The following is a 72089-nucleotide window of genomic DNA, read 5'->3' on the forward strand; positions in this document are numbered from 1 at the left end:
TATAACATAAATAATCTGAGTGTGTCAACTATCAAATATTTCAAGATTGTATGTAACTGACACTTCATTTGTGCTTCTTTGTTTCTGTTCTATAGAGTGAGATCTGCACCTCCAGTGGGATATGTCTGTGGACATATTTTATTATTAAAACCCCCCCACTTTTTATCTGTGATGTTCATTTACCTCATAAGTCAAAATATTGTTTCTTCTACAGAATAAGATTTTCTTTCTGCCATAGCAAGTGTATTATTACCCGACATACAAACATTAGAAACATATCTGTAATAGTGGCATTATTGCATGCAAAACGTAATTGTAATTTAAAAATAGGAAAATACTGTTCAACACAGGCATTACAGGCATTGCCCTTAAGAATATAGCATCATGGGCAGTGTAGTCCATGCTGCAAGGAGAATGGACTACCATACCCTTTATGTATCAGAGAGCGCGAGGAGGGAGAAAAAGGAGAGTCGAAAAGTAAGAGTTGTCACCGAGCAGAAACGGGAGCTGGAAGCATGTAAATATAATAATAACCATTGCAGCCAAAAAGAGTGCCTGACGAGCCCAGTTGTAAGTAAGCTATTAAGACTCGACTTTACGCTGTGTTCGTGTTTTCCTCTGAAACAATAAGTTCTTTTGGAGCAGCCTTTCAATGCCTCTCTCTGTCTCTCGCTAGCAAAGCTGACCCAGGCAACAAAGTAAAGCAAGTTTTCGGCTACGAGCCCAACACGGAACCCGACGTATTAGCCAGAGGTCCCTTTACGGTTTTACGCCTTTACGGTTCGAACCTCTTTTAAATACGCACGGAATAGTTTTCTATACGAGATCCCTGCAAAAAGTGCAGCCTTTCCTAACGTCCACCCCACTGTTACTCATTTTATATTAAGATTTAAAAATCTAGTTGGTATTGGTATTGCGAGTATCCTTCAGTAATAGTAATAAATCACACAGCAATAGTACATTCATGTAGTTGTAAAAAGCTTGATAATATATTAAGTAATCCAAAGTATTCAGAATACGTTACACTCGTTACATTACACTCATTGAATAACGTAACGGAATACATTACAAAATACATTTTGGGGCATGTATTCTGTAATCTCTAGTGGAATACATTTTAAAAGTAACCTTTCCAACACTGCAGATGAAATTGTATTATTTTACAATTTCCATATTGTTTTCGAGCTACAGCGCACTTGTTGCAAAATGCGGTGTTCAGATCTTTTTATTTGAATAGAAAAAAATCCGAAAAATTCAGCCTGGTTTAATGGGTCATTTTGATAGCAAATGAAATGTTTTGGAATCAAAATATATTTTTTATTTATTAGATTGTTTGTTTGGCTCAAGAGTTGGGAGGTCGCCTTGTAATCGGAAGGTTGGCGGTTCGAGCCCCGGCTTGGACAGTCTCGGTCGTTGTGTCCTTGGGCAAGACACTTCACCCGTTGCCTACTGGTGCTGGTCAGAGGGCCCGGTGGCGCCAGTGTCCGGCAGCCTCGCCTCTGTCAGTGTGCCCCAGGGTGGTTGTGGCTTCAGTGTAGCTTGCCATCACCAGTGTGTGAAAGGGTGGATGACTGGATGTGTAAAGCACTTTGGGGTCCTTAGGGACTAGTAAAGCGCTATACAAATACCATTTACCGTTTTTCTCAGTACTGTGTATTAATACATTTGATGTAATTTGATTGAATTATGAGTGTTTTATTGAATTCCATAACATCTGTTGTCCCCTGGGGTCAAAATGACAGAAATGGAAGAAGTGTATGAAGTGAAGAAAAATGATGACGATGATGATGAGGAAGAATCTGAAGCTAAAATGGAAGAAGTGTCAGAAGTGGAGAACTGCACTTATGATGAAGAGGAAGAAACAACTGAAGAGGGAAGAGGACTGTGGAAGAGGACCCCGCTGAGACAGGAGAATACTTCCAGTCGAGGATGAAAAATTGACCTGGTCTTCGGTCCTTCCCAGTGACAGAAGACTCATTGTTACGTCCCCACGATGAAGGTCTAGGGGTGTGTGTGGGGACTGGTAACAAATGGGACCAGAACAGAATGAAAGGAGAACAGACAGAGGTGTTTAGTAAATAAAATCGTTTTTATTATAGATAATTATATCATAAAGAACCGGCAACGCCTTTTTACCAATAACACTACAAAAAAGAAAAAAGGTCACAACAACAAAGAACCCAACAACCTAACAAACTCCACACCACAAGGAGGAACTTCCAGGGGCCCACAGGCCCACCCTGTCACTAGCAGCAGCTAGCTTTACTGCTGCTGACGCCCACAAGCTCACACTACTCACATGAAGCAGCTATACTCCCCACTGCTTCCACAATTCCACACCATAGGATCTCTTCCGACACCTAGGACACAATCTAGAGACACCAGAGAAAACCACCTTCTCTCATCCAGTTCATCCCCAGCTTATATGACCTCAGAGAGGTGATTGCTGACTGGGCCCAGGTGGTAAATGAGGCCAATGAGCAGCAGCTGTGTCCTGGGAAGAGTGAGAGAGAGACAGAGGGGTGGAGCAAGAGAAGAGGAGGCGGAGAGAGACCACACTCCCACAAGGGCAATTTCAAGAAGAGGCCCTGCTAGGGCCGTAACACGCATGTTGACAGCAGAGAGAGAGATAAGCCACCATGGTTCAAACCTAATACGGTCTCGTATTGATGACATAAAGTCAAGTTACGACCTGTTTTTGCTCAAGCCTATTGAAGAGGTGGTGCTGAACATGACAAACAAGGAGGAGTGACATGTGTATGGCAACGAGTAGAGAAAGATGGATTGAATCGACCCGCAGGCATATGTGGGTATGCTGATTCTCGCTAGTGTGTACCGCTCCAGCAAAGAAGCTCCAGCTATTTTATGGCATGCTGAGTCTGGTAGGACAATTTTTCGTGCTACCATGACACTCAAAATGTTTCATAAAATCACAAAAGTGCTTTGATTCGATGATAAAGATGCAAGAGAAGACTGCCATGTGTGAGACAAACTTGCTCCCATTTGAGATGTATGAGATAAGGCGGTGCCTCTTCTGCCGATGATGTAGAGTCCAGGCACTGATGTGACTGTAGATGAGTGCCTGGTGCCCTTTAGAGGTTGCTGTACATTTAAACAGTACATCCCAAGCAAACTAGGGAAATATGGGATACAAATATGGGCAGACTGTTCATGGAGGAGTTTGGGCAACAACTGGTGATACCTCACATCAAGCAAAGGAGGTTAGTATTAAGCTGCATTTTTGTTGTTCTTCCGTCTCTAGTGATCTCAGAATTTGAACTATTTGTAATTGCACTGTGATTTGTTATAATAAAGTTTGACTTGACAGATATTCCCTGCACACCAGTAGCTGCCAGGTTGGTTATGGAGAACCAGCAGTTCTGCTCCAGCTTGACCTCTGCAGGAGTTCTTCCTCGCCCAGCTGCTCCTCCTGGCTCATTACCTAAAAGGAGAAGGTGCAAACTATGCCCTCGCCAGAGTGATCTCAAAACATCAAAGGAAAATTAGTCATACACAAAAACACATGGACACTGGATCACTGGACACAGGACCATGACAGGTTTTAAATCAGCATCCTATTTCAACTTTTACATATACCAGTCTGTACTGATCTATCAACACAAGTGACTCTTATTGTTAACTATAATAAGAATAATTGATGATTTTATTTATTCATCAGGCTGACTTCCTTCACCTGGACCTCAGCCTCCCTGGCACTGCCCCTCGAGCCCGCTGCACCATCCCTCCTCTGCTGCGGAGCCAAAGACCATGCCTCCTGTCACACACATCCCCGGCAGTGGACAGTGGAGTGCAGAGACAGGTGGAAAGCTGTCTGGAGAGGAAGTGCAAGGTGCCGAACTGAAAGCATTGTGGCTTAAACAGAACCTTTAAAGAAAAGGATTGAACCGTGACTGAACAGATGACAGGAGAATGGTGGCTAAGCTGTCATCCCTGTTGGACAACACCTCCCACCCCATGCAGGAGACTCTGACAGCACTGAGCAGCTCCTTCATTGGCAGGCTGCGGAACCCACGATTTGGGATGGAGAGATTCCGCAGGTCTTTCCTTCTTACTGCTGTCAGACTCCACAACAAAGACTTTGCAGCTGAGCAAACACACACATCCACACATGTGCAAGAACACTAAGTGTAACTTTTTTACTGACAACGTAGCATTTTATTTTGTTGTATATAGTATTTTATTCTATTGTATATAGTAACTTATTATCTTATTATTCTTATCTTATCCTATTCCATTTATTTCTTAATTTTTGCTACTCTAACTTGCACTGTCCACATTATGCTGTGACACAACAAATTACCCACATGTGGGACTAATAAAGGTTTATCTTATCTTATCTAATACTGTGTGGGTCTGTGGTGCTACAGTGGTGCCGAAAAACAGAATAGGCACTGTGGTTGCTGCCGCTGCTGTCGGGAACGCTTAGACGGTGGCTCTGAGCCTGCCACCTGCTTCGCATGGCAGTTTTGACGACATCTTCCATGCAGTGCTGGATCTCTTGGGCCTCTCCCCACAGGATCACTGCAGATAGATCTGGGCTAGTCAAATGGCAGGGGAGGACTGGACGTTCATGTGGGCCATGGCTAGGTGGCTGCAGCCCGGGACATCGGAGGGGGAGGCATGCATGCTGGCAAAAGTAGTCTTGGAGCAGTTTGTGGGGGGCCTGCCCAGGGAAACGGCGCGCTGGGTCCGGTGCCATAGGCTGGAGAGCCTGGAGGCTGCAGTCATCCTCACAGAGGATCACTTGGCCGCCTGGCCAACATGTCTGACTGCAAGACCCTACAGTGGATAGTGAGAACCGCTGAGAAGATTATTGGAGCCTCTCTTCCCTCCATCACAGATAGTTATCGGACCTGTTACCTCTGCAAAGCCACAGGCATTGTGGAGAACCCCACCACCCCTCACACACACTCTTCACTAGGGATGGGTATCGAAACATCGGTTCTTGTTGAGAACCGGTTCCCACTGTTTCAATTCCTTGGAATTGTTTGCCATTTTTGCAAACGATTCCCTTATCGATTCCAGTCGCCCCGAATGACGTCACCACGTTGCGGAGCGTCATTTACCTGGTAGGAAACATGGCGCCTAAGTGGAGAACGGATGACAACAGGGCAACTTGCAATACTTGCACAGTAGATATTTCATTTAGAAATAGGAGGAAACACTACAAATATGCAAAAGCATTTGCTCACAAAACACGCGATAACCTTAAATGAATGTTGTGTTTTTAATTCTGCTCCGGACTCGTGAATCTCAACCCAGCAGCAGCGGTAACGTTTGCACGTCCTCTCCCGTTAATACGGCAGGGAAATAATCAACCAACAGTGCATATTATGTTAGCGCGATCTGCCTTATTACAAAACCAGCCATTGCTGTGCATTTAGGTGACCGTGATGAGAGAGACAGACAGTCTGGCTGGCTGAGATGCTGGCAGTTCTCGCTGCAGTCTACCGGTAGCGTCTCCTTTCAGGCCAGGATAGACGAGCAGTGACTAAGATTGTGGTAAAAGGCTTGCACCCATTTGCCAAAGCAGATACCCCCGATTTTCGGTATGTGAATGTGTTTAATTGTAGGCAGGGACATTACTGGATATTCTTGTGTAATTGCTATAGAATAATTTATGTTATACTTTGTTATTGATACAGAAGAATATTTATTTTATTATTTTACGTTTACAATTTTTTTTCCTTGGGACCCCGTGACACCCCATTGAAAAGCTGTAGGCTGTGGATCTCTTAAGATCTCACTGTTGGGTTTGTAAGGCCATGTTACTCCTAAATTTCGATCTTGTTCAAAGAGAAGATATAAAACAAAGTTCTAAGCTAATCGACCTTAGTGTTCTTCTTTTTTAAAAAGAATCGATAAGAGAATCGATAAAGAATCGAATTGTTAAACAGAATCGAAAATGGAATCGGAATCATGAAAATCTTATCAATACCCATCCCTACTCTTCACCCTGCTGCCTTCTGGCAAGAGGTACTGGAGTATTCAGGCCCTCACTGCCAGACTGCAAAACAGTTTCTTCCCCCAAGCCGTCAGACTCCTGAACACTCAGTGACTGGACTGACACACACACATGCCTTCATACATCAAGTCACTTTTTGCACAGCGCTCAGTCTTTTTGCTCAACCCACTGTCATTGTTGCACTTTTCTATTTCACTATTGTGTCTGCACTATCTTGTGTCTGTATTGTTCTGTTCTGTCTGGTGTTGCACTGCTTTTTTGGAATTTTTGCACACTTGCACATGGTTGAAATTAAAATAAAGTGGAATAAATAGACTGCAGAGTCCTGGCCTGACAAGTTAGGCCAGGACTAACACACGGGATCACTAAGAGTTTTCGCTTAGGCAGCAGTTGTCATTTTCTCCTGGATCGCCTGGAGCTTTCGTTAGGTGCCTTCCCCGCTTTGACAAATGTCCATCTGGGATAACCACATTTACGCAGGGCCTTCTTGATATGATGTTCTTCTGCTTTCCTGGCCACTCTTTCTGTGAGAATGGTGTTCGCTCTGTGTTGTAGCATCCTGATGACACCCAGTTTATGCTCCAGTGGATGTTGAGAGTCAAACCTTAAATACTGATCTGTGTGTGTTGGTTTATGGCACACATCCTCTTTAAATGTCCACCATTAATGATGAAAATTCACAGTCTAAGAAGGCTAACCTGCCACTTTTCATATCCTCCCTGGGGAATTTGATTTGTTGGTCCACCAAGTTAAAATGATCAGTGAATTTTGGTACGTCCTGAGATTTAATTTTCACCCTGGTGTTATCCACATACCTGAATCAATGACCTGGTGGTATTTCAGGGTAAGATAACAAAGCCCTCTTTTCCACTTCTTCTACGTATAGGTTGGCCAACTGGAGGTATTACAGGTACTGTGTTGTAGTGCTTAGTATCATATCTATCTAATAGACTCCAGTTTGTTCACATAAATGGAGAGTCCTCTTCACATACTAAGGTAAATTATGGTGTCCCAAAGGGTTAGGTCCAATTCTGTTTACATTATACATGCTTCCCTTAGGCCAGGGGTGGGCAATTGCAGGCCTTGAGGGCCGGTGTCCTGCAGGTTTTAGATCTCACCTTGGGTCAACACACCTGAATCACATGATTAGTTCATTACTAGGCCTCTGGAGAACTTCAGGATATGTTGAGGAGCTAATTTAGCCATTTAAATCAGCTGTGTTGGTTCAAGGACACATCTAAAACCTGCAGGGACACCGGCCCTTGAGGCCTGGAATTGCCCACCCCTGCCTTAGGCAGTATCATCAGAAGGAACTAGCACCCACCCTGGCTAGTTGTAAAAAATGTTTGGAATCATGTATGATTTTCGTTCCACTTCTCATGTGTGCACCACTTTGTATTGGTCTTTCACGTGGAATTCCAATAAAATTGATTCATGTTTGTGGCTGTAATGTGACAAAATGTGGAAAGGTTCAAGGGGGCCGAATACTTTTGCAAGCCACTGTGTGTATCAGATGTCTACTTTGACTATTTTCCCACTTTTCTATCTTTCTTGCTTTGGATCTTCTTTGCACTACCTCAGTTTTGTGGATCCTGAACAATTTTTGACAAGTGCAGATATTTACTATTTCTACTAACACCTGTGCATCTGATGTTTCAGCCTGTACAACATGTGATTAACTTTGGATGTCACAAACCAAAAAGGGGAACAAATTTTCAAAGTTTTATTTCTATTCAAATGTAACCTTTATGAAGTGTTTCACACTTTCAGAAAATGCTGAGCTGATCAATGACCAAAACACATCCACCTAAGGAAAAAATAGTTTGAATTTGAATATTTAATGTTTAATGTAAAACGCTTTGCTGTTGTGTGACAGTTGGACCATGAAACAGCTGCATAATATCATCAATCTGGAAATTTAAACCAGATTACTGAGTTACCAGTAAGAAAAATGTTGAGACACTGGTAAAAATGCTTGTTTACTGCTTTTTTAATGTCTTGTGTAAAAAAAAAAGTGTCATGTTATGGTAAATGTGATGCTACAGCAGCACACATTTGCATCTTTGTCAATCAGATGTAAAACACATCCTTATCAATGTCTAAAGGTTTCAAGGACCATGTATCAGCATCTTCAAATATCACTAACTAACTATTATATATATATCTCTCTCTCTATATATATATATCTATATATATATATATATATATATATCTACATCTATATATATATATAGATATAGATATATATATATTTTTTTTTTTTTTACAAAATGAATGCTAAGAAAGTGCAATGCTTTACAAATGATGGCTTAAGTATTACTTAAGTCTATCTTACTAATGCTTAATAATGTGTTATTATGAATAAACCTGGAAGTCTCTGTGTACCTGTTAGACAACACTGTTAGCAGACTTTATCTAAATATATCATAGTTAAATTGATTTCCACAAGTGTGTCACACCAGGTTTGACATTTGTCTTATTGTGGCCACATAATGTTTATTTCTGGCTTTCTGGGAATCAAGTTCTCAAACATGACCAGCTGCTAGCTCTCTGTTGCCCAGATCCAGATTGGTTAACCTGCACTAACTCAATTGTAGATGTTGTGTGTGCTTGAGTAGGAGCAAAAGTCAAGGAGAAGTAAATATAAACCTTCTGTTCCATCGGTTGCAGGGATTGTGAGCTGCTGATAAGATGCATGAGCTGTGGGTCCTGGTGAGACATCAGAAGGAGTACTGGCACTGCAGCGTGTTATGGATCATGAAGACATGATTGCACCTGGACCAGAGTGACACAGTACCCAGTTTTATGACTGTTCAGGCTGGTGAAGATTCAAAGCTAAATGGTAAGAAGAAAGGCGGAAGGATTGCAGTGATTGCAAATGAAAGGTGGTGCTATCCCCGACATGCTACCATGAAGGGCTGTCTCTGCTCTCCAGAGACTGAGCCTTTAGCTGTAGGTATGCTTCCATATTATTTATCATAAGAATTCTCCTCTGCCATACCATTATCAGCTCATGGGGTCGTGGCATGTGACATCACACATTTGACTGTAGTTGACCTATAGCATACAAGACTTTCATCATCTTCAATGCGTTTTTAACCATGTTAATGTGGACTCCACTCTGACAACTTCTAAGTTGTATGTAAACTGTAAAACATGGGACAGTAAAATCCTGGATTTTCTGTATGCAAACACTGAGGATTTATAAAATACTGAGGAGTCTACCTTTTAAGCTTATAAATTGTATTTTTAATTATTATGTATGTCCTAAATATATATTTTCAACTCAACAGCAGCTTCTGCATTGACATTAGTGTTACAATGCAGTCATGTTCAGTATAACTTGCTTTGTGCAAACATTAATTTATTTCTTCTGCAGAATCAGATTATTTTCTTCCTGTTTCCATTTTGCTGCTTATCAATATCTGTAGCAGTGAACTCATTAAATGCAAATTATAAATAATTAATTAAAAAGGAAAGTAGTGTTTAACAAAGGTAAAAACAAGGGCAAAACATTTTCTCCCTAGAATTTAATTAAAAACTTCCTCCACAAAATGTTTTAATATTGTCACGGTCGATAGCAGGGACTCAAGCGCAGAGCAGGTTGACGTTTCGAAACACAGTTTATTTACAACACCAGTGCTGAATATATACAGTGAGGGGGGAAATCCAGGGTTCCAAAGGTCCAAGGGGAAGCTCTCTCACACTCGTTCTCGTCTTCACGCCCAAACTCACACACGTTCGCACAGCAGGAAGGTCACAGGTCCGGGGAGGAAAACTATTACACCGGAGAGGGAAATTACTCACAAGTCACACAACACTTAACCATAGATTCACGGGAGCTGAGAGGATCACTAACGTGTCTTGCACAATCATCCAGCGATGAGAGGATCTGCGTCCCAGCCTCAAATAGTGGACAGGTAATGACAGCTAATCGCGAACAGGTGTGTGGGCCAAGGGCGGGAGCCTGCAGTGAGCTCTGCCCAGGCAGAGAGGAGAGAGAGGGAGAGGGAGAGAAAGAATACAGAACACATGTAGCTTTGCGGGGCCGGCTGGGCAGACATGGGGGACCATGACAAATATTTTGTGTATATTTTGGGGGGTTCCTGCTTTGTTTTCTCCTTTTTTTGTTTTAAAAAAGGTACAAACTGGATAAAATATACATGTGAGCCAGCTTTCAATTTTGTTCATTTAGCTTTAAAGGAGACCTTTTATACCCATTTTCAGGTCAGTTTTTTTCATTATTGGAGGTTATTTATAACAGACCTTGGTTAAACCCCTCAGTTCAGCCACAGCCTTTTTTTTTATTTTCCTTTAAGACAAACCTTTTTCTGATTGGTTGAACATCAAAATGATGACATTTTTATTTTTACAGCAGTTAGGAGGAGCTGCTCTGCTCACAGTCAAAGCTTTCTTACTTTATAAGTCATCCTGATTGTCAACGGTTTGTCATGTTGGTCGCCTTATATGTTGAAGGCTTTGCTTTGGATTGCTAAATAAAAACATGGCATAGACATTCAAGGGTCATGATAATGTTAGTTTTGCTGGAGTCTTTATATTAATTCTGTCTGACACATGTATATTCCAAACCGGATGCTAATCTCACAGATCCCTTTTTACTGAATGGTGAACAAAAACAAATAGATAAATAAATATCAGCTATGTCAAAGAATTATAAGTTGCAAAGCTTCAGTTTCTCACAGGATATAAACTCTAGTCTCGGTTAGTGTTCTGTGTTTGACCCACTAATGCACCACATCCTCATCCTGTTGGGGCTCATATGACTCTGTACAGTCATGAAGGGAAACTTCTCTGAGGACATGAAGTGAAAATTTTTTAAATGAGAACTGAGACAAGTATTTCAAAACATGGACATAATAGACTTTAAGGAACGAAGTGAGGCGTGACACACTTTATTATTGTAGTGCCGTTAACATGCAACATTTTCAGTGCAATATGTGATCACTAAATGAATACCCAAACAAAAATGACAACCAGAAGAGACATTGCTATCTGATTACTGTCAGCATATTACTTTCATTGTAAATGAAAACGCACCAGAGCTTTGCTAAAGTTCACAGAGCTGTGAGAGCTGCAGTTCTGACTGAAGATTTCATGCCTGAGTCTAACATGAGTGTCACAATACAAAAATGTGATGATTATATCACACCGATTGTAAAAACGTATTCATAATATGCCTATAAAAGAGTACATCATAATGGTAAAACAGCAAAATGCTTATTTATAGTATTTTTAAAGGTTTATTCTCATGTTTCTATAGTAAATAAACTACAGTCAGCACACGAGGTGGAAGGTTTCAATAACCATGTACCAGCATCTTAAAAGTTCATTAATAATTTGTTGTCCTGTCATTCTAGTGAATAAGCACCTCTAAGGAAAAAAAAAAAAAAAGCAAAGCAGCACAAATGACCAACAAACACTTTAACTATTCTGTACCAACACTGTAGCTGGCTGTATACACTCTAGTTATATTGGTGAAGATTTTGAAAAGTGTATCACAGCTGGTCTGTGTCACGTGTGTCTTACTGTGGCCAGCTTGTGTGACACTGCGAACACTGTGGTTTTCTGAAAGCAACTTCTCCTAATGACATTTAATGTAAATAAGAGTCAGAGCAGTCAGTCAGACTGTTGTAGTCTGTTCTACACATTCACATTGTTCTTTTAATCATGGCTGATCTCCTGCTGCTAGTCGTTCTCATGTGTAAGTTAAACTTCTTATCAGGTTCATTCTATTAGGTGTTCATGTTAGCATGTTTCTCTTGTTTGCGTCAGACGTCTAACACTAGTTCAAATTTTTCATCTTTTTATTGTTGAATTAATTTTTTATTTTCTTCCTTCCTTCTTCAGATTCTTTTCAGGCAATTAAAGCACAAGGTCAGTCTCAGGTTCATGTTGTTATCGCTGTATGGGATGTTTACTTTGTTTTTTGTCTCTGGAGCTTCTCTACAGTTACTCAGCTTTGCTCATCATGAATATTTTTTGTGTAACTACATGCACCATTTATATTATATTTCAATATGTTTCAGTCAACTATGTTTAAGACTTATTGGATCTATTAAAATCTCAGTGCTTACTTTACCATTACATATACATATACAATATGGGTCTAAATCTATTTGATTAATCTAACATACAGTCTAAGGAGCTTGGAAGGAAAGCATCTGGGCTTCTTACATTTCTTTAAGTCTTTTAAGTCCTTCATCTTTAAGTTTTCAAGAAACTCAAAGAAGTCGAAAGACTTAAAGAAACTTAAAGAAGACCAGACACTTTCCTTCCTTAAACTACGATGGGGTGGCTGTAGCTCAGGAGGTAGAGCAGGTCATCTGCTGATTAGAAGGTTGGTTTGATCCCTGGCTCCCCGAGTCTGCATGCCAAATATCTCTGGGCACGACATGAATGCCAAGTTCATTGGAGTATGAATTTTTGTAAATGTTAGTTAGAAAGCCCTTAAAAGCATAGAAGAAAGTGCTTGGGTGAATGTGTTGTATAAAGCGCTTTGAGTGCTCCAGGAGAGTAGAGAGCAGCTATATAAGAATCAGTCTCTTTACAATGACCTGGATAACTGAGAACCTTCACAATCTAACATACACTTTCATTTTTCAGATCTTCGTCCACCTAAACTGACAGTGAGCCCACTGATGATCACAGAGACAGACTCAGTCACACTGAACTGTCAGACTCCTGTTCCTGTCTCTGACTGTTATTTCAGCATTTCAGGATATAATACTGATAAAACAGCTTCTTGTCTGTGGACTCTGACAGGATCTGAATTTCTGTCATTGACACATGAAAGTTCACCTGTTACAATTGAAGTGACCTGTTACTACCTTTTAGCATATAAATCTCCAATGAGTTTAATGTCAGCAATCATCATACAACGTGAGTAAACACTGCTGTCTACAGAGAAAAACAGAAATCTGCTCTCAACTTGGTGGTTGTGTGAGGTGTGAGCAAACTCTTCATGTGAATCAGACTTGATTATTTAAAATAGTAAAACTGTCCCAGAGCAGTTTTTTTTATCAGATTTTATTGTCAAGTAAATTAAAGATTTGTTTATTATACTTGAGAAATGTTTATTGTTTTTAGCTCCTCGGCCTGAACTGACAGTGAATCCACGGATGATCATAGAAACAGACTCAGTCACAGTGAACTGTCAGACTCCATCATCTGTTCCTGTGACTCAGTGTTTTTTGTACTTTATGAGAAGAAGAAATTCTACGTCCATCTCCTGTCAGCAGAGACTTAATGGAACTGAGCTCCTCTCTATGGCAGAGCAGAGCTCGTCTGGTGAGGTTGAAGTGACATGTTTTTACATGACAGAGCGTAAAGGAAGACAATACCAGTCTCCTCACAGCAACACATCTTCAATCAACATACAAAGTAAGTGATTAAACTGTCTATATTATACCTCAGTATATGATGGACATAAGTTCTTCAGTTTTTCCGAAGAAGGAAGCTAAAATGATGTTAATAAAGCTTTATTTAATTTAGAATTAACTAATCTTAGGAGGGATGTATAAATTCATTCATAAATAAACTGTCAATTGGTTGAATTGATTTAAGTCTAAATGCAAATTTCCAGTGAGTAACATGACAGCAATCATCACATAAATACTGTAAATACTGCAGTAATGTATTAATATGTGAATGTTAAACTACAATATTAGTACAAAACAACAAAGGTGTTCTTAACTTGTGGGTGTGTGAGAAAAACTTATCATGTGCAACAGACATAATTTAAAAAAGAAGCCTCAGAACAATTTCTATTGTTAGATTTTATTTTCAAATATATGAAACATTTGTAATTTAACAAATGTTTGTTTTTAGCTACTCGACCTGAACTGACAGTGAATCCACGGATGATCACAGAAACAGACTCAGTCGCACTGAACTGTCAGGCTCCATCATCTTTCTCTGTGACTCAGTGTTTTTTGTACTTTACGAGAAGAAGAAACTCTACACCCATCTCCTGTCTGCAGATATTAAGAGGAACTGAGCTCCTCTCTTTGATACAGCAGAGTTCACCTGCTGAGGTTGAAGTCACATGTTTTTACATGTCACAACATAAAGGAGAACAATACCAGTCTCCTCACAGCAACATATATTTCATCAGTATACAAAGTAAGTAATCATACTGTGCTGGTCTATATTATACCTCATTATAAGATGTGCATAGGTCTTCAGTTTTTTTTTTCAAAACAAAGAAGACACATAAACAGATGTTTAAACAGTCTTTGTATTGTTGTATTTGTTGAATTGATTTAAGTCCATCCAGGGAGCAGAATACTGAGTAATGATGGATGTATTTATACTGCATTCAGTATTATGCACTGACATCAGATGACAGTAAAACAATATTCTTTTGAATTTATAAGTTAAATTTTAAGTGTAAAACATTGACACTTTGCAGTTGTGTGTCAGTATTGCAGTAGTGGAAGGAAAATGCCTTCTGAGGTGAATCCACAAGAAAGTCAAATAATGAAACAATCACAACACCATCTTCTGTTATTGCAGCAGAAAAAAGCACTTTGACCGCTGCACCTTCTACTGCTATGAACTTCACAAGTGACACAGTCACGAGGGACACAACTATTGGTAAGAGTATTACAAGTTAATAAAAATGTGTAGGTCAGTTGCTGTGGAGTGTTTTGACATTTAGTGATTTTTGTTCATTTCAGTAGACTTTACTTCTACAAAGCTCAGCACTAAAAGGACTACTTCTTCTGTGACTACCCATATGGAAAAGAAATAGTAAAAACTTATACATGATTTACTCATGAAAGTGGCCACTTTCTCATTACTTTAATATATTGTTTTAGTAAGTATCCAAAACATACAAGTTTCATTATATAATTTTTCAAGGGATCTTATATCTGTTTTCACTCTTATATGCTTTTCATACAAGTTTCACACAAGACAGATACAAACTTTATAAGATTTATATATATCTTTTCCATATGGGTACACCAAGGATATCTTCAGGTAAATGAAATTTCCTTAAACTTATTATTAGTCATACTAAAAGCATCTTGCTTTTGAAACACTTTTATACTTTTCAGTATAAACATTCAGGATACTTTGCTTCTTTTAAGAAAGTAAAATAGGTTGTAGAGAGTTTTATTGGTTTTTAAAGCAGATATCTTCCGTCTTTTCTCTTAACAAAAATGGGAAGTGAGACTGACTCTTGCCTGTGGGCTGTGTTTTTTCTAGTACCTTTTAAACTTCTACCTGTAATTGCAACTGGTTTTGGTGTAGTCGTGGGGGTCATCTCACTGGGAATGGCTCTAGTGTGTGTGAAAAAAAGAAGTGGTAAGGACAGTAACAATGCCTTATTTCATGTAAAGCCTCAAACCTTTCTATATATGCATGTTTATATGCTTTCCCACAATTTTTAAAAGTGTTTATTCTGCAGAAAATTTTCCCCAACAACTTTATATGGATGAGTATTAGTGCTGCAAATGTTTAACACTGAGCTCATTGTAAATCCTTTCTATGTTTAATCTAAAGTGATTCATTGATTCTTTAAAATTATGTTTGTCGAGTTTGTTTAGTAATTACAAAAAACAGTGTTTAATAGGGTGAGAAAATAGGACTAAATTACAAATTTATGTATTTAAGAAAAAAATCAGAGCTGATTTACAGATTTCAGTGGGTCCAGTTTCAAGTAGAATTCTGCTTCCAGAGTCAACAGGCAGCTGCTGTCACGAAATGCAGTGTTTTTTCTCATACCTGTGTGCGTCCATCCTAACAGGTATTAGATAAAAACACTGCCATTTTGTGGCTTAATGAAAAGCTAATGACAGATGTTTGATGAAAGCAGAGATATCACTTTACTTTCATATTTATTAACTAACAATAACATGACAATTAATGCTTATCTTTTTGCCCTGATGTGACATCACTGTCACATCAACTATGACTTATGTTGTTGTTTCTTTTGTGGTAGTTTTTTATGAGCTTTGCCTTTTGTTGTAGGTGATTTTTCAAGCACAAGAAAAACTGACAGAGGAGGATGGGTACTTTTCTTTTTCTTTTACATTTTGTTTAGTTTTTGTTTGTTTTTTAATAAATTTCCCTGTATCTAATAATAATTCACATTTTTAATTGCTAGTCATTCTTACTTCTTCTTTTCTCAATTTCCTCTCTTTTTATCAAACAAGATGTCTCCAGATGATACTGAAGCCTTCAATATGACCAATTTAGTCCCTGGTGATGACCCACCTAGAGGTAAGCTGCTGTATTTTGTGCTCATGTTTCCTTATTAAAAAATTTTGATCTGAGGTTTGTTTGTGAGATTATTTGAGCAACCAAAATGATATAATTTAAGCAAAGCAAACAGATTGTTAGAACTTGAATATCAGAGTGGTATACTACAAATCAAAATCACCACAACGAGGCTTTCTTTGCGTTAGTGAGCTTAAAAACATCCTATAACCGCAGCAGGAGACAACAGGTATCGTGACAATGGTTTCAATTTTTACTTTTGAAACATGAAGTTTTATTAGCCAAATAGAAAGTAATACAAAACTACACTGGGCAATTATGAGAACTAAACACATTGGGAAAGCTCACGGAGAAACACACAACCATGAGGGACTGGGAATGCAACACTGGACAGAGGGAAACTGAGGGCTTAAATACACCATTTGTTCCCAAACTTTTCCACCTCATAAAATATATGACTCTTAAAGTACCACCCTTATGACTAACATTAAAGTACAGTAGTATAGGCCTATTTAACACCATATATAGTTTAGACAAGACAATTTTATTTCTTATATTAATGTTATTTATTTTAACTGTCATAAACAGGATGTGACAAGTAATAATAATAACAACTGTACTGCATTAAAACAAACTTTGATTGATGACTTATGAACCCTGCTTCCAGGTCCAACTTACTCTGCGTTTATTAAGGCTGTTTTGTTTTTAACATGTTTTAATGCTTTGTATCTTGTTGTATTTACCGTATTTTCTGCACTATAAGGCGCACTTAAAATCCTTTAATTTTGTCAAAAATCGACAGTGTGCCTTATAATCCGGTGCGCCTTATGTATGAATTCTGGTTGTACTTACTGACCTTGAACCGATTGTATGTGATACACGGCGCTCAAAAACATTTTAGCACGACTTTGATAAGCTACAAAGCCGCACTGCTTGATGGATTGTCGGAGCATTACGGCTACCGTAGTCCAGAGTCTCACGGAGTAATCTGGATCCAAAACTCCGTCCGTTTCAGTTCCCAAAGTCAACCAAACACAGAGTTAAAAATTGTCTGAATTCTTTCATCTGTAATAAAATGATCAGAGTTGTTGCTTTACCAGATGTAACAATTAAGTTTAATGTCCAGGCATCCATGAAAACAGAATTTATTAAATTTAACAGAGTTAGAAGTTAGCAGGAAGTTAGCCTAAACGTGATATGCCATGTTCTGACAGAGAGATTTCTGAAAAAATTAAAAGGTACAGCTCTGCTATCACTTCCAACATAAATTAAGACAGAAAACTAAACATCAGTGACTTTTGTAGGGTAACTCAAGTTGGGCTAGCTGGTATATAATGGTGTGCTACATGATCGCTAGCGACACAGCTATGTTAGCATAACATAACCACAGTGAAGCTGCAGGATGCTAACTTTTTTCCACTCGTCTAGGGAGGGTTCCTGATGTTAGGAACAAATGCAATTGCAATGCAGGATGCTGTAAATAGACCAAACTACAGTCAGGAGAACAAATGAAATATCCATCCACAATATGAGGTTAGTCATTAATATACTGCAACAACACAGGAATAGAGCAGCTGCGAGAGAATTCAACATTAATTAAGTTACGGAAGTGGAGGAAGCGAGAAGAATGAGTTGAGTAAAGTTTGACTTATCTGTTTTGTTTCGCTTATAATGCTTTATAATCCGGTGCGCTATATGTATAAAAACAGACCCATTCATCTACAGTGCGCCTTATAGTCTGAAAAATACGGTAATCTAAACAAACCCCTAAAAATAGGCAGTGATCACCGTCTGCCTCTCTTGGTTTTTATTACCACTATTCATCGGCAACACGTTTTAAAGCTCAGTTTTTAAAACCTTACAATGCAAGTACAGCCCAGCCCATGCAGCAGTACGTTAAGCAGTGTTGGGAAGGTTACTTTTAAAATGTATTCCACTACAGATTACAGAATACATGCCCCAAAATGTATTTTGCAACGTATTCCGTTACGTTACCCAATGAGAGTAACGTATTCTGAATACTTTAGGTTTACTTAATATATTATCATGCTTTTTACAACTACATGAATGTACTACTGCTGTGTGATTTATTACTATTACTGAAGGTCCGCAGCTCCGAACCGTAGTAAAGGGACCTCTAGCTAATACATCGGGTTCTGTGTCGGGCTCATAGCCGAAAAATAGCTTTACTTTGTTGTGTGGGTCAACTTTGCTTGCGAGAGAGGCGAGAGACAGAGAGAGGCGTTGAAAGGCTGCTCCAACGGAACGTATTGTTTCGGAGGAAAACACGAACACAGTGTACAGTCGAGTCTTAATAGCGTACTTACAACTGGGCTCGTCAGGCACTCTTCTTGGCTGCAGTGGTTATTATTATATTCACATGCTTCCAGCTCCCATTTCTGCTCGATGAACTCGTACTTTTCCACTCTCCTTTTTCTCCCTCCTCACGCTCACAGACACATAACGGGTACGCCAGTCCATTCTCGCTGCAGCACGGACTACACTGCCCATGAGGCTACATTCTTTAGCGCTATGCCTGTAATACTCTGCCTATTGCCTTCATATTAAATAATTTAAAAAAATATTTCTTCACGTCATTATGAGACGCGAGATTGAGACACAGGCATTTTGGCCTCTTAATGCGTGTTTTGTTTGGGTTTCCATTGTTTGGTCTTGCTTCCCCAAGTTTCCAGGGAGCACAACCGTTTATTTTCCGACAGAAACACACTGCCGCTAACCAAACTGCTCGGCATAGCTTAGCACAACAACAACAACAACAACAAAAAGGTGCTCTCTCACCCAGAAAACACAGTCGCAGAGAGAGCGCGTCGCCCTGTAACCATGGCAACCGTAACACTACCGCCTGGAAGAACAGAACATAGCTGCAGTGTTGCCAACTTAGCGACTTTGTCGCTATATTTAACGAGTTTTCAGACCCCCTAAGCGACTTTTTTTCTAAAAAGCGACTAGCGACAAATCTGGCAACTTTTTCTGGTGTTATTGGAGACTTATTTATGACGACTTTTTGACGTGAAAACACGTATCGCTCTCTCAACAAGCAGCGGTGCTGCCATGGGCACCTCACCTGTGCCAAAGCGCTCACAGGCAGATGATAGTCCTCCCCCAGCTGCTATCAGGGCAGGAGATGTTCACACCTATGCGTCCAAACAGCAAATGAATTGCGCATGAGCGAAGCCGCTGCTCCCGCAATAACTGTAACCCAGTCAGTTCTTCTTTCACTGTTATGCTGTTTTGTGGATCACAAGGTTTAAAACTACTTATAAACACACACTCTCACACACAAAGTAACTTGTAATGTCGGGTTGTGTTTAGTGGTTGAGAGGAGGCGGCAAAAACACTTAGCAGGATAGTCGAAAGAATACACATTCACACTGGCATTGGGAATTCCACAGCGTGTTCTTTAATATACCTTCTCTTCGTCAACCATATAAGCCCGGTTGAACGGCTGCAGCTTAACAAACATAGCGCGCAGTGTTCGTACAACCCATAACGTTGCAAACAAAGGTGTCTGGAGAGGTAAAACATAAAATCCGTCCCTCCTCATGCACTAGCGTGCAAGCACATGTCCACACAATCACAGAGAGAGTCAGTGGCGCATACGGATGACAACATTAACCCTCGACTTGGGTTGTCTTAAAGAGACACCACACCATTGTGACTGTCACAAACTCTACCAGAGTGACCAATTTCGGGTCACTTTTGCCAGTCCAGGCCCGGATAAAAGAGCAGAGTTGGAATTGTGACATCAAAAAACAATAATTGCTAAAAGAAATTTAATTTGTAGTTCTAAATAAATTCTAACTGCATTTAGGACGTTTTTTTACTCACTTTATGTCTCTTCCACGATGTTATTTCTCTCTCCAACAATGTAGGTCACAATTACATTAGCATGACCAATTATGCAAATTAGGCAATGGCGTCATTTAGCGATTTTCCTTACTTGGGAGTTGGCAACACTCCATAGCTGTCAAACAAAACCCAAACGGTCCTGACCCGCCACAATATGAAGCAGGAAAATACCGCCGTGTAAACCCTTTATTTCAGCAAAGTAACTGTATTCTAAATGCCACCTTTTTAAATGGTAAATGTAACGGAATACAGTTACTCATATTTTGTATTTTAAATACATAATGGCGGTACATGTGTTCCGTTACTCCCCAACACTGACGTTAAGGACTAACCTCGTATTATGGATGGATTATTTAAATTGTTTTCCTGACTGAAGTTTGATCCGTTTACAGCATCCTACCATGCAACTGCATGAGATGAGTCAGAACATGGTATATTATGTAATCTTTAAAAAATTGGTTTTTGGAGACTCCGTGCGTACTGTTTAAGAGAGCTGACGTACCACGAGTAGTAGGCGCACCACATTTTCAGAATGACTGAAATACACAATACAGTGACAAGGGAACAGAAAACCCATGGGGAACACAGCTGAGACAAATTAGTCTCAGCTTGCAAAGAAAAGCGTCTGGAATTCTTGACCTGGATGACTGAGAATCTTCACAGACACACTGAGACAAATTAGACATGACGAGACAGAGGAAGCAAGACTAAACACACTGAACATGGAACACAAGACTGTCACCATGAATGCAAGACTGACACAGGAGTGGAGGAAAGGCAGACAAGAGGTGGTGAGGAAATACAGAGGAGATAAGAGAGTCAATACAGGCTAGAAAAATGGATAAACATGATAGATAAACGTGAACATACAATGAAACATAAGGAGAGAAACCAGACACAAGGACAAACATATATAAACACACACACACAAAGAGAGAGACACCGAGGGCAAAGACAAGAGGAAATCTAATACTTACGGAACTAAACAGGGAATATAGAAAACTCAAAACAGCATAACTAATCTCCTAATGAACAAGAACATAAACCATAATACAAAATATTACCAAAACACACGGAATGCTGGGTCAAAAGCATCCAAAACCCATGACAGTTCTATTAGCTGCAATTACAACAGTGCCAAAACAAAAAACTTGACAAAAGGTTCCAAGTATTAACAGATTAGATATTTTCTACTTCACTTTGCTGGGCTTTATTTACTGCTGTTTTCTACATGTTGTATATATGAAATGTATAGGAGAATCTATATCCCACTTATAGGATACTATTAAAAAAAGAATTAGTGAAAACATGTCACTTCCAGCCAATTTTAAATCCAAATTTCAAAGAAAGGCTGGTCTGGACCAGGTAATGTGTTCAGCATAGGTTACCATAGCAATGTAGGTGGTAAAAAGAGATCCACTTTTGTGACACTAAAATCTCTGAGTTTAGATTCAAATTACCTTGCTCAGTCAATAACCATGCTTCATAGAAGACTCATCAGACCTTTTCCTATTTCATACACATTACATTTTCATGTATAGATATACAAAGTGAAACAAAGGTAACTCTGTCTTCTGGTTCTGTTGCAGGGTCTGATCACCTAAACAGAAAAGAGTCTCAAATTGAGAATGTAAGTGAAACAAGTGCATCCTCAGTATTGAACTGACTACAGAGATTACTATTTACAACAGAGAAGATACAGATGCAAAAAACGTTTTGCTCTATTTTATTTCTAGTCTTCTGTATACCACTTGTACTCCACCATCCCTGAGGAACGAGATGAAACACCTACAACGAAAACAGAACTGGCGTACAGCACTCTACAGCCACACTGAAGCATATGAAAATATACTGAACTGGAAAAAAAAAAAGAAAAAGATAAGACTAAATGGCCATTACACACTCAAGCCGTATAGATAAGGCACAAGTTTTTTTGTTTGGTTTTTTTTATGTAGGAATCTCACCCAGATAACTTTTCTACTTCAGCTTTCAAATTGTGTTAAAGACAACAATTTTCAAAAGATTAACATAAATTTTTTTATTTTGGTGTCAGCCTATAGCTTTGTATTAACAGTGCAATGTGTGTTATTCAAGCAGCATTTGTGTTTTTCTAACCTTTTTTTCCCCAAGATTTATTTTTGTTTTTATTTTAATAACAAAAGATGTTACAGAATACTCATGGCACATAGTAAATATCTTCAACTCATTATAATATGATAAGTTATTATGAGGTGCCGTAAGGGACATTATTACTGAAACGCTCTCACACACACTACTGAAACGCTCTCACACACACTACTGAAATTTTAGGTCTCACACACACTGCTGAAACGCTCTCACACACTAGTGATGGGTCGGTCGCGAACGAAATGGCTCGTAGAGCCAGTTCTTTGACGTGAACGACGCGAGCCGACTCCTTGTCGCAAGCCGTGTTTTTTTTTTTTCTTTCTCTGACCCTCTCTCTCGCACTTTTTTTCCGCTTCACTCAGCATGCGAGCCTTGTGCTTTACCCTGGGAAGAGGGGGGAGGGGCGGTAGCTACACTCAGTAGCACAGGAACAGAGCAGGAGGGAGAGAGAAAGAAAGAGAGCCAGGGACAACAACGTCACATTAGAAAGGTATAGTAATCATCCACAACTATTTTCAGTTGCAGATGATAAAGGATTCAGAAAGTTTATTCATGCAGGTCCATATGACAGAGAATATGCATGTTCTTTTTGTTTTCATATTATAATTTATATTTAATTGTGTTGTTGTTTGCAGTGTTTTGTGTTGTTTCACTTTAAATTTGTAAAAGGAAAAAGCTGAAAATTTAAATAGTTAAAAGTTGAAATGTGAATAGTTGATTTTTGTATTATGTGATTTATTTATTACATTTTATGTGGAGTGAATAAATAAAAGTATACTTACGGTGGCCCCTACAGACAAAGCATATACAAACTAAAAATCACGTACGAACCCTGAAGCACGTACAAACTCCAAAACATGTAAAAACTCCAAAACACGTAAAAACTCCAAAACACGTAAAAACACGTACAAACTCCAAAACACGTAAAAACACGTACAAACTCCAAAACACGTAAAAAATCCAAAACACGTACAAACTCCGAAGCACGTACAAACTCCAAAACACGTACAAAAGACAACAGAAGTGCTCCAGGATGATAGGCGCAGTGTTGAGCTTTTTTTACCTAGTGGCTACACAAGCCAGCAAGTACCAACGACCGGATTTGGTGTGTGGTAATAACAGGTAAATGAACTTTTTTTTTTTTATTATTTGACTATATATGAATGCTTGTGTATAAATACACAAACAATACACATATACTTTCATGCTTTCAATTGTGTAATTTAAGTGATCTAGGTAGCTCTGTTTTGGAAGTTCAGTTCATGCTAGAAATGTGTTTTGGAGTTTGTATGTGCTTTTTGGAGTTTGTACGTGTTTTGTCTCTAGGGGCCACCGCATATATTTATATATAAACATATATAAATAAAACCACTTTTTTTTTACATTAGTAATTCCTTTTGTGCATAATTTTATATTATTGTTAATAATAAATTAATTAAAGCAACAAAACAACCTGAAGAGCCGGTTCGGAGCCGAAAGAGCCGGCTCTTTTTAGTGAGCCGAACCGAAAGAGCCGGTTCTCTAAAAAGAGCCGGAAATCCCATCACTATCACACACACTACTGAAACGCTCTCACACACACTAATGAAAAACCAAGGCATTTCAGTTGAACAGGAAGGCATTTCAGTTAAACAGGAAGGCGTTTCAGTTGGACAGGAAGGCGTTTCAGTTGGACAGGAAGTTGTTTCTTGACAAGGAAACTGAAGGAAAAAGTGGTAGATTTCAAACAAACCACTACACAGATGTCTACTCAGCAACCTGCTAGTAGCCTAAGTGAAGCAGCTGCATTACTTAACAATATATAAGCCTCAGCATAAGTCAAAATTTAGAATAGCAGACGGGCATTATCCTGGTTAATTTTTTTGGCATACATGCTTTTTGTCTTTTTTAGCAAAGAAAAAAATATCTTAAAATCATTAATATAACCAGGGAGAGAAGGCTTAGCGTTCCTCCATTTAGCACAATGGATATGATATTTACTCAAAAGTATGATGATGTTAATAATGTCTGAGACACCCAATGCTAGATGATCCATATGAAAAAATTAAATTCAAATTAAATTCAAATAGTGGTACATCATTGATATTTAGGGAAATCCAATTTTTTTAAGTTGCACCAAATGCATTGTGTAATTGGGCATAGAAAAAAAAGATGTTCTAGGGTTTCATTTTCATCAGTACAAAAAGAACACTGATCCACCTCAAAACCAAATCTCTTTTTTAGAAATTCTGCCACAGGATTAATTTTGTTTATTACTTTAAAGCGTGTTTCTTTAACTTTAGGTAGAATAGGCTATTTCATAAATTTTTAGTATGCTTTATCCAGTGTATATGAAATAACTAAATTAGAACCATGGAATGTAACCATTCTGTTGTAACTATGAAATATTTTGTCTTTGAAGAAACTACTAATAAATTTATTATTGCATTTTTATCAAATAGCTGACATTGCCCTAGCAATACATTTGGGAGCACTGATGAGAAATTATTGTATATCATAAAAATTTTAATCAAATTAAGCAGAGGCGGTGGGACCAGTTCACAAAATTTGTTATATTCTCTTTGAGAACAGTTTAGACAATAGTTTTCTGAAAAGTCTGTGTAACTTAGAATGACACCGTTATCATCCAACAAATCTGTTATGAATATAATCTTTTTGTTTAAACCAGTCGCTCTTGAAAATAGATTTTTGATTAAGTGTTATTACCCTAGGATTCCATAAGGTTTAATTATGGGGAGAAGTTGTGGGTATATCTCATTATCTCAGATTTTAACCATTTAATTCTAAGGGTGCCAACCATAAATTCTAATTCTGGAGTTTTGATACCACCTTTATTGTATTCCTTCACAAGCTGAGATGTTTCAATGTAATGGGTTTTATTCCTCCACAAAAATTCAAAAATAACTGTGTTAGCCTTATTAATGTTTTTAGAGGAGATATATAGAGAGTGACAAGGATAAATCAATTTGGAGATGCCTTCAGCTTTAGATAGGATATTTCTGCCAAAAATAGCGAGGTCTCTGGTTAACCAGTGGCTAAGTGATTTCTTCATCTCCATGATACAGTTAGAAATATTAGTGTCTTCTCTGCTAATTGGGTTTTTTAGATATTATCAGCCCTATATATTTAACTTTAGATTCAACTCTAACCAAAGCTATTGAGGAGTCAGAGCTTGTATGAATCGGGAGTAGTTCACATTTTTTGATACTGAGAGATAAACGAGAAGCTTTAGAGAAAATTTAGTTTTCTCTACCATGTATTTATCTTTCAAAAAAATAGATGTATCATCTGCGAATTGACTTATTTTGAAGACTTTATTAAAAATTGATATTCCTTGTATGTCGTTAGACTTTTTGATTAATAGTGTTAACAAGTGAGTTGCCAATATAAAAAGCTTAGGAGGAAACAGGACATACTTGCCGAATTCCCTGTTGCACCTTGAATCCATTCCTTGATTCAAGGAAGCTAAAATATTGTTAAGTAATGCGGCTGCTTCACTTAAGCTACAAGCACAGCCGTCCCCAACCCCCAGGTCCTGGATCAGTACGGGTCTGTGAGTCGTTTGGTACCGGGTCGCAAGAGTTGAGGCTTGAGTTTGAAATTCATAGTTTTCAGGTTATTTATCGTTTTTTTTTATTTTTATATCATTTATATTGTTAACTCGGTTTCCCTGGGTCTTTTCCGTGTGTTATGAATAAATCTTCTTTTTTTGGCAGCGGTACTGGTTAGTGATGCGCGAATCATGAACGAATCGTTCAATACTTGAGAATAACTTTACTGACTCATGAATTATGATTCACAAGCCCAACTGACTCACTGACTCATCCCTGTTGCTGTTAGCAGCAATGTATCTAGCTTATAATTAAAACTGTGGAGAAAAACACAATATCCAGTATCGTAACAAAAAAATTTCTGCTCTGAACTGGAAGAAAAAACCCTGAGTAGACGCTCACATCAAGAAAATAGCTCTTTGGTTCACAGTAGCATCGCTCTGCTAACATGCTAACAGCATATTTGAGCTACTCACCCCCTCCCTTCCTGTGCTGAATCGTAAGCGAATCACTCAGGACTCGCTCACCCCCTCCCTCCTGTGCTGAATCATAGAGCGAACGAATCACTCACTCACTCACCCCCTCCCTCCTGGCTCACAGCTTCTTCTTCTTCTTGGTTGGCAACCAATGTTAAGGCGCATTACCGCCCCCTGGCTCACAGCTCAGTGGACATTTAGATGAGAAAATAAATATTTAACACATTTAAGGAAAATACTAATAAAATAAAAAATAAAAATATATTAAAATAAAATAAAATAAAATAAAAGTAAATAAATGTTTATTAAGCAATTTTGATAGGAAATTGCTTAATTTTAGAAATGTTTTTGCTCTGTTTTGCTCTATAAAATAGTTGTTTTCTTTTAGAATCATTCATCTTAGCAGTAGGATTTACATGAAAAGAGAAACAAATTAAGTTTGAGTGAAAATGTACATTTTTTGCACACTCTGGTCGACTGACTCAGTGAATCAAATGACTCAAAAAACCAGAGTCACTTTGGTGAGTGACTCATTAAAACTCGATTCAGTAAAAAGAATCAAATTTACCATCACTAGTACTGGTTTTATTTTATTGTATTTATCCAAGAAACCTTAAAGGCCAGTCCGTGAAATTATTGTCGGCCATAAATGGTACGTGGTGCAAAAAAGGTTGGGGACCGCTGTACTAGCAGGATGCTGAGTAGACATCCTTGTAGTGTTTTGAAATGTACCACTTTTTCCATCAGTTTCCTTGTCAGGAAACAACCTTCTGTTCAGCGGAAATGCCTCTGGTTTCAGTGGAGTGCTTGAGTGCATTTCAGTAGTGTATGTGAGAGCGTTTCAGTAGTGTGTGTGAGAGTGTTTCACTAGTGTGTGTGAGAGCTAAAATTTCAGTAGTGTGTGTGAGAGCGTTTCAGTAATAATGTCCCTTACGGTACCTCATAAGTTATTGTCATGGTTGCAGAAACAAAAGTGTATATTTTTGTATCCATGCCATTCAAGGATGATTTCAAGCATCAGAAAACCAAACACAAAAAATAATCACAATATTGGTAATTACGACAAAAAAGAACAGGTAGGATTGGAGTAAGACAGTAAGTGAGACAAAAAATATATAAATAAAAAATAAATAAATCAGCAAAACCAAAAACTAGAAAACTCATTATGTGGACTTTCCCACCCACCCTCCAGCCTTCTATTGTTCCTAATTTCCTTTCATTTATATATATCTACAGTTTAGTATCACTTGTTTATAGCAACTTTTGTGTACAGGAATCAATGCACTCCATGGTACAGCTACATCGTTGAGTTAAGCCAGAAAAGCCTAGTAGGGGATTAATATAAGGCAGACCCGGCAGGTTTTGTATCACTACTATAGTCTGTCAGGTCCAGAAAAAGTAGTGTTGCTAAGAATGGGCTCTAGATTTAAAAGAAGGAAAACCTATAAAGGAATTAAGCTGATCTTAACTGATTAACCATTAATTTGGGCATTCTAATAACTAAAATCAGTGAGAAATCTAATCTTTTGACTAAGTTATTAGTTTGAGTCTCATAAAATGCACTATTGATTTGAAACCCGTTAATGATAATTACAATCACAGTTACATCTCAATAGTCAGTGATGTTGAATAATTTTGCATAGCAAAGATTGGCAGCATTCATTCCTATACAACATTAAGAATGAAGAATGTTGCGACTGCCATCGTAATCTTGAATGCAAATATAAGTGTGCAGGTGCCTTTCTGTCATTGGTGGATGCAGACCAGTGGATTCATCCTCGGCGCACCCTAACTAGTGGACCCTTTTGTTACTTGCTCGTTGCTGTTGCTTTATACTGGAGTATGTAGGGGTAGACTGCCTTTTTGTTTCTTTATAGTTTTCTCCAGTTTTTCTTACTTAGGGAGGTAAGTAGCTTGTCTTAGCTTACTATTAGGGATGCGTGTGACTAGTTGACTAGATGATTGATCGTTGTTGTTGTCACTGGTTGGAGATTGCTTCATTATCTTGTTATTCTTTTATTGCAACATGCATCACTCATAATGCACAGCACAACACACCACACTTTTCAGTCTTGATTTATTATTTTTCAGATGTTAGGACATGTTTTGTTCCTCTGGACACAGCTACACAAAAGCACACGTGCACGTTCACACACACACACACACACACACACAGAAACAAACAAAACAAATTTTAAGTTTTTTTCTTAAATATTGCTGGCTTTAAAACAAGAACAATCACAATAAACCATTTTAAAATCCACAATGTTTTTCTGGTAATTTTTGTGATGTCCATCCATCCATCTATTTGCTTCCGCTTATCCTGGAGCCTGTCCCAGCTGTCTTAGGGAAAGAGGGGGGGTACACCCTGGGCAGTTGGCCAGTCTGTCACAGAGCTAGCACATAGACACAGACAACCATTCGTGCTCACATTCACAACTATGAGTAGTAATTTAGAGTTTCCAGTTAACATATCCCGACTAAGCACATGTCTTTGGACTGCACAAATCTATTTTATTCATGTTCTCTAAAAGCACACCATGAATAAAAAGTTATTTAAAAAATGAACACCTCACATAAAACCTAAACATATGCAGACCACACAAGTGGGAGAACAACTCTGCATTCTAATACTGTAGCTAGCCCAGGGGTGGCCAACTCCAGGCCTCGAGAGCCGGTGTCCTGGAGGTTTTAGATATCACCCTGGGTCAACACACCTGAATCAAATGATTAGTTCATTACCAGGCCTCTGGAGAACTTCAAGAAATGTTGAGGAGGTAATTTAGCCATTATATCAGCTGTGATGGATCAAGGACACATCTAAAACCTGCAGGACACCGGCTCTCGAGGCCCGGAGTTGGCCACCCCTGAGCTAGCCTCTATTTCTATACTTTGCATTCATACCTCTTTTTCAAGGTTAAACAAGGTCAAATTTATTATTGTGCCTCTTTGTATTTCTGGTATTTTTATTTCTGCCATTTCTTTTGTTTATATTTTTACTTCATGTTTAATGTTATTTATACATTTGTATTATTTGTATTTTACTTTGCTGGCTTCCTCATTTGCCTCTCTCTCACCTCAGCTTGACTGTTCTCCCGCCGGTCTGTTCAGTCTGTCTGCTCTATGAGTATATTGTGTTGTAAATAGTCTTCCTGTTATCAGATATCAGAATGTCTATTTGCTTTTTGAAGGTCCACCTTGTGCCTCTTCTTTTATGGATTCCAGCTTTGTATTTGTTTTTTCCCGGCCTTTAGATTCTGTGTTTCTGTGGTTTTAGATTAAACAGAGGTCTCTTGCATTTGGGCCCTGTCTCTAGTTATCTGTAACAAATGCACAGAAAACATACAAATAGAATAAAATGTATATAGAACTTAATGCTCTGTTTAATCTCAGTCTTTTTATTGTTGGACATTATTTATAATAGGTCTCAGTAAAACCCCTGAGTTCAGCCACAACCTGTTTTAGCATCCTCTTTTTAGACAAACTTTTTTCTAATTGGTTGAGCATCACAATGACAAATGGCAGTTCAATGCTCTGTGAGTTTCTGAGTAAAACAATCTCTTCTTAGCTATGCTGCCTGTCAGTCTGTTGTAATGTGTTAACACCTTTGCTATGGTTGGCAAGAAAAAAATAGCATAGATCTTAATGCATGAGGCCATGTAGCTGCTGCTGGAATAGCATGAACTCTGCCACACACATGTATATGCCAAACTGTATTTAACCTCCCTTTGGAATAGGGATGGGTATCTATTAAGTTTTATCCGATACCAGTACCAAACCGGTACTTTTGAAACTCTACTATTCGGGTTCTTGGGGGATGTTGCTAACTCCGGGTCCGATAACAGGCACCACACCCGCAGTAGATGTGCTCGGTCTCGCAACAAGCTATCAAATATGGCGCATTTCTCGGCTTTTAACAAAATGCTATGCATCGCCAGGTGTTTCATCAGATTTGAGGAGCTACCTCCTTTGCACAGTATCACCTTAAAGCACTTGTTGCAGGCTGCTGAGTTTGCATCTTTTGCTGTGAAGTACAGCCAGACTTTGACCGCTTTGCCTTGGGCATTTTTAATCTGTAGCTCTGCTCTAAAAGAATGTACTTACCTGGGCCCGCCTACTATCCTCGTAAAGGTAAAATGATTGGCTAGAATCCAAAGTGTATGACATCTCAGGGAAAAAAAAGCACCGAAAGAAAGCACCGAAAGAAAGCACCGAAATGTGCGCTGCTTTTTGGTCTGGTTACTATTGTTTATGTCAGAACCGGTGCCATGATGGCACCGGATACCGGCACCCATCCCTAGTCCCAATTTCTAGGCTGCATCCTTCGGAGGACCCAGCCTTTGCGGTCTATGTGGGCCGGGTCCTTTGAAGACCAAGAAGGCCGGAAGTGCGAGACTGTGAAATGGGACGGTCGAGCCTTCAGATTTAAGGCACCAGCTGTCTTGGTGGAGTTTAATGAACTCTGCCGTCTGCTCCTTGCTTACTAAAATCTTAGAAATATGGTATCTAGCCAGATTCCTACTCTGGATGGTATTACCTTGGCCTCCAGTAACACTGTTAGGAACCCAGGATATGTCCTTCAATGCACATATGGAACAAATAAATAGGACTGCTTTCTTCCATTTGCGCAATATCTCTAAAATTAGAAATATCCTGTCTCAGAGTGACGCTGAAAAACTAGTTCATGCATTTATTACTTCCAGGCTGGACTACTGTAATTCATTATTATCAGGATGTCCTAACAACTCCCTGAAAAGCCTTCAGTTAATCCAAAATGCTGCAGCAAGAGTACTGACAGGGACTAGAAAGAGAGAGCATATTTCTCCTGTATTGGCTTCACTTCATTGGCTCCCTGTTAAATCCAGAATTGAATTCAAAATCCTGCTCCTCACATACAAGGTCTTAAATAATCAGGCCCCATCTTATCTTAATGGCCTTATAGTGCCATATCACCCTATTAGAGCTCTTCGCTCTCGTACTGCAGGCTTTTTTGTTGTTCCTAGAGTATTTAAAAGTAGAATGGGAAGGGAGAGCCTTCAGTTTTCAGGCCCCTCTTCTGTGGAACCAGCTTCCAGTTTGGATTCGGGAGACAGACACTATCCCTACTTTTAAGATTAGGCTTAAGGCTAAAGCATATAGTTAGGGCTGGACCAGGTGACCCTGAATCCTCCCTTAGTTATGCTGCAATAGACGTAGGCTGCCGGGGATTCCCATGATACATTGAGTTTTTCCTTTTTTCAGTCACCTTTCTCACTCACTATGTGTTAATAGACCTCCCTGCATTGAATCATACCTGCTATTAATCTCTGTCTCCCTTCCACAGCATGTCTTTATCATGTGTTCCTTCTCTCACCCCAACCGGTCGCAGCAGATGGCCGCCCCTCCCTGAGCCTGGTTCTGCCGGAGGTTTCTTCCTGTTAAAAGGGAGTTTTTCCTTCCCGCTGTCGCCAAAGTGCTTGCTTATACGGGGTCATATGATTGTTGGATTTTTCTCTGTATATATTATTGTTGGGGCTACTTTACAACATAAAGCAACTTGTGGTTGCAGTTGTAATGATTTGGCACTGTATTCCAACTTTGTTTTATTGATTTCACCGATGACATACAAAGTTAGCAACAGCAAAGTCAATCTTGATTTCAGAACAGTTGTATGTCCATTATACCCTCCAACCCCCCCAACCCGAGTTCTCCCCCTACCAGGTCCACACTAGACAAGGCACCGCAGAGAACCAGTCTCTGCCCACACACACACACACACACACACACAAAAAAAGAAAAAAAAAACAACAACATCTCAAGACCCATACACATAACAAGCATAACCCCCCCAAAACAACAACCCCCCCGCAAAAAACAAACAAACAAACAAACAAACAAACAAACAAACAAAAACAAACAAAACAAAAACAGAGAAAACAAAAACAGAGAAGGGACCAAACAAAACAAAAGGAAAAACAAATAGAAAAGGTATAAATAAGATGGGGGGGGGGAAAAAAAAAACACTTTATAATGTAGCTTCGCTCAGTTCACTTCAGACTCAGGAAGTAAAGTAATGTTGTGTCCACCAGTAAGAGAAATGATTTCCAGATTTTGTTAAATTCCCTAATAGAACCTTTTAGAGAGAATCTAAGTTTTTCCAACTTTAAGTTAAAGAGTACATCTCTCACCCAATGATCATGAGTTGGGGGGTGGGGAAGCTTCCACTTCAACAGAATAAGCCTCCGAGCTAGTAAAGTGGTAAAGGCTAGGGCCTGTTTGAGGGGGCCAGATGAGTTCAAGTCGGGAGGAATGCCAAAAATTGCGGAGAGTGGGTTAGGAGGGACAATCTGGCCATATGCTTGGCTAAGTGTGTCGAATATATTCCTCCAAAATGCCCTCAGTTTTGAACAAGACCAAAACATGTGGACATGGTTGGCAGGCGATAGTCCGCATCTTCTACAGGCATCACTAATGGTTGGATAGATTTTAGGTAATTTTGCATTTGTATAATGTACTTTATAGGCCACCTTGCACTGAATCAAAGCATGACGAGCACAAATTGAGGACGAGTGAATCAATTTCAAAGCAGAATCCCACTGCTGTTCTGGCAGGGTTGTCTGTAGCTCTTCCTCCCATCTCAGCTTAGTATGAGAAATGGATTTGGGGACCAAAGCATCTAGTATTTTATACAAGGCTGCTATAAGTCTGTTTTGATGAGGGTTCGTCTGCAGGATGATATCCAGATTTGTTTCTGGAGGCCGATTGGGAAAGTGAGGGAACTGCGTTTTTACAAAATCTCTAGCCTGAAGATAACGAAAAAAATTGGAATTAGGCAGGTCGTATTTAGACGATAGGTCAGCAAAAGATAGAAAGGTGTCCTGACTGTACAAGTCCTTAACAGTCCTAAGTCCTTTATCTTTCCAACTTCTAAAGGCCACATCAATGTTTGAAGGTGCAAAATTACAATTTTTTGATAAAGGTGTTAGCAAAGACGGTCCAAGTAGCCCGAAGTATTTTCTGAACTGTCGCCAAATAGTTACCGTTTCCTTAGCTATTGGATTATCCCCAACAAGGGTTGGAGAAAAAGGGAGTGGTGAGCTGAGTATTGATGATAGTGAGTAACAGCTAGATGCAGTTTCCATTAGTACCCAGGCTGGTACAGGGGGGTCGTTGTGAACCCAATGTAAAAGTTTTTGTATGTTAGCTGCTGTTACGGATTCAAATATTGGGGATGGATACAAGAGGAAAAACCACAATAACAACACTGGTCCGGCCGGGTTGAGTCAAATGATGATTTTAATGATCACACGCGTGGGAGATGGACACCGTACGCAGACAGCATCAGATCTCAAAATGGTGGAGCATTGATCAAACTCTTATAGCCTCTAGTGGCCCCCACCTAATCATAAAAGCCTAAACATTCACATTCTTTCTCTCACATGGCGCCTAAGCTACGACCTTGGCTCCCTGTTTATCTGCTCCTGCTGAGATGGGGCAGAAAACCTCTCCAGTATGTTCTGTTCTCTTCTAATCAGACAAATAAGGTGATGACTTTCTGCGAACAGTATTTCTTATAACTCAGCAGTATAATGCATCATAAAACAATATCATTCATTCATTCACAATCAATCAGCAGTCTAATGTAATGCAAATCAGTTTAACAAATGCAATAGTTATCACCTTCTTCTAATTCAGGAGAATAATGCAAACTAAAACTACATAATAATTCACAATCTTTAATTAGGGGTATAACATGGCATAAAATAATATTATAATCCCACACTCCCCCTGTTGAGCTCTTTAGAATAAAGAGCTCACCTACACCCTGTAATCCAGTGTGGCCGGGTTCATTTCTTCTTACCCCTGAGGCCCTTTGTCCCCCTGTTGGGTGAACCATATGTGAGATGACCTCTGAGTTTGCGCAGTTCAAATGCAAGAAAAACTATTATTACAACAATAGCAGGTACAGATGACACTCCCCAGTTCTCCCCAGGTCTCCCACAGCTTTATTTTGGTGCTACCTTATAGCCTTCAGACGTACTCAGACTAGAACCTCTGTCCGAGGAGCTTTTAGCCTTTATTTTATTGCTGCAGCCACCAGTGTCTTCCAGTTGGGTGATCCTCTGCTCTTCTTTTTTCAACCTCAGGGGTTAGACAACCCTTCAGTCGTTGCACAGATCAGGGGATTATTCTGCCCCGATTTCAAACAACGATCTGTGTATCCTCGGGTCACAACTGTGTCCCCCAGAAAAAGGAACAGGAACGTGTCCCCCTTTTGCCCAAGAGCCTCTCGAACCTCGTTGGTCTGGTGTTCCTGGATTTCCGCCAACCCATTCATGGTTATTGCTGTGTTTATGGGATCCATCCTTTTGAGGTGACTAATCGGAGCCCAAAATGCCATGACACTTGGACCCAGTTGGTGCCTTGGCAGTCACTGTGTCTGTCTCTGCTGCGAAGGATCCTCGTATATCTGTGACCTCGTCTGGTGTCTGTTCCTTTCTCTGTAAGAGACAGAAAACCAAAACACCTCTCTGCCTAGCCCTAATAATCTAATGTTGTTATCTACTGACCTTCTGGTGATTCAAAATTGGTTTAGAATATTCAGAATGTCCCAGGGACTTATTCTAATCATATCCTATGTGTGTGTAAACGTGTTTGCCTTTAGCTCTTTGCACTCAAAGTCAATACCTGCAATATATCAGTTCGGACCATCACGCCGAACGAAGCTTATGACCTTCAAAAGACCAAGTGCCAACTCATTATAAGCACATTTGCAGAAAATTATTAAAACCACTCATTTTAACAAAAGACATCAAAAACAAATTAGCCATTTTTAATTCTAACATTTGCCCCCCGTTTTCACAAAAATCATGTGTTTCCTTCCACCTACCGTCCCACGGTTTCCTCTCCAGTGTGGTACTCAGCTTCTCGTGAACACAGGCACACAGGCGAATAAGAGGGGTGAGAGAGGGCACCCTTGCCTAGTGCCCCTCTCAAGTGGAAAAGGCAAAGACAAGTTGTTGTTAGTACAAATACAGGTGGATGGCGAAGAATATAGTAGCTTAACCCAGAGAATAAAGTCAGCCCCTAAGCCAAACCTATCCATCACCTCATCGAGGAAGCTCCACTCGACGCGGTCGAAAGCGTTCTCCGCGTCAAGAGATACCACAACCTCTGGAATTGAGTTGCACGATGTGTGGATAATATTCAAGAGGCGTCTTGAATTGTCATATGAGTGCCTGCCGGCCATAAATCCCGTCTGATCAGAGGCGATAATTTGTGCCAGAACACATTGTAGCCTAAGTGCGAGGATTTTAGACAGTATTTTAAAATCAGTATTTAAAAGAGAAATTGGTCTGTAACTGCTGCACAACAGAGGATCCTTGTCTTTTTTCAAGATTAAACAAATAGTAGCTTCGGACAAAGTCTTGGGTAATTGACATTTTGAAAAGGCTTCATTATACATATCTTTCAACAATGGTGCCATAAGATCAGAATTGGCTTTATAGTATTCTACAGAGTAACCGTCAGGGCCCGGCGATTTATCTGTGTTTAAGGATTTAATGGCTTCTTGTACCTCTACTACAGTAATAGGTCCCCCTAATCCCTTCGTCAGATCTCTATCTATTCTTGGAAAATGTATATTTTGGAGAGTTTCTTCTGATAGAGGGGGAGAGCTTGAAGTGTACAGATTGGAATAGAAACTAACAAATACTTCATTAATTCCCTCTGGGTCCGATATTATGTCACCAGCAGCAGACTTGACCTTTGGGATTAGCTTGGAGGTTGCTTCGGCACGGGCTTGATAGGCCAGAAGTTTCCTTGCCTTGTCGCCGGATTCAAAAAAGTGTTGCTTAGTCTTAATTAATTGAACCATAGCTGTTGCGGTGGTAGTTAAATTGAGACTGGCTTGAACTTTCACACGTTCTGTATAGAGGTTAGGATCTGGGTTTGATGCATATCTGCCATCTAGATCTTTGATCTTATTTAATAGACTGGACGTGTAAGATAACTCTTTCTTCTTTAAATTTGACACAAAGCCTATAAGCTGGCCTCTCATGTAGGCTTTCGACGTTTCCCATAATACACCTCTTGACACTTCAGTAGAGTCGTTCAACTCAAGGAAAAGTGAGAACTGTGATCTCAAAAAATTTGTGTAGTCATCCCTTATCAACAGGCTAGAGTTAAATCTCCAATGCTTAATGGGTCGAGACGGGGTCACTAATACCACATCAAAAGAAACTGGCGATAGCATGATACTGACAATGGCTAATTTTACAGAGAAACCTAATATCGACAAGAAAAAAGTCTATACGTGTATATGTATGGTGGGGATGAGAGAAAAAGGAAAATGCCTTAGTGGTAGGATTTGCATGTCGCCATGGATCCACAATCCCCAGCTGAGTTTTGAAAAATTCTAGGGTTTTAGCAGATTTACTCAGGGAACAGGCCTTAGTTGACGATCTATCCAGCAGAGTGTCCTGAACCAAGTTAAAGTCACCTCCAATAATAAGATGATAGTTTTCCAAATTTGGAAGTGAAGAGAAAAGTTTAGCTATAAAAGAGTCGTCGTCCCAGTTCGGCCCGTACACACTAGCCAGTATCACAAGTGAGCCCTGCAAGTTTCCTGACACAAATGTGAAACGGCCATCTGGATCAGCAATAACTTTATGTTGCTCAAACAGAATATTATTACGAATAAGTATGGCTGTCCCTCTAGCCTTGGCGTTAAATTTGGAATGATATATATTGCCGATCCAGTTTCTCTTGAGTCGCCTCACTTCTTTGTTGCAGAGATGCGTCTATTGAAGAAAAAACACATCTCCTTTAAGCTGCTGTAAATGCGCCATAACTTTGTTAATTTTGGTTGCATTCCCCACACCTCTCACATTCCAGGAGACAATTCTAAGACCATTGATTGTGTTCGACATACCTTACTGTATTCAGACAGGTCTTTGATTTGACAAGTTGACAGTGGCCAGGGGAAGACTGGTGTCTGTATTTGAGGTAATAGACTGTGAACAGAACAGGGGAAAAAAAACAGAAAGAAAGAAAAAAAAACAACACAACAACAACAACAACAGAAAAAACATAAAACAGGACAATACATACATGCAGATCGAACAACATAAATTGGACCTGGAAATCCCCAAAAACAAAACTTGCAAGTGTCCATTGCACCGCAGGGTGTGAACATTCACAACTCTATCGAATGGCTTCCCTGTGGCAGCAAGGTCTTGCTATGAAAATATACCTTGTCAATATTCTGCTAGAAAAAAATTGAGGAACTAGGATGTATCTTACTATACAAAAACGGACAGAAGAAAAGCACAAAAAATGGAGGCTGAGGTATTGTTGTCCTCCATTTGTACATGGCAGGAATCACACTGTAGGAGAGGTAATAATAATGAAAGAATGTGTGTTTATATAAAGTAAAACAGTATATACATATATGCGTATGTAGCAGACTAGCATGCCAACAGTGGCATTAGAACAAAGTATAAACAGGGGTATTGTAAAGGAAAATGAGAGAAAAACAGAGAAAAACAATAAGGTTAGAATTACTCATACCATGCTGTCCTCTAGGTACCAAACATCAAACTAAAATGTCATGAGCCCTTCTACGGAAGTGGCAGGATCCAACCATGACCCTCAGATCAGGTTTCCAGAATGTTAGAACTCAGGGGACGGTGTGAGGCGATGTAGCGCCGAGCGTCGCCTGGTGACGCCAGTCGCTTCCGGTTCCCTTTGTCAGTCATAACGAACAGTTTGGCCGGGTAGCGAAGCTGAGGCTTGAGTCCAAGATCATACAACTCCTTCATAACTCTGCGGTAAGCGGACCGTTGTTCCAGCACCTCAGGGCAATAGTCCTCGACAATATGAATGGGGGTGTCCTTATATTTCAGTTTACCCCGCATTTCCCGAGCTTTGCGCACAACGAGCTCACGGGTCTGGTAGCTATGGAAACAGACAACAACCGCTTAGGGTTTCGCGTTGGGGCCTGGTCTTGCCACCAGTGCCCGGTGGGCTCGATCCAACTCCGGGGCCGTTTTCAAAACGTCCACTCCAAATATGTCCACAAGCATCTGAGAAAAGAACACAGTTGGCCTGGGCCATTCAATATTTTCAGGGACCCCCAAGAGGCGAATATTGTTGCGGCGGCTCCTGCTTTCAACGTCGTTGGCCTAGCTCTCAGCTTATCGTTATCCTCCACCACCACCGCTAACTTAGCCACCACGTCCTGGAGCTCCGCATTTGTAGTTGTGGCCATGGTTTCCAAAGCTGTAATCCGTTGGCCATGGCTGTTGAGAGTCGTTTGGATGCTGTCCAGCTTGTTTTCAAGTCGCTGAACGGATGTCTTGAATTCTGCCGAAAGCGAGGCTTTGTGCTCATCCAGCGTGGTCTTTAGCATAGCCATGATAGCCTCATTAGCCGCACCGAGCTCATCTCTTTTTTCCTCCTGGTTCCTGGTGTTTCTACTGGTCATCTTGGCAGATTATGACACCAGACAAACAATACCACCAATACAAGTCCCCACTTTGTAGCGGGTAGTGAGAAAATTATCAAGTAGTTGTGATAAAAGTAGGAGCCCTGCGAAGAGCGACTATTCCGACATGCCGTCAACCGGAAGCCCCCATGATTTGGCACTGTATAAATAAAATAAAAATGAACTGAATTGAATTTTCTGTTTGAGGTTTATTCAGCTTTGGGAAAACTTTATCTCAGCCAAACCGATTTACTCAGGAACAAATAAAACACTGAAAAAAAAAAATTTAAATAAAATCTTGAAGTTATCTAAGTGACCTATATATCACGTTTAACCTGAGTGCTGGGAGTCCGGTGTTCTTGCCGGCTCTACTGAGCTTGGACACAGCTTTTATTCAGGTTTTTGGTCCTTCCCAGTCACATCATGATGATGATGGGTGACATCACACATTAATCAGGATATCAGCCCAGGTAGAGAATGCTGTGAATAAATTAAATAAAATCAGACCAGCCTGGGCCCAATAGACAGCACTCAACAGTTACCACTTAAGAAAAGAAAAGGAGAACTTCAGCTCCAACAAGTCAGTAGGTCCCATGGATAAGGCTCTCATCATGGGCCAACATGATATGTGCAGTATGGCATTCATTACTGATGTTTCAACTTGTCCCATATGGAAAAGATATATATAAATCTTATAAAGTTTGTATCTGTCTTGTGTAAAACTTGTATGAAAAGCATACAAGAGTGAAAATAGATATAAGATCCCTTTAAAAATTATATAAATGAAACTTATATGTTTTGGATATTTACTAAAACAATATATAAAAGTAATGAGAAAGTGGCCACTTCCATTAGTAAATCATATAAGCCTTATATGATTCACTATATCAAGTAGGCCACATCTTATGCAAGTCTTTTATAAGTTTTTACTATTGCTTTTCCATATGGGGTTGCTCTGCCTGGAAGCTAAGGTGGAAACCTGGTCCTGGCCTGGTGGCTGGTCCTGCCGACTGGGCCTGCTGGCTGATGGTGGAGCCTGGTTGTGGCCTGGTCGTTGAAAAAGAACAAAGAAAACAAAATGAATGCTTTGTGTTTTATATCACGTATATGGGATGAATGTCCAGTATGTTTATTGTCTCCACTGGTTTCAGTTATGTAAGTTCATTATAAATCAAGCTCATGTATATTACTGATGATTACTTTTATATCTGCAGAAGAACAGCAACCTAATCCAAAAAGAAAAAGCGTTGCTGATATAAAAACCCGATATCAATGATTCCACAAAAATTAAAAATCAACTGCAAGAATTTAAAAAAAAAATTAAATCAGGAGTCAAAAGATTCAACAAACACAAACATTTACATTTCAAGCATTAAAAAAAAATGTTCACCCATACAAAGACACAAACTCAATGCATTGACCAAGAACCCAAAAGAGAAAACTCAAAGACTATGGCAAGTTTTCACTGGTGAATGCTGAAATGTTTTATTTATAAAGTATATAAAGTTTTTTTTCATTGATAACATAATTTCGAACATAACAAACACAACACAAGGCCATAAAAATTAAATTAAGTCAGCATGTAGACAATGGAAACAGTGCCTATATGTATTTCTGTAGCCTGTTAAATATGATGTTTTCTGATGCTGCCTGTGGTTTCCTGATAGCAAGTATATCGTGTCTCAAAACCACATATACTCAGATAGGTGTAGTTGTCATAGTCTCAGTATTCAGCTTCATCACGGCTCGACATTTGCTATTTGCCATCCTCACCTCTAACTTCAGTTTGTTATCATTGCTTTATATTTGACTTGGTTTTATGTTTAACCCGATCCCTATTTAATGTTGATTTTTATAAAATATTAAATGTTTATGTAATTACAGTATTTTACGTAGACTGACAGAATTACACTTAGTGGGAGTTGCAATCTTTTAACATTGAGTTTTTAATAAATTCTCTCTCCAGGAGATTTTTGTTGATGATATCAATAGCGAATTTAGGCAGAGAACCTAGTATTTGCTTTCATGGTCACCTGCCTGATGTGGTGATGTTAGCAGCCTTTCCTCCACCAAAACTGACTCTGAGTAAATCCTTGATCACACTGACAGCCTCAGTCATATTGAGCTGTGAAGCTCCGTCAGTGTAATTTCTACATTGCAAGCCAAGTGTCTACAGGCTTCTCCTGTGTGCAGACGCTAACAGGGACTGTGTTGTTGGAGATGGTTGGAAAGATTTTACCTGCTGAAGCTGAAGTTTGGTGTGCTTATGTTACAAAACTTGATACTTTTCTTTTTGTGTCCCATCTACTTTATGACCCATCTACTATTGCCATAAACAGTAAGTAACTCTTCTGCCATGAACTTGATATTATATACTGCAATTATAGTATATAGATAGACTTGAATCATTTACACCTCTATGCTGACTCTGAGAAAGACCTAACTTCAGTCTTTTTTAGGCTTTTTTTTACCTAAACTGAAAGTGAGACCACAGGTGATCACAGAGATAGACTCAGTCATACTGCACTGTCAGACTCCACCATCTGTTTCTATATCTGATTGTTATTTCTGCACTTCAAGGCAACAACTTGCCAAACGATTTTCTTGTCTGCAGAAGCTGAATGATCTGAAAAGCTATTGTTTGCACATCAAAGTGCACCTGTTACAGTAAAACTGGTCTGTTTGTACATTTTTATATATCAGTCTCCATGTGTGCAGACAACAATATTACAATATGCAGCAAAACCACTCTATACCTATTTCAGACACATATGTTAAAAGGAAAGTTCTCCTGTCTGACACACCAGACAGCAACTAAACTTCTGGAGATGGCCAGTCTCAGACCACATGGAGAGTGAATTGTTCTTACACGCCCCAGACGGGAGGGTCAAACTCTTTGTACAGTGACTATTCCTCCATCATCATCAAAAGTGAGTCTGCGGCTTTACCACAAAGTACTGATGTTATCTTAATGTGTGAAAGCAAAGCATGCTTTCAGTATGTTGGTCAGACACAGATGTGATCCTAACTGCTGTTAATGTTTCAACTCTTCAGCTCCTCTTCCATGTAAACTTCCATATTATTACATACTGATACACCACCCCAACAACAGACGTTTTGTGCTGTAATATGTCAGTTGTTGTTTATTTAAAGGTTGGAATAAAAACCACAGATTTAACAACCTTCATTCCTGGGGACAGAATTGATCAAGGTATTCTTCATCTACAGCAACCTAACCTCCATTACTGTACAAAGTAAGTGACTGTCACTCTTGTCCTATCATATCTTAAAAGGAAAACTTTTTCACTTTTGAGTTTTAAAAACCTTCATTACAAGTAAAATGTTTTCTGCAGTAAGATGCAGTGTTAAGTCTAATTGTTGAATGTTGTCATTGTGTTTCTTAAATTTGTAAGTCTTAGTTCAAACTATAGGATCAAGACATTCCTTTGATCCTGACCACCTCTCCAACCACTCTGTGCTGGGGGAGGTTTTTATCACAGACACATCCCTTTTGAAGATTCTGCACACACACACACACACACGCACACGCACACACACACACACATTCTCACATGCATACACACACAGGTTCTTGCACATGCATACAGGTGTTTACACATACACACACATAGTGCCTTGTCTTAGAACCAGTGTTGGTGAAGTTACTTGAAAAAAGTAATCAGTAACTAATTACTGTAAAGGAATCCCGTTACTTTACTGATTACTTATTTTCAAAAGTAATTAATTACTTAGTTACTTTTTAAAAACACGATTTACAACCTGAATAGGTGATAAAGCGATAGATATTTCAGCCCAATTCTACTTTTTCTGCATAATCCATCATACAAAATGTAACCAAATGGAAAAGTCTCTTTTTAAAACTTGTTTTATTAGTTTTAATCTTTTAACTTTATGCATCAAGCAAAGATTTAATTATATGCAACATTCTCTGACTGGAAGAAATTAGTTTAACATTTAAACCTATTTTCTGCACATTCCAGCACATAAAATAAAAATATTTTTTTGTGTTTACACTCAGTCTTTCAAATAGATGCAAGTAAAACACAGCAGAAAATAAATAAAATCAAAGACTAGCGGTCCTGTTGCTCTATTTTCACCTGTAAAGCAGGAGTGGAGTAGGCGGAGGTTTACCCTGGTGCAGGTGTGCCGCAGCGGTCAGTTGAAGAATCCGCGAGTTTCTCTGTGAATTTCCCATTACGTCATAGCGCACTCGGTGCTTGCTCGGAAGTTTAGGGGTTTTTTTTCGCTGTAAAGAGAAGTTTTCTTCCCACACACAACGGACACTAATGTTTTTGTCACTTTTTATGGAATCAAACTCAAAGTAAGGTCAGTACTTCCACGCTTTAAACGCTGCACGCTCATACTCTCTCCCGCACTCAATATATGATCCATTGTTGATCTGCACACAGCTGTTGTCACGAACGTCGCATTCGCTTACGTCACTGTCATGAGACATTCTCGCAAAAAAATCACGGTTTTAGTAACGCAGTAACGCAGCGTTCCTACGGGAAAGTAACGGTAATCTAATTACCGTTTTTGCAATAGTAATCCCTTACTTTACTCGTTACTTGAAAAAAGTAATCGGATCTGCTTAGAACCATTTGGGGGTTTTACGGTGGGAGGAGCTTTTGCTGTGATGTGTATTGTGTAAACTGTTTTTCCCAATAAAAGGCAGCGAGCGGAGGCTGGAGTCGGGGTCATTTTGTGATAGGATTCGAAGTGCGTTCCTGAGACACCGACTGGGGCCTCCCTTGTGCAAGTAAAATCGATCGATCGCTGACTGTCTTGTTTTCCGTTCTTCATGAGGGATAAGTCTCTAAACTAGTGGGGCATGTGGAAACACAGACCCAACATGCAGCTTATTGTTTTTTGTAGGTTTGGTTAACCTTTTGCTGTAATCTGTGTGATCCTGAGAAGTCAATATTTTAACTCCATTGATTACATATTGATTACAAAATACAAAGATTTATTCTGGAAAGTATCACAGAGATGAGCTGCCCTTTGACTTGTCAGTTCAAATATTAAAATGTGTTTAAAACTTTAGCAGAATGAGGCCTGTTTGTTCTCCAAGTCTGTCATGCTTCTCGATATTTAGAGGCCTAAATCAATTTTGAGACATTATGGAAAGAGACTTGATGATAACATTAGTACAGCCCCAGGAGAGACATGTATCTACCCAGAGGTCCACATCATTATCACTTAGCAGTTTATATCACTTATATTTATTGTTTTAAAGGTTTTGTGAACAGCCATTTATTTATTAGTTGTACTACTTTTGTCATGTTAAAGCTGTTGCAGGGCCTTCTCCTGAAGTTGCCTGTGTGGGCGTGTCCTACCGTCCTCCTTAGGTGCCACCTTTTTCTTTGGTACAGCTGACTCCCATCAGTAATTAAAGGTATTTAAGGCCAGAGAAAGGTGAGCTCTAGGGCCAGGAAAAGCAGATAGAATGGCTAAGGAAGTTATTAAAAGAGTAGACGCAGAGGTACAGATACCATTATCTAAATCTGAAGGAAAGTGTATAGTTTGGAGTGAAAGTAAGAAGTTATGGAAAGTGGCGTGGGATAATGAAACTAGAGGGAGACAATTGTATAGGGTACAAAATATAGTAGAAGTAAAAAAAATAGAGGACTGAATAGGAGGGAGGAGATTGTTATATGTAGAATAAGAACAGGGCATCGTTACCTGAATGGCACTCTTTTTAGGATGGGGAAACATTTAAAGGGGCTATGTAATTGGTGTGGTGTTATGGAAACAATTGAGCTTGTATTTATTAACTGCAGGAGGTATGGTAACTATAGGAGAATGATGAGGGTAGAAACTGGAATGAGGGGGGAACTCAGGTTTGAAAAGGTGGTTGAATGGCTAGGATGTCATGAAAGGAAAGAAGTGGTTCTTTGGTTTCTGAGAAGTATGGGATTATTTAAGAGGATTTAAAGAGCTAGATGCAATCTAAGCCAGCGGTCCCCAACCCCCAGGCCTCGGACCGGTACCGGTCCATGAGTTGTTTGGTACCGGGCCGCAAGAATTGAGGCTCAGGTGTGAAATGTATAGTTTTCAGGGTTTTTATCGGTTTTCAGCGTTATTTTGTTATCGTTTTTATTGTTTACTCGGTTTTCCTGGGTCTTTTCACGTGTGTTATGAATAAATTTTCTTTTTTTCGGTACCGGTACTAGTTTTATTTTGTTGTATTTATCCGCAACACCTTAAAGGCCGGTCCGTGAAAATATTGTCGGGCATAAACCGGTCCGTGGCGCAAAAAAGGTTGGGGACCGCTGGTCTAAGTAACACCAGAGGGTGGCAGTAATGCAACTTCTATGGATGCAAGCTGCCATTAAAATAGAAGAAGAAGAAGAGCAGCTCTAGGGCCAGATCCTTGTTGATTTGCAGCTAGTGAGCTGTGTGTGTTCTGCTCCTACTCGGTGGAGAGGAGTGTGTTTGGCAACTAATCCTCTTTACTTACTTTTCAGTTTACTGACCAACGCTTGAGTTTTGTTTTGTTTCTTTAAATGGTGATAACAGCTTGTCCGTCTCTTTTAGTTGAGTTATTAATAGAAACTTTAATAAAACTCTTTAATTTAACCCCTTTTGCCTCCGTGTCTCCTTTTTCTGACTCCGACACTTTTTGTTACTTTCCCTAATCACCTGGACCCTTTTAGGGGAACGTAACAAAGATTAACAATGACTAACACTGAGCAGTGCTGATTTTCTAACACTGGAAAATAACTAAACATGATAGTAACTTTACAGTGTTAGAGAATCAACAATGCTAATGTTAGCCATTGTTAATCTTTAACACTGACTAGGTTACTGTTAGAAATATAACACTGTCAAAAATGTTCATTTAACACTCAAAAGAGTGGATTCATACAGACAGTTTCTCGTGTCAATTTAACACTGGAGATTTTGTGTTATTTAAGAATAAAATGTCATACATCTTTTGACAAGCTGTTAAAAAGGAGAATAGCAGGTTTTTAGAGACAATTATTTCAAAATTACTTTTGATTTTGTCTGGAAACACATGAGAGAGAGAACAGCTCATTTATAATATATAATTTAGCTTCCACCAACATATTTCTGAGGAAAAGACTGTTGCTCGCCTGTTGAATAAATTCCTTCCTTTTAAGATCACCTCTGTGCTCTGTGCTTGTGTCCAGATTTTCATTTAACTTAACAATATCATCATTATATGTGTTGAGGGTTTCAAAAAGTGTGCTACAGCAGGTCTATTTGGTCTCTGTGTCTCTCTGAGTTTTGATTACAAAAAAGTATCCAGCATTTAGGAAACAGACAAAGAAAAAATTAGTGTGCATTGTTGTTTATCTTTTGTCTTTTTCCTGTTTTATTTGGAAGGTTAGTTTTCTTATACTCCTTGCTTTTATTTGACTTCCAGCTTTTGTCTGTAATTTGCTTCTCTGCTCTCATTAGTTTCACTTTAGTTTGCTTTTACCCGTGTTCACTCGCCTATTTGTGTATATGGTCTTGTCTTGTGTTGTCCTCTACAAAAGCCTTGCTTCACCCACAGCCTGTGCTAGCTTCCTTTAAAACAAACTTTCTTCTGATTGGCTGAACATGGGGAGATTTGAACAGCAGTTAGGTGGAGATACGTCTGTCCTCGAAGTCAAACCTCTTGTACTTTATATGGTCTCATTTTAGACAAGTTATTTATAATTCTGTTTGTCCATTTATTCTCCTGTATTGAGGTTGTTGCTATGCCTTAGAAGAAAAAAATATGGCATAGGCATTCATAGCTCGTGGTAATGAGACCTCTGCTGTATAGTTTATATGAACTCTAGCTGTAGCTATACTGTATGCTAAAATGCATTTTTACTTGAAAGGAAGTGAGGGTTTAAAAAGTGTATCTTTGCAGGTTCTCAGTATGTGACATGTGTCTTACTGCGGCCAGTTAGTGTGACACTTTGAAAACTGTGGTTTTCCTGAAAACAAGTTCTAAAATTAACATTTCATATAGGTGAGAGTCAGAGCAGTCAGACAGACTGTTCTAGTCTGTTCTGCACGTTCACATTGTTCTTTTAATCATGCATGATCTCCTGCTGCTAGTCGTTCTCATGTGTAAGTTAAACTTCTTATGATTCATTGTTCATGTCACCTATTACTAAATATAGTCTCACCTATTATTACTGTTAGGTGTTAGCATGTTTACCTCTAACACAAGTTTACATTTTGAATCTTTTCATTGTTGATTCTATTTTGTATTTTCTTCTTTCCTTCTTCAGATTCCTTTCATGAAATTAAAGCACAAGGTCAGTCGTAGTTTCATGTGTTTATCACTGTATGGGTTTATTAATTTTACTGTTTAGTCTCTGGAGTTTCTCTACAGTAACTCAGCTTTGCTCATCATGAATACTTTTTGTGCATATATAAAATATTTAACATAGCATCTGTGTAAATGTAATTTCAGCCAGTGTTCCACCTGAACTGACTGTGAATCCACCTGCGATCACAGAGACGGACTCAGTCACACTGAGCTGTCAGACTCCATCATCTGTTTCTGTGTCTCAGTGTGATTTCTACACTGCAAGCCAAAAACTGTCCAAAGGTTCCTCCTGTGTGCAGACACTGACAGCAACCGAGCTACTAAAGATCACACATAAGAGTTTACCTGCTGCGGTTGAAGTGAGATGTTCTTACACTGTACAAATTGATACTTTTAAACTGCCATCTCCTTACAGCGAGCCATCCACCATCAACATAAACAGTGAGTGACAAAAGTACATGAACAGTTTATAATATGTTTCAATAGTAATTATGGGGATGATTAGTTATTATCTCAGAACTTGCAATAATTATGAATCTAAATGTAATTATTATAAATCTACAATATAAAATGTATAATATAGATGCGAATGTGCTTAATTAATCTAAGATGTACCTGAATTTTTCAGATGTCCGTCCACCTAAACTGACAGTAAACCCACAGAAGATCACACAGACAGACTCAGTCACAGTGAACTGTCAGACTCCATCATCTGTTCCTGTGTCTCAGTGTTATTTCATCATTGCAGGGAATGAAATTGCCAGAACAGCTCCTTGTCTGCAGACTCTGACAGGGTCTGAATTTCTGTCATGGACACGTCAGAGTTCACCTGTAACAGTTGAACTGACCTGTTATTACTTTTATATATATAAATCTCCAGTGAGTAACATGTCAGCAATCACAATACAAAGTGAGTAAATGCTACTGCACTGAACGCAGTAATGTTAGGTTTAAATGTGCATCACATTAAAACTTTCAGAGTAGTTTTTTTTTATTTTATTTTCAAATAAATGTAATGTTTTCTCTTTTAACTCAACAAATTTTTACATTTTTAGCTCCTCGACCCGAACTGACAGTGAACCCACAGAAGATCACAGAAACAGACTCAGTCACAGTGAAATGTCAGACTCCATCATCTGTTTCTGTGACTCAGTGTTTTTTGTACTTTATGAGAAGAAGAAAATCTACGTCCATCTCCTGTCAGCAGACACTGACAGCAACTGAGCTCCTCTCTATGGCACAGCAGAGTTCACCTGCTGAGGTGGATGTGACATGTTTTTACAGCTCAGAGCATAAAGGAGGACAATACCAGTCTCCTCACAGTAACAGATATTCCATCAGCATACAAAGTAAGTGATCACACTGTGAGTGAAGAGGAAAATTTTCATGTGCATCAGAAAAAAACCCTCTCAGAACAGTTTCTATTATTAGATTTTATTTTAAATAAAATAAACATTTGCTTATTTAACTCAACAAATGTTTACATTTTTTAGATCCTCAGCCTGAACTGACAGTGAATCCACAGATGATCACAGAGACAGACTCAGTCACAGTGAACTGTCAGACTCCATCATCTGTTCCTGTGTCTCAGTGTTATTTCATCATTTCAGGACATAAACCTGAAAAAGCAGCTCCTTGTCTGCAGACTCTGACAGGGTCTGAATTTCTGTCATGGACACGTCAAAGTTCACCTCTTACAGCTGAAGTGACCTGTTATTACTTTTATATACAGAAATCTCCAGAGAGCAACATGTCACCCATCAACATACAACGTGAGTAAATTCTGCTGAAGTGCACTAATGTGAGGATGTTTGTCTACAGTATCAGTACAAAAAACAAAGCTGCTCTCAACTTAAGGGTTGTGGGAAGAAATTGTGTGAAATGTGTATTAAACTTGATCATTTTAAAAAGTAAAACTCAGATCAGTTTCTATTAATATTTTTTATTTTTAAGTAAATGAAACATTTGCTTATTTAACTAAAAATAATCTTTACCTTTTTTTTAGCCCCTCGGCCTGAACTGACAGTGAATCCAACTATGATCACAGAAACAGACTCAGTCACAGTGAACTGTCAGACTCCATCATCTGTTTCTGTGACTCAGTGTTTTCTGTACTTTATGAGAGGAAGAAAATCTACGTCCATCTCCTGTCAGCAGACACTGACAGCAACTGAGCTGCTCTCTATGGCAGAGCAGAGTTCACCTGCTGAGGTCAAAGTGACATGTTTTTACACATTAGAACATAAAGGAGGACCACATAAGTCTCTGCATAGTAACACGTCCTCCATCAGCATACAAAGTAAGTGATCATAACATGCTGCTCTACAGTATACCTCTGTACAGTATGTGCATAACGTTTTAGCTTTTATAAACCAAAGAATGAAACTAAAAACTGATTTTTATAAAGTTTTTCATTTACATTTAACTGATGTTACATTCTTAAATAAACTGCAATTTCTTTGAATTTAAGAGTCAATTTAAAACACATTTTCCACTGAGTAACATGTCAGAAATTACAGCTATTATACAAAGTGAGTAAATACTAATGCAGTTGCCTAATATGAGGATGTCTGGCTACAGTATCAGTAGAAAAAACAACTTCTCTCAACTTGTCGGTTGTTTGGTGTGAGGAAAATGTAAATGTGCATAAGATACATAAGCAATTTCTCTTATTAGGTTTTATTTTCAAATAAATGAAACATTTCTTTAATTAACTTGAGAAATCTTTACATTTTTTAGCTCCTCGACCTGAGCTGACAATGAATCTAATGACGATCACAGAAACAGACTCAGTCACAGTGAAATGTCAGACTCCATCATCTGTTTCTGTGACTCAGTGTTTTCTGTACTTTATGAGAAGAAGAAAATCTACGTCCATCTCCTGTCTGCAGACACTTACAGGAACTGAGCTCCTCTCTTTGGCACAGCAGAGTTCACCTGCTGAGGTGGAAGTGACATGTTTTTACATGTCACAGCATAAAGGAGGACAATACCAGTCTCCTCACAGCAACATATCCTTCATTAACGTACAAAGTAAGTGATCACAATGTGCTGCTGTCTATTATACCTCATTACAGGATGTGCATTTATTTCTACAAACCAAAAAGGGAAGCTAAAGCCTGATGTTTATAGGGTTCTGTTTACCTTTAATAATGTAATGTAATGTACCAGATATTAGGAGGTGATACATTTTTCCATCCTTAAATAAACTGCCTATCTCTTGAATTAATTTAACTCCGTCCAGGGAGCAGAATTCTGAGTATTGATGGATGTATTTACAGTGCATTATGTGTTATGCACTGACGTCAGATAACAGTAAAATAATATTATAGGGCTTCAGCTACCAATTATTTTAGTAATTGAGTAAGCTTCCATTTTAGAAATTATAAAGTTTATTGCATATAAGATATAAGATCTGTCCAAAAAATTGTATTTGTAAATTATATGTAAATTATATATGTGTGTGTGTGTGTATTTATATAAAAAATGTGTTTTAAGAAAGCTTTATCTTAAATTAAAAAATGTATAAATAGTTTAAAGTATAGTCAAAGGTCCAATAAAACAAAACAAGATATATGTGTAATCTAAACTACGGCACAAAACAGATGATACGATGGTCTAGATGTTAATAATTAATATTAATAATAATTCAGTGTCCAACCTAATAGCTCTCAGGTTAGTGGATCAGAGTTTAAATGCCCATTTATATTTTTATTAAGTTGTTAAAAAAGTTTTTATTCCTATATTTTTTAAATATTAATGCAGTTTAATTAGCACATTATCTGATATGATTCACTTTCAGTGTGAAAAATGTTACAAAAGTCTTCAAGTTAATACGGTTTAGCCCCTGTTTGCTGCAGGTACCACTTCCATGTAAAATAAGACTGCTACCGTCAGCCTTCAGCAAGCTGTATGATTTAACCAGTCTGGTCTCAGACTCAGTTAACAGATCATCTGCATATTTTAATAGTACTTCTGGAGGTTTACTGCAGATTTTTTTCTCTGTTTAAAACAAATACCGGTGGATGGAGCAGCTGAAGAGTTTGCTTTTCTTCATGTTGGAGTTTGTTGATCAGGTGCTTTGATGACAGACTCATGCTAAAGTAAAGGTTTTAATGGTGATTACAGGAACATCGCTGCTCTTTTGACGTTAGAAACATTCTGTTTCACTCACCTTGAGCTCACTGTCTCAGTAAGGCTTCTTGCGCATAAACAAACTCCGGCTGCATGTTAAATTGTGTCAGCGTCATCATCACTGTTGCTATTGTGTTATCAGTGTGTGTGGGATCAATGTTGTCAAACCTTTTATTCACACACTGCTTCTAAATACTTTTGTATTGCAGGTCTTGTTCTAGTTGTGTTTACATCGTTTAATACATCGGAGCACTACAGAGCCGCGTGTTAAAGGAAGCATCGAAGCAAAGACTGTGTCAAGAGTTTTTTTATAATCAAAGTATTTGAATCACTCAATCAGTATTAAAGCCCTACAACATTGTTTAAGTGTTGTAGGACTAATTGTAAAACATTGACACTGGGCTGTTGTATGGCAGTATTGCAGTAGTGGAAAAAAATGCCTTTTGTGGTGAATCCACAAGAAACTCAAATAGTGAAACAATCACTACACAATCTTCTTTTATTGCAGCTGAAAAAAACACTTTGACCTTTGCTCCTCCTCCTTCTATGGACTTTACAAGTCACACAATCAGGAGAAACACAACTATTGGTAAGATTTCTACAAGTGAATAAAAATGCCTTTGTCAATTGCTGTGGTGTTTTTTGACATTTAGATATATTCATTTCAGTGGGGACGACTTCTTCTGTGACCACACCAAGGACATCTTCAGGTGAGTGAAATTTCCTTAAATTGTGTATTCATCATACTAGGAGGGTTTTGCTTTGCATATCAGTGAAGTTTGTTCTTTCCTACATGTCATTCAGCATACTTTGCTGCTCTCAAGATCGTAAAATAAGAGATTTGTTGGTTTTTAACAGTAGATGTCTTTCTTCTTTACTTCCACCAAAATGGGAAGTAAGACTGACACTTGTTTGTGGTCTGTGCTTTTCTAGTACCTTCTGCTCATAAACTTCTACCTGTAGTTGCAACTGGTTTTGGTGTAATCGTGGGCATCATCTCACTGGGAATGGCTCTTGTCTGCGTGAAAAGAAGAAATGGTAAGGACAGTAACAATTCCTTATGTCATGTAAAGCCTCAAACCTTTTCTACAGTCTGAAGTATTTCTGATCACACTATATTATAAAAAGTTTATACACAAAATTGACCGACCAGCTACACCGCCGTTCTGTTCATAAACCGACTGATTTTCTTACCTCCATATCTTTTACTTCTCTTCCATACTTACACGCTTTACCACAATTTTCTTATTCCTCTTTAAGACTCAGCATTATGTTTCAGCTGCTCCGCACCAACTCTGTACCTCACTGCTTCAACACACCGGTGAATACATTAACTCGCCCAGCTGTTTTAATCTAGCTGTTACTCTATTGATGTCACATCCTAACGGTGTGTTGTGACTTTTAGAGGAAGGAAAGCAGAGATAACCCCTCCTGCCCCCTAATACATTAATTAATTTAAAAAATAAAAATTAAAGCCTCCCTTATCGTTTAACAAACCCTATCTTTGGCAAATTGGACCAGATTAAAACACAGCACTCTTTTGCTGCACTCTCCTTGGTAGTCTTCACCTCTCTGCTCTCCTTCCTGCCCGTAGAATTGTAAAATGTTATTACTGCTATAGTTATCTAACTATTTACTATTAGCTAAAAATGATCAGCTGTGATGATCCTGATTTTAACGTGTATCAAATATATCTATATTAAAAAATAATCTGAGTTGAACTAACAGCATAAGAACTCTGTGACGTGGTTAACTGCCAATATGTACAACGAGATTAAATATCAATGAAAAAAGTAAGTAAACATAAACAGTTAAACTCCGTACATTTGGTCAACTAAGTGATTACTCCGAGATATTAATCTAAAAGTCTCAATGGAGCCTCCAAATGATCCGCTGGACATGGCAGACATTCCCTTCTCTATCATTAAAACTTTCAACACCTTAAAGGAGTTATTAAAGATTTCTTGCATCATAGGCCAAAGTGGCCAATGAAAGCACAGTCATTGTTAACTTGTCTAGCACACTAGTCCCAGTGTCAAGGTCCAGAAGTTTGTCTACAATGACCAAACAACTAGTTGCAAACTGCAGGTCTCTCAGCTTGAAAGCTCTAGTAATTGTTCATATACTAGTGCTGTGCAATACTGCAAATTTTGGTATCAATCCGATACCTGGCAAATTAACAGCAGTATTGCCAATACTGATACTTTTAATCTATAAAGAGATCTTATGTAGGGGAGAACAGTGTATCATGATTTATGAGATGCATTATCGTGTTAGGGTACCTGGGTTGTTGACCCAGTGTTTTCTGTTAGAGTTTTGAGTCTTGTTTATTCATTCTTATGTTCTCTGTGTGTCTTATGTTTCACAGTTCAGTTTGCTTGTGCTCAGGTTTATCAGTATTTTAGTTTAGGTTGTCTTGGTTGGTAATTGGTCCCATTCATGTCTTTGTCTTGTCTCTGTGTTCCAGAGACACAGAGATAAGACAAAGATATGAATGGAACCAATTACCAACCAAGGTGGCTGTGTTCCACCTGTGTTTTGTTCCCTCATTTGCCCTCATGTATTTATTGTCCATCTACCACCATCAAGTGTCGCAATCTCCCTCTTGCTGTGCCCTTTCCATATGTCCATTTTGTATCTGCCCTTAGCCTTCCCAGTTTTGTTATGTATCTATCAATCAAGCAATAAAACTCTCGTTAAGTTCAGTCTTGCTGAATAAGTGCTCTGACTTTTACTAAACACAATTAAAAAACACAGTAAAAAAATACTTTTAGCTTTTCTAATATATTAAGTGTGTTTTTTAGAGACCTGGGATGTAAATGTGCCAGTCTTTAAAAGACTTTGTGTCAGCTTCTGTTGTTTAAATGTGCTACGGGGTAAAAAGCATTGACATGACAAAACAGCGAAAGGTTTAGATATTTTTCATAGTGCATGTTTGAAGTTTATTTTTTAATTTAAAAAATATATAGTAAAAATGTATTTAACAGAGTTCAGTGGGGAGCATACATACTGGATAGAAGCAACCTATGATCCAATTGCATTAGTATCTGTCCAATACTGATACCAGCGTTAGTATCGATATTATTGATATTTGGCTCGATCTGCCCACCCTATCACACACCCATGAGAATGCCTATCCCCATATAGATTTCAAGTAGTATTCTGCTTCCAGAGTCGATTGACAACTGCTGCCACAAAATGACAGGGTTTTTTTTCTCATACCTGTTTGGATGGATGCAAACATGTACGCTGGTGTGTTTGTGAAATGGACCCAAATGCAGAACATGAGAGGAGATGGTAGTGAGCTTTAAACAAAAGGCGAGCCTTTATTAGATAACAAGAAAACAAAACAAAACAACATGAACAGTGGTGAGAGCTAAACTAAAACCTAAACGGAAAAAACTAGAAAAGACTATCATGACTATGAACATGATTTTGAGCAGGAGCATGAAAGAAACTATGAAATACAAACATAAATGAAAACCTGAACTAGAATAAAACTCAACTTAAACCTAACTGGTAATACCAACAACAGAACATATTTTCAATATAATATAAGAAAGCAAAAATATAAAATGAAATCAAAATGCTGGACAAAAAAGGTATGAAAGAAGCTTAATGACAGATTGCTGTTTGAGATTAAAGCAGAGAACACTTTAGTATGTATTAACTAACAACCACTTGACAATTAATGCTTTTCTTTTTCTCCGTGATGTAACATCGCTGTCAAATCCACTATGACTTTAATTAATTAAATATTTATTCTTTAATCATTTCTGGTATTGTGTTGTCTTTTTCTCCCCTTGTGTGGTAGTTTGTTATGCTGATTTTTGTTTTGCCTTTTGTTGTAGATAATTTTTCAAGCACAAAAAAAACTGACCGAGGAGGATGGGTACTTTTCTTTTTCTTTTTTGTTTTAATAAAATTCCCTTTATCTACTAATAATTCGGGTACTTAATTACAGGTCATTCATGACTTCTCCTCTTACTCCTTTTCTTCTCTTTTTATCAAACAAGATGTCTCCAAATGATACTGAAGCCTTCAATATGACCAGTTTGGTCCCTGGTGATGACCCACCTAAAGGTAAGCTACTGCTTTTTTGTTTCCTTTTTTAAATTTTGGTCTAAGGGTTGTTACAGTTGTATAACAAGTAACATTATTTTGATGAGGAACCAAAATGATATAATTTAATGTGCAAAGCATTTATACAATAAACACCATCTTAGTGCATGAATATCTGAGGGGTATACTACAAACCAAGATCAACGTAGCCAGGCTTTTTTTGCATTAGTGGACTTGAAACTAGGGATGGACCAATCCGATATACAGTATGGGTGTCAGTCTGATCCTGATGTAAATTACTGGATCAGATATCGGGGAGAAAAAAAAATTAATCCGATCCATTAAATATCACAAAAGCACCTCACAAAACTTGCGACATGGCGCAACCCACAGGGGAGGATCTAGAGGAATGTTCTGAAGGTGGCATGAGGGTGGTAAGGAAATCAAATGGGGTGGCAAAATCAAAGCCCTTTTTATCAAACACATATGCAGGTGGTCACATATGCTTAAATTTACACAAAATGTCAGAAATCTGCATTGTCATGAACAAAAATTTAAACCTAGTTTTTCATTATTTCTTGGGTTAACACTCTATTTAAAAATATTACTATAATTAAAATGAGAGAACAATCAGGTGTCACAATAAGATGCCCCACAAAATTATTTGTGCCAGTAAAAAAAAAAGTTTATCTGTCACAATACAGAGGAGAACACCACAGGGATAAACCCTGCAGGCCTGACTCACTCCTCTTTTTCACCTAGAGACAGCGTTTACATTGCAATCTGCCTTTGTGACATTCATTAGTACCATCACTCACACACAAAACAAAACAACAACTACACAACAGACTAATTACACGAGACAACACACAAGCTAGATACTCCGTGCTAAAAGTCACAAATCTCCCACATCTCAAAACTCTCTCTCTCACTCGCTTGCTCTGTCTCGCTGTCTACCTTCACTCCCAACTGCACCTTATGCACAATCTGTGGTATTCATTTCATTTCTGTCATCCTGTATTTTATGTATATAAGATTTAGATTGGTTATTTATGGTTGGTTTATACACCTTTGTGTATGTATGTGTGCATATGTTCATGGGTGATATGGCCCAAAATACATATCTTGATATTCTTTAGCTGGATGGCGATATACAATAGATATCTTGATATTTTTTTAAAGCCATAAAGTAAGAACAAAAAGAGAATTCCTAATCAAAACTGTGTCCCAAATCTCACATAGGCACTTTTATTAACATACAGCATGTACATGAAAAAATTACTCAGAAATAAATTGTCAGCATTTATTAAATACCAATGCTCCATAGATAAATGTATTACTCTGCGAGGCTCCTGACTACAGTAGCCGTAATGCTCCTACAATCCATCAAGCAGTGGGGCTTCGTAGCTTACCAAAGTCGTACTAAAACATTTTTTGACAGATTGTTGAGCGCCATGTACCACACAAAATTACAGACTTGGATGCAAATATTCTGATTGGCTGTCACGGTCTCCAATCAGCTGGCTAGCTACTGGATTCTGAAAAGACAGTCCAGAATGTAGCTAAATCCAGTGGAGTGGTTTGGTTTAAACTAGATTAAAACCAACAAGGGTCGTAAGAAATGATATATTTTAAAATAAAATAATTAAACATACTAACCGAAAATGGATTTAGCAAAGCCTCCGTTTGGAATTGGATCCAGCTGACCATGATCATGGTAACCATTCACAAGATCATCACAAGTGTACAGAGCACTAAAATAAACGTGTTAATCTATTTATATTACAGCTCAGTGAAATCTTGGTGCTGCTGTCTATTTCTAAAGTAACAGCTGTAAAAGCTCTAAAGGGTTAGACTGCATGAGATTAAACATAAAAGAGACTTGGAAATTGTAGTTTGTCACCAAATAAATGAGAAATAAATTTTAGTGATCAAATAGATATTCCCTGTGATAAACAATCTACAAATGTAACTGATCACTTTTCTAATCTGTGTTCTAGTAGCTGCAATTACAACAGTTTCAAAACAAAAGTTTGTTAAAAGAATAGGACCAAGCAAAAAAAAGATGAGATATTTTCTACTTTGCCATCTGAATGTGAATGCATGCCATGACAATGTGACATGCAGTTTGCTGGGCTTTTTTTTACTGCTGTTTTCTACATGTTGTTTATATAAAATGTTTTCCTTCAGTAGTGAATCGATATTGCACTTACTGGATACTATAAAAACAAGAATTAGTGAAAATGTGTCACTACCAGCCAATTGTAAGCCAAAAGTTCTAACATAGACTGGTCTGGACCAGGTAATGTGTTCATTATAGGTTACCATAGTGATGTAGGTGGTAAAAAGAGATCCACTTTTGTGACACTAAAATCTCCTGCTTCACACTCAACGTACCTTGCTAACCCAATAATTTTCCTTTATGGTACACTCCTCAGACATTTTCCTATTTCATACACATACAAGAAGACATACAAAGTGAAAATAAAGATAACTCTGGTTCTGTATTACTCACAGGGTCTAATCAACTCAAAAGACAAGAGTCTCAAACTGAGAATGTAAGTGAGACAAGTGCATCCTCAGCATTTAATATATTTACTACAGAAAAAAATACAGATGCAAATAACTTTTGCTCTATTTTTTTTCTAGTCTTCCTTATACCACTTGTACTCCAGCATCCCTGAGGAGCCAGATAAAACACCTACAGTGAAAACCGACCTGGCATACAGCACTCTACAGGCACGCTGAAACACATTAAAAATAATTAACTGGCAGAAAACAGAAGATAAGACTGAATGGCCATTACACACTCAAGCCATATCGATAAGACAGGAAAATATTTTTCTTTCTTTCTTTCTTTCTTTCTTTCTTTCTTTCTTTCTTTTATTTTGTAGGAATCTAACCTGGATAATATTTCTACTTAAGACAATAATTTCCAAAAGATTAATAGAGAATTATTAAACCCAATTTAACATTTTGTATGTGCATGGCTTGCTTTCTGGTGTCAGCCCAGAGATTTGTATTACCAGTGCAGTATTACAGTTTTTCTCAAATGTTAAAACACAAAAGCCAATCCTGTAACCCAAATGACCAGTAGTCTAAACACATTTACTAAATGTAGCCACCATATTCCAGTACCATAAACACATGTCACATGAAGACACAATTCACAAAACACAACCCTCTGTACTCATAAATCTAAACACATTTTTCCTTGCTAAAACACATGTTGCAAAACAACTCTGCTCATATTCTCAAATGAAAGCCCATGTGATGCAAAATGCTTGCCACAGTCACCAATCTTTGAACACAGGGAACACACCTGGCGTCAGTCACTACACACAGCGACTCAAAATTGAAGACACCTGTTGCTAATGATGTGACCCCACCTATAAAAGCATAGTTTGGTGAAGATGCCAAACAATCACAATGGATGAAGGCATTCGAGCGTGCGGAAGGAGAAGAGCTGCAGGCCAAAGAGGAAGAGGGGTTGAGATCAGAGGAGGAAGAGGTGAAGGCCTAAGAAGAAGAGGAGTTCGGAGTAGAGGAGGAAGAGAAGGAGGCCAACAAGAGAGAGAAGGTCCAGGTGGGAGAAGAAGACAACCTCGCACCATCATAACAGATGATATGCGAGCAACAGTAATTGATCATGTCATTGGCCATGGCATGACAATGGCTGAAGCGGGACGAAGAGTACATCCAAACCTGAGTAGGTTCACCGTGGCCACCATTATCAAGGCATTTAGACAACACAACAGGTATAGTACGCTATTGCTTTCTTTGTCACACTACAGTTTTACAGGCCTGTGAAAGTGGTCTGTTACTTTACATGTAGTTTTACATATAAATCAGTCAATTGACAACACATGTTTCTTTCTTTAGAGCTGAAAGGATGCCACATAGAGGTGGGAGGGTTGCCATATTCACAGCGGCACAAGAAACCCTCATTGCAGATATGGTCCGTGAGAACAACTGCATTAGACTCCGAGAGATCAGAGACAAAGTCATTGCAGATAATGTAAACTTTGAGAACATTGATGCTGTCAGCGTGTCCACAATAGACCGAGTTCTCCAGCGCCAACAGATGAGGATGAAACAGGTCTACAGGGTTCCCTTTGAGCGCAACTCTGCGCGACACATAGAACAACGTTACGAGTATGTGCAAGTACGTATACATCCATGTCCACAGTACAGTTAGTGGACATACTGTGTTGCTTAGTGGCCTACATTACTTCTGGACAATACTGTGCTACCTGATTGACCGTTCTGAACACCTGTACGCTTTTCCATGTTCACAGAGGATAATGCAGTTGGACGCGATGGCCAGACCCCATGAGTACCTCTTCCTGGATGAGGCTGGCTTCAACCTCCAGAAACGAAGGCGAAGAGGCCGTAACATCATTGGCCAAAGAGCCATCACTGAGGTTCCTGGCCAACGGGGGGGTAATATTACTCTTTGTGCAGCTATGGGTACGGAGGGGCTTGTCCACCGGCATGCTGTCCTTGGGTCTTACAACACCCAACGTCTCCTCACCTTCCTAGAGGAGCTAAAAGACATCCTCCTGGACCGTCAACAACACCATCCTAGGCTAGCACATCACATGTATGTGATCATTTGGGACAACGTCCGCTTCCACAAAACACACCAAATCAGAGAGTGGTTCACCACCAACAGTGACCACTTTTTAAACGTCTGTCTGCCACCCTACTCCCCTTTCCTGAACCCTATAGAGGAGTTCTTCTCATCATGGAGATGGAAGGTGTATGACAGACAGCCATACACAAGAGAGAACCTCGTACGGGCAATGGAGCTGGCCTGTGCTGACATCCCAGTGGAGGCCTTCCAGGGATGGATTCGCCATTCCAGGGCGTTTTTCCCGCAGTGCCTAGCAAGGGACAATATAGCCTGTGATGTGGATGAGGTGATGTGGCCCAATGCAGCTCGGCGACATGATGCCGCACAGTGACTGTGTGTAATACTGTAAAAAGACCGTGTAGACAATAAAAAAGACTTCACACCCTGATCATGTTTTCAAGAGTACTGTTGTGTGCAATAGATTCTGTTTTTGCATTGAGTTGTGTTACAGTAGTGTACGTACATGCAGGATTTTTTATAGATTTATACTCTTCATATGAAACTCACAAATCTAAATGCCTAATCCTCTGCAGAGATCTATGACGATCCGTTACTGTGTAGTTTCTAAAAATATGCATTGGCAGTTATGAAACAAAGAACCTTCTCACAAATTGAGCATTGTGTTTTCAATTGTTTTGCTGTAGTGTGTAATGATGTGTATAGTGTTTACATTTTTGAAAGCTTCTAGCTGCTCTTTTGGTGTGAAAGTTTGAGTTTTGCAGTGGGAAGGTGTGGTTGTGTTTATGTAGCTTTAGAAAAGGGTGTTGTGTTTAGACATTGGGGAACATGGTGGAAACGTTTGTGAAATGTGTTTTAGCATTTGAGAAAAACTGTAATATCACCGCGGTAGGAATTAGAACAAAACTAATGGGAAAGGAGACCCCTTGGACATAAATCAGTCCCATCCGCTAACATGGAGGAGGCGGGGTTTATGACCTATACTGCAGCCAGATACCAGGGGGCGATAGAGACGTTTTGGCTTCATTTTTGGGGAGCTGTCGCCTTGTCCATGTTTTCTACAGTCATTGGTACAAACAGACCAGTTTTACTGTAACAGGTGCACTTTCATGTGCAAATGATAGCATTTCAGATCGTTTGGCAAGTTGTTGTGTAAGGACAAGAGAGGCATTGTGGACAAAACAAGAAACCCCCCATAATCTTTAGTTAAAATATCATATTTGGTTAAAATGTTCTGATTGTTCAAATATGTTATTTTCTTTGGTTGTTGTAAAATAATGTGTGCCACAGTCTCCAATAAGGCATGGTACGGGAAGGGTAGTTATTCCTCAGTTCCTAAAGCTGAGCCCACGGATTGCAGAGAATGTGGGAAAGTTGGCTGTTAATCCCCATTATGTGTCATTAGTATATACTCATTGGTAGCGATAGTCATGAAGCTAACAATTAGCAGCTAGAGCTAATTCGCTAATGCTTGTGGAAACCTTGTGGCGCTATAGTGGACCTATACCGATGTAATCACAGTGGGTGAAGACTGGTGAATCACACTATCTTTGTTTATGTTATTTCATTTATGTTACTGTTAGGAGTATTAGCATTTGAGTTTAAAGACTAACCATAAGGCAGTGCGCCTAAAAAGAGCTGTGTGAGACTGTACAAATGTGTAACGATGTGCTATGTCTATATATTTGCAGGCACAGTAAAGTAAAACTCATAAAGATACACTGGTTGCAATTCCTTTCAATCCAAGTGTGCAACAGTTGCCTTGAACTGTGGAAAAAAACAATCAGATATAGTAGGGTGACCATATTTTGATTTCCAAAAAATAGGACACTTGGCTCAGTCATGAAGAACTTGCTTAAAGAAACATATTTAACATATTTAAACGATGCCTTCTCTGTGGAGTTAATGAATTGTGAAATAAAATATGTAATATAGGCTTTTACAAGACAACAAGTGCAAAAAAATAGCTTAAAAGCCTCTGGAATAACAAATAATGGTACAGAAATAATGCCTCATCTGCATAAGAAAAATCATATATATATATGTATATATAGTATATATATGAAGTTCATGGCAGTACAAGTACTTACTGTTTATGGCAATAGTAGATGGGTCACTGCCAGGAGACATAAAAAGAAAAGCATCAAGCTTTGCAACATAAGTACACCAAACTTCAGCTTCAGCAGGTAAAATCTTTTGAGCCATCTCCAACAACACAGTCCCTGTTAGTGTCTGCCCACAGGAGGAGCCTGTAGACACTTGGCTTGCAATGTAGAAATTACACTAATGAAGCTTCACAGCTCAATATGACTGAGGCTGTCACTGTGATCAAGGATTTACTCAGAGTCAGTTTTGGTGGAGGAAAGGCTGCTAACATCACCACATCAGGCAGGTGACCATGAAAGTAAATACTAGGTTCTCTGACTAAATTCGCTATTGATATCATCAACAAAAATCTGCTGGAGAGAGAATTTAAAAACTAAATGTTAAAAGATTGCAACTCCCACTAAGTGTAATTCCGTCAGTCTACGGTAAAATACTGTAATTACATAAACATTTAATATTTTATAAAAACCAACATTAAATAGGGTTTGAGTTAAATATAGATACCAGGGGGCGATAGAGACATTTTGGCTTCATTTTTGGGGAGCTGTCACGTCGTCCATGTTTTCTACAGTCACTGGTTTGTACCTTTTTATATATCAGTCTCCATGTGTGCAGACAACAATATTACAATATGCAGCAAAACCACTCTATACCTATTTCAGACACATATGTTAAAAGGAAAGTTCTCCTGTCTGACACACCAGACAGCAACTAAACTTCTGGAGATGGCCGGTCTCAGACCACATGGAGAGTGAATTGTTCTTACACGCCCCAGACGGGAGGGTCAAACTCTTTGTACAGTGACTATTCCTCCATCATCATCAAAAGTGAGTCTGCGGCTTTACCACAAAGTACTGATGTTATCTTAATGTGTGAAAGCAAAGCATGCTTTCAGTATGTTGGTCAGGCACAGATGTGATCCTAACTGTATTTAATGTTTCAACTCTTCAGCTCCTCTTCCATGTAAACTCATCATTAATCCACCAGTGATCACAGAGACAGACTCAGTCACACTCAGCTGTGAGACTCCTTCATCTGTTTCTGTGCCTGAATGTTATTTACAGTAGCATGTTGACCATTACAGTACAAATGTCTTTTTTTCTTTTCCATATTATTATATACTGATACACCACCTTAATAACAGACGTTTTGTGCTGTAATGTGTCAGTTTTTGTTGATCTAAAGGTTGGATTAAGAACCACAGATTTAACAACCTTCATTCCTGGGGACAGAATTGATCAAGGTATTCTTCATCTACAGTAACCTAACCTCCATTACTGTACAATGTAAATGACTGTCACTCTTGTCCTATCATATCTTAAAAGAAAATCATTATTAATAAAGCTTTTTCACTTGTGAATTAGTTTTTTAGTTAAACGCAGAAATTACCAATAATAATAATAATAATAATAATAATAATAATAATAATAACAACTGAGTTTTAAAAACTTTCATTACAAGTAAAATGTTTTCTACAGGAAGATGCAGTTTATTGTTTTGACAGGTTTGGTTAACTTTTTGCTGTCATCTGTGTGATTCTGAGAAGTCAATAATATAACTCTATTGATTTGTCTTAGATATTGATCACAAAATACCCACAGATTTATTCTGATAAGCATCACAGAGATGAGCTGCCCTTTGGGCCTTCTCCTGATGAGCTGGGCCTTCTCCTGAAGTTACCTGCGTGGGTGTGTCCTACCATCCCTCCTACCTTAGGTGCTACCTTTTTCTTTTGTACAGCTGACTCCCATCAGTAATTAAAGGTATGGTATTAAAGGCCAGAGAAAGGTGAGCTCTAGGGCCAGAAAAAGCAGATAGAATGGCTAAGGAAGTTATTAAAAGAGTAGACGCAGAGGTACAGATACCATTATCTAAATTGGAAGGAAAGTGTATAGTTTGGAGTGAAAGTAAGAAGTTATGGAAAATGGTGTGGGATAATGAAACTAGAGGGAGACAATTGTATAGGGTACAAAATACAGTAGAAGTAAAAGAAATAGAGGACTGAATAGGAGGGAGGAGATTGTTATGTGTAGAATAAGAACAGGGCATCGTTACCTGAATGGCACTCTTTTTAGGATGGGGAAACATTTAAAGGGGCTATGTAATTGGTGTGGTGTTATGGAAACAATTGAGCATGTATTTATTAACTGCAGGAGGTATGGTAACTATAGGAGAATGATGAGGGTAGAAACTGGAATGAGGGGGGAACTCAGGTTTGAAAAGGTGGTTGAATGGCTAGGATGTCATGAAAGGAAAGGAGTGGTTCTTTGGTTTCTGAGAAGTATGGGATTATTTAAGAGGATTTAAAGAGCTAGATGCAGTCTAAGTAACACCAGAGGGTGGCAGTAATGCAACTTCTATGGATGCAAGCTGCTGTTAAAATAAAAGAAGAAGAAGAAGAGCAGCTCTAGGGCCAGATCCTTGTTGATTTGCAGCTAGTGAGCTGTGTGTTCTGCTCCTACTCGGTGGAGAGGAGTGTGTTTGGCAACTAATCCTCTTTACTTACTTTTCAGTTTACTGACCAACGCTTGAGTTTTGTTTTGTTTCTTTAAATGGTGATAACAGCTTGTCCGTCTCTTTTAGTTGAGTTATTAATAGAAACTTTAATAAAACTCTTTAATTTAACCCCTTTTGCCTCCCTGTCTCCTTTTTCTGACCCGGACACTTTTTGTTACTTTCCCTAATCGCCTGGACCCTTTTAGGGGAACGTAACAAAGATTAACAATGACTAACACTGAGCAGTGCTGATTTTCTAACACTGGAAAATAACTAAACATGCTAGTAACTTTACAGTCTTAGAGAATCAACACTGCTAATGTTAGCCATTGTTAATCTTTAACACTGACTAGGTTACTGTTAGAAATATAACACTGTCAAAAATGTTTATTTAACACTCAAAAGAGTGGATTCATACAGACAGTTTCTCGTGTCAATTTAACACTGGAGATTTTGCAGTGTTATTATTAAAGAATAAAATGTCATACATCTTTTGACAAGCTGTTAAAAAGGAGAATAGCAGGTCTTTAGAGACAATTAATTCAAAATCACTTTTGATTTTGTCTGGAAACACATGAGAGAGAGAACAGCTCATTTATAATACATAATTTAGCTTCCACCAACATATTTCTGAGGAAAAGACTGCTGCTCACCAACTGAATAAGTTCCTTCCTTTTAAGATCACCTCTGTGCCTGTGTCCAGATTTCCATTTAACTTAACAATATCATCATTATATAGGTTTAAGGGTTTCAAAAAGTGTGCTACAGCAGGTCTATTTGGTCTCTGTGTTTCTCTGAGTTTTGATTACAAAAAAGTATTCAGCATTTAGGAAACAGACAAAGAAAAAAAAAATAGTGTGCATTGTTGTTTATCTTTTGTCTTTTTCCTGTTTTATTTGGAAGGTTAGTTTTCTTATACTCCTTGCTTTCATTTGACTTCCAGCTTTTGTCTGTAATTTGCTTCTCTGCTCTCGTTAGTTTCACTTTAGTTTGCTTTTACCCGTGTTCACTCGCCTATTTGTGTATATGGTCTTGTCTTGTGTTGTCCTCTACAAAATCCTTGCTTCACCCACAGCCTGTGCTAGCTTCCTTTAAAACAAACTTTCTTCTGACTGGCTGAACATCACAATGAGGAGATTTGAACAGCAGTTAGGTGGAGATACGTCTGTCCTCGAAGTCAAACCTCTTTTACTTTATATGGTCTCATTTTAGACAAGTTAATTAACTTGAGAAATCTTTACATTTTTTAGCTCCTCGACCTGAGCTGACAATGAATCTAATGATGATCACAGAAACAGACTCAGTCACAGTGAAATGTCAGACTGCATCATCTGTTTCTGTGACTCAGTGTTTTTTGTACTTTATGAGAAGAAGAAAATCTACGTCCATTTCCTGTCAGCAGACACTTACAGGAACTGAGCTCCTCTCTTTGGCACAGCAGAGTTCACCTGCTGAGGTGGAAGTGACATGTTTTTACATGTCACAGCATAAAGGAGGACAATACCAGTCTCCTCACAGCAACATATCCTTCATTAACGTACAAAGTAAGTGATCACAATGTGCTGCTGTCTATTATACCTCATTACAGGATGTGCATTTATTTCTACAAACCAAAAAGGGAAGCTAAAGCCTGATGTTTATAGGGTTCTGTATACCTTTAATAATGTAATGTAATGTACCAGATATTAGGAGGTGATACATTTTTCCATCCTTAAATAAACTGCCTATCTCTTGAATTAATTTAACTCCGTCCAGGGAGCAGAATTCTGAGTATTGATGGATGTATTTACAGTGCATTATGTGTTATGCACTGACACCAGGTGACAGTAAAATAATATTATAGGGCTTCAGCTACCGATTATTTTAGTAATTGAGTAAGCTTCCATTTTAGAAATTATAAAGTTTATTGCATATAAGATATAAGATCTCTCAAAAAAATTGTATTTGTAAATTATATGTAAATTATATGTGTGTGTGTGTGTGTGTATTTATATAAAAAATGTGTTTTAAGAAAGCTTTATCTTAAATTAAAAAATGTATAAATAGTTTAAAGTATAGTCAAAGGTCCAATAAAACAGAACAAGATATATGTGTAATCTAAACTATGGCACAAAACAGATGATACGATGGTCTAGATGTTAATAATTAATATTAATAATAATTCAGTGTCCAACCTAATAGCTCTCAGGTCAGTGGATCAGAGTTTAAATGCCCATTTATATTTTTATTATGTTTTTAAAAAGATTTTATTCCTATATTTTTAAATATTAATGCAGTTTAATATATGATCTGATATGATTTCACTTTCAGTGTGAAAAATGTTACAAAAGTCTTCAAGTTAATACGGTTTAGCCCCTGTTTGCTGCAGGTACCACTTCCATGTAAAATAAGACTGCTACCGTCAGCCTTCAGCAAGCTGTATGATTTAACCAGTCTGGTCTCAGACTCAGTTAACAGATCATCTGCATATTTTAATAGTACTTCTGGAGGTTTACTGCAGATTTTTTTCTCTGTTTAAAACAAATAGAGGTGGATGGAGCAGCTGCAGACTTTGCTTTTCTTCACGCCAGAGTTTGTTTATGAGGTGCTTTGATGACGGACTCATGCTAAAGTAAAGGTTTTAATGGTGATTACAGGAACATCGCTGCTGTTTTGACGTTAGAAACACATTCTGTTTCACTCACCTTGAGCTCACTGTCTCAGTAATAACGCCTCCACTTCTTTGCTCTTGCGCATAAACAAACTCCGGCTGCATGTTAAACTGTGTCAGCATCATCATCACGGTTGCTATTGTGTTATCAGTGTGTGTGGGATCAATGTTGTCAAACCTTTTATTCACACACTGCTTCTAAATACTTTTGTATTGCAGGTCTTGTTCTAGTTGTGTTTACATCGTTTAATACATCGGAGCACTACAGAGCCGCGTGTTAAAGGAAGCATCGAAGCAAAGACTGTGTCAAGAGTTTTTTTTATAATCAAAGTATTCGAATCACTCAATCAGTATTAAAGCCCTACAACATTGTTTTGAATTTGAAAGTTTAATGTTAAGTGTAAAACATTGACACTGGGCTGTTGTATGGCAGTATTGCAGTAACGGAAGAAAAATGCCTTTTGTGGTGAATCCACAAGAAACTCAAATAATGAAACAATCACTACACAATCTTCTTTTATTGCAGCTGAAAAAAACACTTTGACCTTTGCTCCTCCCCCGTCTATGGACTTTACAAGTCACACAATCAGGAGAAACACAACTATTGGTAAGATTTCTACAAGTGAATAAAAATGCTTAGGTCATTTGCTGTGGTGCTTTTTGACATTTAGATATATTCATTTCAGTGGGGACGACTTCTTCTGTGACCACACCAAGGACATCTTCAGGTGAGCGAAATTTCCTTAAATTGTGTATTCATCATACTAGGAGGGTTTTGCTTTGCATATCAGTGAAGTTTGTTCTTTCCTACATGCCATTCAGCATACTTTGCTGCTCTCAAGACCATAAAATAAGAGATTTGTTGGTTTTTAACAGTAGATGTCTTTCTTCTTTACTTCCACCAAAACTGGAAGTAAGACTGACACTTGTTTGTGGTCTGTGCTTTTCTAGTACCTTCTGCTCATAAACTTCTACCTGTAGTTGCAACTGGTTTTGGTGTAATCGTGGGCATCATCTCACTGGGAATGGCTCTTGTCTGCGTGAAAAGAAGAAATGGTAAGGACAGTAACAATTCCTTATGTCATGTATAACCCCAAAGCTTTTCTACAGTCTGAAGTATTTCTGATCACACTATATTATAAAAAGTTTATACACAAAATCGACCGACCAGCTCCACCACCGTTCTGTTCATTAACCGACTGATTTTTCACTTCCATATCTTTTACTTCTCTTACATACTTATACGCTTTACCACAATTTTCTTATTCCTCCTTAAGACTCAGCATTATGTTTCAGCTGCTCGGCGCCAACACTGTACCTCACTGCTTCAACACACCAGTGAATATATTAACTCGCCCAGCATAGGGTAAAAAGAATTGACGTGACAGTCAACAGAAAAAAGTTTGCATATTTTTCAACGTGTATGTTTGAGTTTTTTCATTTTTCATTTAAAAAAAAGAAAAATTGATTTAACACAGTTCAGTGGAGTGCATACATACTGGATAGAAACACGTATTGATCCAACTGCGTTAGTATATCATTGATATTTTACTCAATCTGCCCACCTCTATCACACACACATGAGAATGCCCATTCCCATATAGATTTGAGTAGGTCTGCTATCAAGTATCATTCTGATTTATAAGTGAATAGACAGCAGCTGCCACAAAATGGCAGGTTTTTTTTTAAACCTGTTTGGATGGATGCAAACAGGTATGTGAGAAGCTTAATGACAGATTGCTGATGAAAGCAGAGAGATCACTTTACTTTAGCATGTATTAACTGACAATTATTTGAGAATTAATGCTTGTCTTTTTTGCTCAGATGTAACAACACTGTCACATCCACAATGACTTAAATTAATTAAACATTTAATCACCTCTGGTATTATGTGTGTAATAAATCCACGCCAGACCCAGCCACGTTTCCATGCTTTTCAGCATACACTTTACTAATGGTTGCTGTACTTTATATAAATACACACACACAGCTGCAGCTTTTCAGCTCGCAGCCAAACACAAAACAATAACACAAACTCAGGACCCAATAAAGACTTTAAAGCTGGCGAGGCGTGATTGCATATGCCATCCAGGTGCGACTGCCTCCCTCACAGCCGTGCTGCAGACCACGATGTCCTTGAGTGTTGTTGTTTTTTTTGTATGGTAGTTTTATATGCTGACTTTGTTTTACCTTTTGTTGTAGGTCATTTTTCAAGCACAAAAAAAACTGACCGAGGAGGATGGGTACTTTTCTTTCTTATTTTTGTTGTAATAAAATTCCTTGTATCTACTAATAATTCATGTACTTAATTGCAAGTCATTCATGACTTCTCCTCTTCTCCATTTCTTCTGTTATCAAACAAGATGTCTCCAAATGATTCTGAAGTCTACAGTATGACCAGTTTAGTCCCTGTTGATGACCCACCTAACGGTGAGCTGCTGCTTTTGTGCTCACAGGTTTCCTTTTTTAACTTTGGTCTGAGGTTTGTTACAGTTGTGTAACAATTAAGATTATTTTGATGAGGAACCAAAATGATATAATTGAATGAACAAAGCATTTAAACAACAAAACAATCTTATTGTATGAATATCAGAGGGGTATACTACAAACCAAGATCAACATAGCCAGAATTTATTTGCATTAGTGGACTTAAAACATTCTAAAACCCCAGCTGGAGATAACAGGTGTCATGACAATGGTTATTGTCATCATGACAACCATTCACAAGATCATCACAAGCGCATGGAGCACTAAAATAAACATGTTAATCTATTTGTATTACTACTCAGTGTACTCTTGGTGCTGCTGTTTATGTAACAGCTGTATGGAAAAGCTCTAGAAGGTTAGACTGCATGACCCTAAACAATAAAGCAGACATGGGAATTACTGTAGTTTGTCACTAAATCAAAGTTACATTCATTTTATTTATCAAATAGATATGGTGACAAACAGTCTACAAATGTAACTGATCACGTTTCTAATCTGTATTCTTGTCACGGTCCTGGGTCAGTGCCCCTGTGGTCTGATTTCATCAAGGTTTACGATTATAAGTGTTTTGGTTTCTGTTTTTTATTCCTAGCGCTCTAGTCCTTCTTTGCTCTGTTAATTCTAGTTCTTAGGTTTAGTTCTGGTGCCCCTATGTTTAGTGTAGGTTTAGTTCTGTCCTTATGTTTGTCTTCTTGTTCCTCAGTCAGTCATGTCTCTTGTCGCTCCTGTCTCTGTACTCTGTGTTCTTTCTGTTCAGTGTCTAGTCTGGGTCTCTGTGTCTGTCGAGTCAAGTCAAGTCATTTTTATTTATATAGCACATTTAAAAGACATCAAGTGTCAGCCAAAGTGCTGAACAGAGGGATAATATGATAAAAAGAATTAAAATAGATAAAATGAAAACACTATAGAAACATTGTAAGACATCTATATATGTTTGTAAAAAGTATATGTGTACATGCAAATATGCAACTACATATACAAAAATGTACACATTCACACACAAGCACACATACGTGAACATAAAATACATGTATACGTGTATACACATGCAAACATCATCCAATGAGATAAAAGACCAGAATAGTTAGAACAGAATAAAAGAGGTGTCAGAGAGATCCGGAAGCCTTGGAAAATAGGTAGGTCTTCAGTTTGATTTGAAGACTTCCAAGGATGAAGAGGATTTTATGAAAGGGGGAAGACTGTCCCAGAGTTTCGGGGCAGCAATGGAGAAAGCCCTGTCACCTCTAGATTTGAACTGGGAGCGTGGAACTAATAACAGCATCTTACTGGACGAGCGCAGAGTTCGAGTGGGTAAGTGCAGGCTAAGAAGATCTGAAATGTAACCTGGAGCCAAACTATTGAGAGATTTAAAAACAAATAATAAAATCTTAAAATCAATTCTATATTTAACTGGCAGCCAATGTAGAGATGCGAGTACTGGGGTAATATTCTCTCTCTTTCTAGTACCCGTCAGGAGCCTTGCGGCTGTATTTTGAACAAGTTGCAGGCGGGACAGGTTGGAGTGACAGATGCCTAAGTAGAGAGAGTTACAATAGTCAAGACGTGATGATATGCAGGCATGGATAAGGGTTTCCAGGTCTTTAGATGACAGGATATTTTTGAGTTTAGAAATGCTCCTGAGTTGGAAAAAACTGCCACGAACAACTGAATTTATTTGTTTGTCCAGCTTGAGGGTAGAATCAAAAATGAAACCAAGATTTTTTACATGGGGTTGTACATTAGCTGATAATGGACCCAGATTGTTTCTTTATAAGACTAATAGAGTCCTGCTTACCGAAAATTATAATGTCGGTTTTGTCGTGATTTAGTTTGAGAAAGTTCAGAGACATCCAGCAATATATGTTGCTAAGACATACACTGAGACTTTCTGCAGTGTACCATTGGCACCTGGTTTTAGAGAGAGGTAGAACTGTGCATCATCTGCACAAGAGTGATAGGAGATCTGGTGTTTCTGAAAAATGGAGCCTAAAGGGAGCATGTATAAGGAGAATAAGACAGGGCCCAGAATAGAGCCCTGAGGTGTTCCACAAGTAAGTGAAGCTGGGGAAGAGTATTTGTTACCCAGCATCACAGAGTAAGATCTGCTCTTCAGGTAAGAGGCAAACCATTTTAGAGCAGAGCCTTGAATCCTGACACATGTCTTTAGACGGTTTAATAGGATTGTGTGGTCGACAGTGTCAAATGATACACTCAGGTCTAAAAGAATCAAAACTGTACTTTTTCCAGAGTCAACAGCTAAAAGCACATCATTGAACACCTTCAATAGAGCAGACTCTGTGCTGTGGAAGGCTCTGAGACCAGACTGATATTTATCCAGAATATTATGTGTGTCTAAGAATGAGGATAATTGGTGGAGGACAACGTTTTTGAGAACCTTAGACAAAGATGGTAGCTTAGAGATTGGTCTAAAATTGCCAAGAACTGACAGATCCAAACCAGGGTTTTTTTTAGAAGCGGCTGGACAACAGCTTGTTTAAACAAATGAGGAACAGTTCCATTTGAGATACTGCCATTTACAATAA

The 72089-nt window shown here is 38.5% G+C and overlaps 4 protein-coding genes across 6 annotated transcripts in view; all 4 read left to right on the forward strand.

The window, feature by feature from the left end:
* The first annotated feature begins 11631 nt into the window (after positions 1 to 11631).
* Positions 11632 to 26464, forward strand: LOC146387154 (uncharacterized). Of its 3 annotated transcripts, XM_084928536.1 has the most exons (13): positions 11632 to 11708; positions 11855 to 11881; positions 12611 to 12886; positions 13094 to 13387; positions 13835 to 14128; positions 14522 to 14602; positions 14686 to 14742; positions 14975 to 14989; positions 15218 to 15316; positions 15983 to 16023; positions 16168 to 16234; positions 21691 to 21731; positions 21838 to 26464. In XM_084928536.1, exons 1-13 carry the CDS (start codon positions 11675 to 11677, stop codon positions 21934 to 21936), a joined length of 1425 nt encoding a protein of 474 aa, XP_084784662.1. In that variant the 5' UTR covers positions 11632 to 11674; the 3' UTR covers positions 21937 to 26464. The 3 variants fall into 3 exon arrangements, with proteins under 3 accessions (XP_084784662.1, XP_084784660.1, XP_084784661.1); XM_084928534.1 differs by lacking the exons at positions 14686 to 14742; positions 14975 to 14989; XM_084928535.1 differs by lacking the exons at positions 14686 to 14742; positions 14975 to 14989; positions 15983 to 16023; ... (1 more) ...; positions 21691 to 21731; positions 21838 to 26464 and having other exon boundaries at positions 15218 to 15743.
* Positions 26465 to 47547: 21083 nt separating this feature from the next.
* LOC146387155 (uncharacterized) lies at positions 47548 to 59059 on the forward strand. Its single transcript, XM_084927287.1, has 12 exons — positions 47548 to 47927; positions 48073 to 48366; positions 48496 to 48789; positions 49023 to 49316; positions 49757 to 50050; positions 51660 to 51740; positions 51820 to 51861; positions 52085 to 52189; positions 55003 to 55043; positions 55168 to 55234; positions 57731 to 57771; positions 57863 to 59059. Exons 1-12 carry the CDS (start codon positions 47627 to 47629, stop codon positions 57959 to 57961), a joined length of 1953 nt encoding a protein of 650 aa, XP_084783413.1. The 5' UTR covers positions 47548 to 47626; the 3' UTR covers positions 57962 to 59059.
* A 32-nt stretch (positions 59060 to 59091) lies between these two features.
* Positions 59092 to 61507, forward strand: LOC146387156 (uncharacterized). The gene is made up of 3 exons (XM_084927289.1): positions 59092 to 59378; positions 59512 to 59973; positions 61499 to 61507. The coding sequence occupies exons 1-3, from the start codon at positions 59106 to 59108 to the stop codon at positions 61505 to 61507; spliced, it is 744 nt and encodes a 247-aa protein (XP_084783415.1). The 5' UTR covers positions 59092 to 59105.
* A 4184-nt stretch (positions 61508 to 65691) lies between these two features.
* Positions 65692 to 72089, forward strand: part of LOC146387157 (uncharacterized) — a 7967-nt gene continuing 1569 nt past the window's right edge. The window contains exons 1-6 of the mRNA XM_084928544.1: positions 65692 to 65953; positions 67586 to 67681; positions 67746 to 67787; positions 68011 to 68115; positions 69262 to 69302; positions 69423 to 69489. Coding sequence (XP_084784670.1) covers positions 65692 to 65953; positions 67586 to 67681; positions 67746 to 67787; positions 68011 to 68115; positions 69262 to 69302; positions 69423 to 69489 — 613 coding nt within the window. The remainder of the gene's footprint in view (positions 65954 to 67585; positions 67682 to 67745; positions 67788 to 68010; positions 68116 to 69261; positions 69303 to 69422; positions 69490 to 72089) is intronic.

The sequence above is a fragment of the Perissodus microlepis genome, chromosome 5 (assembly GCF_051167445.1).
Source record: "Perissodus microlepis isolate ML-2025 ecotype Zambia chromosome 5, ASM5116744v1, whole genome shotgun sequence".
Lineage (NCBI taxonomy): Eukaryota > Metazoa > Chordata > Actinopteri > Cichliformes > Cichlidae > Perissodus > Perissodus microlepis.

Bases quoted from the DNA above. Each gene is read 5' to 3' on its own strand.
- LOC146387154 (XM_084928536.1), top strand. From the start codon at position 11,675: ATGGCTGATCTCCTGCTGCTAGTCGTTCTCATGT. The intron at 11,709-11,854 runs GTAAGTTAAACT...TTCCTTCTTCAG, and splicing joins GCTGCTAGTCGTTCTCATGT to ATTCTTTTCAGGCAATTAAA. The intron at 16,235-21,690 runs GTAAGCTGCTGT...GTTCTGTTGCAG, and splicing joins TGGTGATGACCCACCTAGAG to GGTCTGATCACCTAAACAGA.
- LOC146387156 (XM_084927289.1), top strand. From the start codon at position 59,106: ATGCCACATAGAGGTGGGAGGGTTGCCATATTCACAGCGGCACAAGAA. The intron at 59,379-59,511 runs GTACGTATACAT...CCATGTTCACAG, and splicing joins AACGTTACGAGTATGTGCAA to AGGATAATGCAGTTGGACGC.
- LOC146387155 (XM_084927287.1), top strand. From the start codon at position 47,627: ATGTACCTGAATTTTTCAGATGTCCGTCCACCTAAACTGACAGTAAAC. The intron at 49,317-49,756 runs GTAAGTGATCAT...TACATTTTTTAG, and splicing joins GTCCTCCATCAGCATACAAA to CTCCTCGACCTGAGCTGACA. The intron at 51,862-52,084 runs GTGAGTGAAATT...GTGCTTTTCTAG, and splicing joins CACACCAAGGACATCTTCAG to TACCTTCTGCTCATAAACTT.